Raw genomic sequence first — 72,089 nt, 5'->3', positions numbered from 1 at the left:
CAACAGCACAACACATTTACTAGCTTTTTGGAACGGCTTATTTAGTACCTCACTAACAAGCATAGAGCCTAACATACGGTTATGTCGACAAGCCAAGGTGACATGGGGCATGACGACGTAATGGATGTTTAAGTGGGTAGGGTGTGTTCTGCTTTGCTTATGAATGTGTTTTTATGTCCTTATTTACTGGTGGACCTCTTAAGGGGTTTACGTATCATACTCAAACCAACACATTTAAAAAGGAGCTTAAACTCCCATGAAAAGTGTTGAAATGGTGGCAAGTCCTGTAATGGCAGCTGCGTGAGTCACAGGACTCCCCTGGGAGGTTGGATGGGGAGAGGAGGAGAGACGCTGTGGTCAAGCCCCGGCCCCCCTCACTGCACTGGGCTGGAGAACAGAGAATGAAAAGGGCTCATGGCCACTCTGTGGTTTCCCTCTCTGATTCATCCTTCTGGGAACAGGCTGTGGGAAAGGAAACTGCAGAGAGCCTTTTCTCTCTCTCCTTAGTCTCATTCAGACTCTACCTGCCATCCCTGTCTGCCTGCAGTGAATGCAGGAAACTACACCCCCTGGCTTCATCTTATGGTTTCCATTATTCTTTTGAATTTGTAAAATGAAAGGTGTTGTTTGAGTGTTCACACAGCCAATCATCCACACATCTGGGCATCTCCACTACACAGCCCATGTAGCTCCACCACACAACCCACTGCTCCACCACATAGCCCATGTAGCTCCACCACAAGGCTCACACTGCTCCACCACATAGCCCATGTGGTAGTTCCACCACACAACCCACTGCTCCACCACAAAGCCCATTTAGCTCCAGCTCAGGGCCCACACTACTCCACCGCAGGGCCTTAGCTTTCTCAGGAAAGAGAGATGAAATATAATGGTGGATCGAGTCCATAAACACATATATAGAGTGAGATCCTGATTCCAGTATTCTAAGTGAGAACACACCGGGGCCTTCAAGAGGCAGGGAAGCTTGGGGTGAGAGTTAGCAGAGCTCCTGGGCTTAGAGTTTACAGGAAGGCCAGCCAAGCAACAATGATACATTAGGCTACACTTGGAGAGAGGGAGAGGCAGGGAAAAAAAGACAGTGAGAGAGAGGACAAAAAATGTAAAAGAGCAAAAAAAGAGAGCTGGAGAAATGCAGTTTGTGGTGGGGTAACTGAACTGGTAATTGAGGTAATATGTACACGTAGGTAGAGTTATAACAGTGACTATGCATACATAATAACAGAGAGTAGCAGCAGCGTAATGCAAATAGTCTAGGTAGACATTTGAAAAGCTGTTCAGTAGTCTTATGGCTTGGGGGTAGAAGCTATTTAGGAGCCTCTTGGACCTAGACTTGGCGCTCTGGTACCGCTTGCCGTGCGGTAGCAGAGAGAACAGTCTATGGCTGGAGTCTTTGACAATTTTTAGGGCCTTCCTCTGACACCGCCTGGTATAGAGGTCCTGGATGGCAGGAAGCTTGGCCCCAGTGATGTACTGGGCCACGTGCACTACCCTCTGTAGTGCCTTTCGGTCGGAGGCTGAGCAGTTGCCATACCAAGCAGTGATGCAACCCGTCAGAATGCTCTTCATGGTACAGGTATAAAACCTTTTGAGGATCTGAGGACCCATGCCAAATCTTTTCAGTCTCAAGAGGGGGAATAGGTTTTGTTGTGCCCTCTTCATGACTGTCTTGGTGTGCTTGGACCATGTTAGTTTGTTGGTGATGTGGACGCCAAGGAACTTGAAGCTCTCAACCTGCTCTGTAGTGGATGAGAATGGGAATGGGGGCAAGCTCAGTCCTCCTTTTCCTGTAGTCCTCAATCATATTCTTTGTCTTGATCACGTTGAATTTGAGAATTTGTTGTTCTTGCACCACACGGTCAGGTCTCTGACCTCCCTATAGGCTGTCTCATCATTGTCGGTGATCAGGCCTACCACCGTCGTGTCATCAGCAAACTTAATGATGGTGTTGGAGTCGTGCCTGGCCGTGCAGTCATGAGTGAACAGGGAGTACAGGAGGGGACTGAGAACCCACCCCTGAGGGGCCCCCGTGTTGAGGATCAGCGTGGCGGATGTGTTGTTACCTACCTTTACCACCTGGGGACATCCCTTCAGGAAGTCCAGGATCCAGTTGCAGAGGGAGGTGTTTAGTCCCAGGGTCCATAGCTTAGTGATGAGCTTTGAGGACACTATGGTGTTGAACGCTGAGCTGTAGTCAATGAATAGCATTCTCACATAGGTGTTCCTTTTCTCCATGTGTGAAAGGGCAGTGTGAAGTACAATAGAGATTGCATCATCTGTGGATCTGTTGGTGCGGTATGCAAATTGGAGTGGGTCTAGGGTATCTGGGATGATGGTGTTGATGTGAGCCATGACCAGCCTTTCAAAGCATTTCATGGCTACAGACGTGAGTGCTACGGGTCGGTAGTTATTTAGGCAGGTTACCTTAGTGTTCTTGGGCACAGGGACTATGGTGGTCTGCTTGAAACATGTTGGTATTTCAGACTCAGACAGGGAGAGGTTGAAAATGTCAGTGAAGAAACTTGCCAGTTGGTCAGCACATGCTCGGAGTCAACTTCTTGGTAATCTGGTTAGACTGTAAACTCTCCTTCCAGACTCACATTAAGCATCTCCAATCCAAAATTAAATTTAGAATCGGCTTCCTATATCGCAACAAAGCATCCTTCACTCATGCTGCCAAACATACCCTCGTAAAACTGACCATCCTACCGATCCTCGACTTCAGTGATGTCATCTATAAAATAGATGAACACTCTACTCAACAAACTGGATGCAGTCGATCACAGTGCCATCCATTTTGTCACCAAAGCCCCATACACTACCCACCATTGCGACCTCTATGCCCTCGTTGGTTGGCCCTCGCTTCATACTCGTCGCCAAACCCACTGGCTACAGGTTATCTACAAGTCTCTGCTAGGTAAAGCCCCGCCTTATCTCAGCTCACTGGTCACCATAGCAGCACCCACTCGTAGCACGCTCTCCAGCAGGTATATCTCACTGGTCACCCCCAAAGCCAATTCCTCCTTTGGTCGTCTTTCCTTCCAGTTCTCTGCTGCCCATGACTGGAACGAATTCCAAAAATCTCTGAAGCTGGAGACTCACATCTCCCTCACACTTTAAGCACCAGCTGTCAGAGCAGTTTACAGATCACTGCACCTGTACTTAGCCTATCTGTAAACAGCCCATCTATCTACCTACCTCATCCCCATACTGGTATTTATTTATTTTGCTCCTTTGCACCCCAGTATATCTACCTGCACATTCATCTTCTGCCGATCTACCATTCCAGTGTTTAATTGCTATATTGTAATTACTTCGCCACCATGGCCTATTTATTTCCTTAACTTACCTAATTTGCACTCACTGTATATAGACTTTTTGTTTCCTTTTGTTCTACTGTATTATTGACTGTATGTTTTGGTTATTCCATGTGTAACTCTGTGTTGTTGTATGTGTCGAATTGCTATGCTTTATCTTGGCCAGGTCGCAGTTGCAAATGAGAACTTGTTCTCAACTAGCTTACCTGGTTAAATAAAGGTGAAATAAATAATAATAAATAAAATCAGTCTGGCCCTGTAGCTTTGTGAATGTTGACCTGTTTGAAGGTCTTACTCACATTGGCTGCGGAGAGCGTGATCACACAGTCGTCCGGGAACAGCCAATGCTCTCATGCATGTTTCAGTGCAACTTGCCTCAAAGCGAGCATAGAAGTAATTTAGCTCGTCTGGTCACTGGGCAGCTGCCTCCCCTTGTACTCTGCAACAGTTTGCAAGCCCTGCCACATCCGACGAGTGTCAGAGCCGGTGTAGTACGATGAGATCTTAGTCCTGTATTGACACTTTGCCTGTTTGATGGTTCGTCGCAGGGCGTAGCTGGATTTCTTATACGTTTCTGGGTTAGAGTCCCACTCCTTGAAAGCGGCAGCTCTACCCTTTAGCTCAGTGTGAATTGCTTGCAATCCATGGCTTCTGGTAGGGGTATGTAAGTACAGCCACTGTGGCGACAACATCCTCGATGCACTTATTGATAAAGCCCGTGACTGATGTGGTGTACTCCTCAATGCCATCGGAAGAATCCCGGAACACATTCCAGTCTGTGCTAGCAAAACAGTCCTGTAGCTTAGCATCTGCTTCAAATGACCACTTTTTTATTGACACTGGTGCTTCCTGCTTTATTTTTTTGCTTGTAAGCAGGAATCAGGAGGATAGAGTTATGGTCAGATTTGAGGGCGAGGGAAAGCTTTGTATGCGTCTCTGTGTGTGGAGTAAAGGTGGTCTAGATTTGTTTTCCCTCTGGTTGCACATTTAACATGCTGGTAGAAATGAGGTAAAACTGATTTAAGCTTCCCTGCATTAAAGTCCCCAACCACTAGGAGCGCCGCCTCTGGATGAGCATTTTTCTGTTTTCTTCTGGCGGTATACAGCTCATTGAGTGCGGTTTTAGTGCCAGCATCGGTCGGTGGTGGTATGTAGACAGCTACGAAAAATACAGATGAAAACTCTCTAGGTAGATAGAGTATCTCATGATAAGCTGTAGACCACACTACCTCAGGTGAGGAAAACCTTGAGACTTCCTTAGATGTCGTGCACCAGCTGTTGTTTACATATATGCATAGGCCCCCGCCCCGTGTCTTAACAGAGGCTGCTGTTCTGTCATGCCCTTAGAGTGTATAACCTGCCATGTTCTTAATGTCGTCGTTCAGCCACGACTTTGTGAAACATAAGATATTACCGTATTTAAAGTCCCGTTGGTAGAATATACGCGCTTTCAGTTCTTCCCATTTATTTTCCAGCGATTGAACGTTAGCTAGCAGGACAGAGGGCAAGGGCAGATTAGCCACTCGTCCGTCGCCTGATTTGATTTAACCTTTATTTAACTAGGCAAGTCAGTTAAGAACAAATTCTTATTTTACAATGATGGCCCACCCAGAGGAATTAACAGAAGGACATGCCCACTAACATTTTCCAGTGTATCTGCCAGAAGGGGGAGGTCAGTCCAGATGCTCACTGTTAACATGTGGTCTGTCTTTTCTTGGGAAGACAGGGGAGGGGGAGGGGTGTTGGTGATGAAGATGTAAGGGGGGAATTTGGGAAAGAGGTGAGGAAGGAGCTAGCTGGGTGTTCACTCACTGACTTGGCAGGGTGAGCGAGGGGGAGAGAGTCAGATTTTGGTTCCCAGATATTGGACAGGTGGGAACTTTTTCAATGGGGCGGGGGTGTGAGGAGGTTGGGGATCACTTTGCTCTCAAGAACCCAAGGTGGCATTCTGCCTTATCCCTAGGGTCCTCAGCCATAAGTATCACCCACAGCTGGGACCATGTGAACTATAACCTTGACACTCAGTTTTAACGAGTAGAAACGTTAATAATGCTTGGTTGCGATACGGTTTTGGAAACATATAGCGTTCTACTTTCACATCGCATAAAAATAATTCCACAAATGCAAAATATACACTTACTGTAGACTGTCTTAAAACACTTTTACAACACTTTTATGGCATCAATCAATCAAATGTATTTATAAAGCCCTTTATACATCAGCAGATGTAGAAGCATGGTGGCTATGAAAATCTCCCTAGAAAGGCAGGAAGCTAGGAAGAAACCCAGAGAGGAACCAGGATTTGAGGAGGTGGAGTGCCAGGTGGAGATTATAAGAGTAATTTCATCCGGTACACATGGTTGTTCGGAGCGTGCTACATAGCTAATTAGCAAAGGTGGTCAACTCTGTCTGCTGCCGGTCTTCTGTAAACAAGTACTGGAACAAGGAAATACGGTATGGCCGTGCGGGAACCCCAACCCTAACCTTATAATGATGTGTGTAGTAATGGAACCTTTTTTTTTTTTTGAAAATTATTTCTCGATAATACGAAAGCTAAGGGCCTTATGTTTCCAAAACTGTACTGCAAGCGATGTGTTTAAACGTTCAGACCGAGCATCAGGGCTCTGAGCAAACCCCCCTGTGAATAGCTAGCGTCTATGAATAGGCTAGGGATCACTAAGCGAAGTTATTACATCCAGTAGCTCGATTTACTAAAGAATGGTTAAAAAGATAAAGGGCATTAGGATTCAATTAGGGGAAAATCAAGATAGTACTCAAATCTAAGTACCAAAAAAAGACAGTTGTTGAATAACTTTCACCACTAACACTTTTCGAATTACATTTGGATGTGCAGGCTACTATCTCTGTGGTCCCCGCACAGTCTTCTTTCTCCAGATGACGGTGCATATTCAATAGGTCTGTTGTTCTTGGCTCAGGCCACAGGGCTTTCGGTTGGTTCAGAGAGGAGAGGCACAGCTTCTGGCCCTGCCCCCTCCACCTCCTCCCAGTGGCTGGGCTATCTCTGGAGGATGTCTAAAATACTGTCTGGGGATTTATTTCTGGTATGAAATATGGATGGGAGCCTATGTGCATGTGCATGTACGTGTGGGTGTGTGTGTGTGTGTGCGCGCGGCTGGATGAAGTCAGCAGGAGGTCACAGCTCACTTTGCCGCCACAGACTTGGAGGCAGTCCAACACTGGAGAGACAGGCACGCAGAAGCAGCTCTCTCCCTTTTCCCTACTGTTCTTTCCTTCCTAGTACTGTAGGCCCGGTTGCGTGCAGATGACATGTGAGAGCCACGTGGTGTGTATCTCTGTTGAGTGCTGGACTTGTGAAGAAATGTGGAGCTGTGAGCTCGACAAGTGAAATAACATTTTAAAATGTAAGTGGTTCAGGAGCGAGGGGGAGTCAGATCAACAAGCAGGAGTTTGATTATGACATTTATTTGGCATTAATGGAAGCACAGTTAATCTCTCAGAATCAGATATCTCAGTGCCATTGTACAACATTGATAGGAATGTATACTTAGAAAGGCACTAGAGCATGGCTCTCTAACACTGTTTTCTGGAGAGCTACCCTCCTTTAAGTTGGGAGTAAAAACCTACAACAGTGAAATGCTTACTTATGGGTCTTTTTTTCCAACAATTCAGAGTTAAATATATATATTTTTTGATATATATATAGTACCAGTTTGGACACACCTATTTTTTCAATGGTTTTTATATATTTTTACCATTTTCTACATTGTATAATAATAGTGAAGACATCACAACTATGAAATAACACATATGGAATCATGTAGTAACCAAAACAGTGGGATACAAATCTAAATATATTTATATTTGAGATTCTTCAAAGTAGCCACCCTTTGCTTTGATGACAGCTTTGCACACTCTTGGCATTCTCTCAACCAGCTTCATGGGTAGTCACCTGGAATGCATTTCAATTAACAGCTGTGCCTTGTTAAAAGTTATTTGGTGCCCAAGTTACAGTTTTGACTTAAATCGGCTTGCTAATCTATGGCAAGACTTGAACATGGATGTTTATCAATGATCAACAACTGACTTGACAGAGCTTGAATCATTTTTTAAAGAATAATGTGCAAATATTGTACAATCCAGGTGTGCAAAGCTCTTAGAGACTTACAGCTGTAATCGCTGCCAAAGGCAATTCTAGCATGTATTGACTCAGGGGTGTTATGTGAATACTTATGTAAATGAGATTAACATTTCTAAAAACATGTTTTCACCTTGTCATCGTTGGGTATTGTGTGTAAATAAATAAATATATTACATCCATTTTGAATTCAGGCTGTAACAACAAAATGTGGAATAAGTCAAGGGGTACGAATACTTTCTAAAGGCACTGTAGGTGGAGGTAAAGTGACTAGGCAACAGGATAGATAGACAGTAGCAGCAGCATATGGGGTGAGTGTGTGTTTGTGAGTTTGTGTATGGCATCAGTAGGGCATGTGTGCACATTATGTGTGTGTGGGTGTATTAAGTGTGTGTGTGTGTGTGTGTTTGTTGGTTGGTTGGGGTGTCAATGTCAGTATGTGTGGGTGTGTGTGTGAGTAGAGTCCAGTGTGTGTGCATAGTCAGTGCAAGAGAGTTAGTGCAAAAAAGGGTCAATGCAGGTAGTCCGGGTATTTTTTGATGAGCTTGTTTAGCAGTCTTATGGCTTGGGGGTAGAAGCTGCTCAGGGTTTTGTTGGTTCCAGACTTGGTGTACTAGTACCGCTTGCCATGCAGTAGCAGAGAGAACAGTCTATGCCTTGGGTGGCTGCAGTGGTGGGGCAACACTAAACAATACATGAATTGTACTATAACTTTGCCAACAAACTGTTAGGGCCTACATAAAACTGTCTCAACAGCAGAGCTTTCCATTCAGCACCATGGATTGAATCCTTACCACTGATAGGGTTGTTATGGAAACCATATAACCGCCACACCGGCAGTCACGAGTCATGAGTTTAGTCACGGTCACTAGGCTTCTCCAAGCTTGATGCTGCTAATGGTCATTAGTAGCCTACCAAACTTGCTAACTGCCGAGTACTCAGCACTCTATTGTCCCTCTAATCACTCTGACATCAATGCAAATGTAATGGAAAATCTAATCAAACACTTCATGAGAGCCCATGAGCTCATGTTGTGCAACAATTCTATAGGCTATGCAATTGCGTGAGAAAACAGAGTTTTGATGGCCTCTATGAAAAAGAGGAGGATCCCATCAGCTTTCTATAGACTAGGCTTACTATATTTATCTCTCAACTTTCCTAATATTAAGCATATTGCTTTGCTTTACTGGCATGAAAATGTACCACAGGGAAAAGCATCCTCCATTCGCTATTTAAGTGCATAGATGTATTTTTTTCCCCCTGCTCCTGTTTTTTAATTTTTTTTTTAACCTTTATTTAATCAGGCAAGTCAGTTAAGAACAAATTCTTATTTTCAATGATGGCCTAAGAACAGTGGGTTAACTGCCTGTTCAGGGGCAGAACGACAGATTTGTACCTTGTCAGCTCGGGGGTTTGAACTTCAACCATCCGGTTACTAGTCCAACACTCTAACCACTAGGCTACCCTGCCCTGCTGTTCCAAGACAGGTTCATGATAATGGTCCTTTCTAAAACAAAACTAATTTCACACATATATTATTTAGTATATGTAAAGGCAAGATTAAATCAAGAATAATCTGATGGGTAACAATATAAGCCTATCACTTGTGAATGATGTATTATCACTTGTGAACGATGCCCAGCTTGTGTGCAGTAAGGAAAGAAACAGCTCATTCCTTTTTTTGCTACATTTTCAAATCATAGTCCCTCACCTCATGTGGTCTAGCCCATAGGCCTATATGTTTTGATAAGGTTTGCATCACAACTAAAGTGGCCAAATAATTTAAGATTAAGCACATCTGCTTTACAACCGGTGTAGAACATAACTGGCATACATAGGCAGTTCTTGAGTTTCAAGTTTGGGGAAGATCATTTTCACCATATAAATGCACCTTTATAATAAAGCATTACATGCATAATCACATTTGCGGTCACTTTTGAGAATGGTGTTTTCCCGCTAATTGATAGAATTTTGGAACATTCGCACTTATAGCCTACTGCCGTGTCCACATTGCTGCGCTTATGTGAAGAAATAGCCTAATAGTTTAGCAATATTTTAAGATAATCTGTTGTATCAGCCTCATTGCTTTAAAACATTTTTTGATGCGAATAGCGGTATTCATTTGAGATCTATCGGATCCCACAAAAGTCCAAGACTGTTTGGAATATTTATTTCTCGCACAAAAGGACAAGGTGACCAATAGAATAGGTCAACTTTTGTACTATGGGGGATAGTAGATTGACATAGGCTAGTGTTTTTGCTGTTTGTTAGGCCTACTAATGTTGTTGGCTGATGAAAAGTAAATGTGGACAGTCACATTTTTGTCATTTAGCAGACGCTCTTATCCAGAACGATTTCCAGGAGCAATTAGTGTAAAGTGGCTTGCTCAAGGGCACATCAGCAGATTTGTCATCTAGTTGGTTTGGGGATTTGAACCAGTGACATTTTGATTACTGGCCCAACACTCTAACCGCTAGGCTACCTGCCACCCCAGTTCAACAAAGAGATCTTCTGTTGAATCTGACAATTAATCTTAATGGTTGTACAGTCGTCTCAAATAAAACTGTGAAGGACATCGGCGTTACTCTGGACCCTGATCTCTCTTTTGAAGAACATATCAAGATCATTTCAAGGACAGCTTTTTTCCATCTACGTAACATTGCAAAAATCAGAAACTTTCTGTCCAAAAATGATGCAGAAAAATTAATCCGTGCTTTTGTCACTTCTAGGTTAGACTACTGCAATGCTCTACTTTCCGGCTACCCGGATAAAGCACTAAATAAACTTCAGTTGGTGCTAAATACGGCTGCTAGAATCCTGACTAGAACCAAATTTTTTTATCATATTACTCCAGTGCTAGCCTCTCTACACTGGCTTCCTGTCAAAGCAAGGGCTGATTTCAAGGTTTTACTGCTAACCTACAAAGCATTACATGGGCTTGCTCCTACCTATCTCTCTGATTTGGTCCTGCCGTACATACCTACACGTACGCTACGGTCACAAGACGCAGGCCTCCTAATTGTCCCTAGAATTTCTAAGCAAACAGCTGGAGGCAGGGCTTTCTCCTATAGAGCTCCATTTTTATGGAACGGTCTGCCTACCCATGTCAGAGACACAAACTCGGTCTCAACCTTTAAGTCTTTACTGAAGACTCATCTCTTCAGTGGGTCATATGATTGAGTGTAGTCTGGCCCAGGAGTGGGAAGGTGAACGGAAAGGCTCTGGAGCAACGAACCGCCCTTGCTGTCTCTGCCTGGCCGGTTCCCCTCTTTCCACTGGGATTCTCTGCCTCTAACCCTATTACAGGGGCTGAGTCACTGGCTTACTGGGGCTCTCCCATGCCGTCCCTGGAAGGGTTGCGTCACCTGAGTGGGTTGATTCACTGATGTGGTCATCCTGTCTGGGTTGGCGCCCCCCCTTGGGTTGTGCCATGGCGGAGATCTTTGTGGGCTATACTCGGCCCTGTCTCAGGATGGTAAGTTGGTGGTTGAAGATATCCCTCTAGTGGTGTGGGGGCTGTGCTTTGGCAAAGTGGGTGGGGTTATATCCTTCCTGTTTGGCCCTGTCCGGGGGTGTCCTCGGATGGGTCCACAGTGTCTCCTGACCCCTCCTGTCTCAGCCTCCAGTATTTATGCTGCAGTAGTTTATGTGTCGGGGGGCTAGGGTCAGTTTGTTATATCTGGAGTACTTCTCCTGTCCTATTCGGTGTCCTGTGTGAATCTAAGTGTGCGTTCTCTAATTCTCTCCTTCTCTCTCTCGGAGGACCTGAGCCCTAGGACCATGCCCCAGGACTACCTGACATGCTGACTCCTTGCTGTCCCCAGTCCATCTGACCGTGCTGCTGCTCCAGTTTCAACTGTTCTGCCTTATTATTATACGACCATGCTGGTCATTTATGAACATTTGAACATCTTGGCCATGTTCTGTTATAATCTCCACCCGGCACAGCCAGAAGAGGACTGGCCACCCCACATAGCCTGGTTCCTCTCTAGGTTTCTTCCTAGGTTTTGGCCTTTCTAGGGAGTTTTTCCTAGCCACCATGCTTCTACACCTGCATTGCTTGCTGTTTGGGGTTTTAGGCTGGGTTTCTGTACAGCACTTTGAGATATCATCTGATGTACGAAGGGCTATATAAATAAATTTGATTTGATTTGATTCTTCAAAAATCTTCAATATATTGCCTCGGAATTTGATAAGAAGCGCAGGTCCATCCCCGATGTGTCTGTCTTCATTTGTAGCCGACTTCGGAGCTGAGATAGATGTCTGTGAGAATAACCAGATCACGTGATGGGCATTGGCTAATAAGAATTGAAATATCTGAGAGAGCCATGTGAGTGAGAGGTGCTTCAGAACACGCAGCCAGGAGAAGGGAATTATAATTATTGTATTTAGCCCAAAGAGCACAATGGCCACTGGCCACAAAAGGTCCAGATTTTTTTAGGGGGCATTACAGCCACACTAGGGGGATACCGCCGGGAAATTCGAGGCATTATCAAGTGCTTGTCAAATTGTGAATGAGAGACTGATGAAGTGTGTGCAGTCTGTGCAAAAAACAAAGCAGAGCTCATGCTTTTCATGCTACTTCAAATCAACATTAGAGTTGCATCATGCAGCCTTAGAATGTATTAAATATCGAAACATATAGCCAAACATTTGTATCACGACTAAAGTTACATAAATAACTCTAAATTAAGCATATAGGAGGACCTGTTTCTTTGTTAATTAACAGCTCAACACAGAATAGGGCTGTGCGCACTCCCTCAGAAATCGGTTGGAGAAAACATCCTTTCTATTTTATTCAGCTATGCTCAATTGTATTCTTCATAGTATAAATAATATGAAATAATGCCACAGAATTCTAAGCAAATCTTGTCTGCTAAATGAACTAGTGTAGCCCACAGCCATTTGGCATAGCCAGATCAGGGCCTAACATAAGGACAACTCAAGAGTATGCTATTCTGTTCTTCTGAAATATACCACATTTTGTTCATATCATGTTTCTTTAGACCTGTCGAAAATAAATGATGGATTTATTGTGATGGTGTAGGATATATTAAATGGATTTATTAGACTTTTTAAAATGTAGATGTTCCAACGGTCTGCATCAGTGGCTTGTAGGCTGTGTGTGGAAGCCAGGAGATGCTAAATGTGTTTATGTTAATTAACGGTCAAATACCGTGAGACCGGCAGTTTGCTTGACAATCACCAGCTGAAAAATGTGACTCATTTCAGGAAACTAGGCGTATGTCGCGCATCACTACTTCACAGGAGAGGAATTTTAACTTTTATTTTTAGCAAAAATGCATTTTTTAAACTTTCATGTACGTTAATAACAAACTTGCATGCCATCTGTAAATAAGAATTACGGGCCTCCTGGGTGGCGCAGTGTGCCACCAGAGTCTCTGGGTTCGCGCCCAGGCTCTGTCGCAGCCGGCCACAGTTTTCAGAGCAAAAACCAAGCCAAGATGTCGAAGGAATTGTCCTTAGAGCTCCGAGACAGGATTGTGTCAAGGCACAGATCTGGGGAAGGGTACCAAAACATCTATTCAGCATTTAAGCTCCCCAAGAACATAGTGGCCTCCATTATTCTTAAATGGAAGAAGTTTGGAACCACCAAGTCCCTTGCTAGATCAAGATGGCGTACTGAACACAGCAGTGTAGATCACTTCAAGATAAAAATGTAATTTTCAATATCGGTAAGTTAGAATAAATATTAGCACTTCACAAACTGGTGAGTATTAACCTTCAATCTGGATAACAACACAAAACAAATTGTAAGACTAGAGAGATTTATCGACAAATATTACAAAAGCATCACCCAAACATGACGGAGAGCAAAACAGGGGAACCTATCTCAAAACGAAAATGTGACTCTTCAATAGACCCAGACAATATAATCTTTTCACCACCGGAAATGGTAAAGATCGAAACCAATCTGTTAAAATCAATAAATGACAAACTGGGCATACTTGAACTAGTCAGAGAGGATATAAAAGAGTTGAAGGCAAGCCTCGAGATGAGTGACGAAAAATCTGCGACATTGGAGAAAGACAAACTAAAGAGACAGTCAATGCTAAAGCTAAAGAGACAGTCAATGAGATTGAAACCGAAGTTAATGAAGTTAAAAAGGAGAACACCAGTATGAGAGAAGCTTTACTTGACATACAGACTAGATCCATGAGAGATAATCTGGTACTTACAGGTATCCAAGAGAAAGAAGAAGTTCTGTATCCAATCTTCAAGGAAAACGCATAGCTCTCGTAGTCGATAAACTGTATATTGATAACCAAATGTTTTGAGACATAAAGACTACTCCATGGGCTATTCAGAAAATTACAAAGTTCTCAAAGAAGGGGGAATTAATGGAACACACAATAATAGCCACGGTAGGGATTGTAATAAATAAATAAATAAAAATAGATAGAAAAGCTATCTTCAAATGTAACTAATTGGAACACAAACGTACTAATTCAACATGGTGGAGATAAAAACTCAGCAGACAGAAGGCACAGTATGTGGGTGTATGTGGATGTATTGTGATGGAAGGTGTGGTGTGTGTTTTTGGTGTTCGAGAAAGTTTGGCGTTAAGTGAGGGAGAAAGGAAATGGTTGCATATCCCAGAACCAAAATATGTCTGTGAGCAGGGGATGTGAGAGAGCTTTCCATTTTGTGCAGATGAGGGATATACACTTTATAATGAATTTGACATATAATTTATTTATTGTCCTATCATGGTGGAACTGCATTTTAAAATAAACTATACAGCTCATTTATTTATTTACAGTGGGGCAAGAAAGTATTTAGTCAGCCACCAATTGTGCAAGTTCTCCCACTTAAAAAGATGAGAGAGGCCTGTAATTTTCATTATAGGTACACTTCAACTATGACAGACAAAATGAAAAAAGAAATCCAGAAAATAACATTGTAGGATTTTTAATGAATTTATTTGCAAATTATGGTGGAAAATAAGTATTTGGTCATCTACAAACAAGCAAGATTTCTGGCTCTCACAGACCTGTAACTTCTTCTTTAAGAGGCTCCTCTGTCCTCCACTCGTTACCTGTATTAATGGCACTTGTTTGAACTTGTTATCAGTATAAAAGACACCTGTCCACAACCTCAAACAGTCACACTCCAAACTCCACTATGGCCAAGACCAAAGAGATGTCAAAGGACACCAGAAACAAAATTGTAGACCTGCACCAGGTTGGGAAGACTGAATCTGCAATAGGTAAGCAGCTTGGTTTGAAGAAATCAACTGTGGGAGAAATTATTAGGAAATGGAAGACATACAAGACCACTGATAATCTCCCCGATCTGGGGCTCCACACAAGATCTCAACCCGTGGGGTCAAAATGATCACAAGAACGGTGAGCAAAAATCCCAGAACCACACGGGGGGACCTAGTGAATGACCTGCAGAGAGCTGGGACCAAAGTAACAAAGCCTACCATCAGTAACACACTACGCCGCCAGGGACTCAAATCCTGCAGTGCCAGACGTGTCCCCCTGCTTAAGCCAGTACATGTCCAGACCCATCTGAAGTTTGCTAGAGAGCATTTGGATGATCCAGAAGAAGATTGGGAGAATTTCATCTGACCATATGACACCAAAATATAACTTTTTGGTAAAAACTCAACTCGTTGTGTTTGGAGGACAAAGAATGCTGAGTTGCATCCAAAGAACACCATACCTACTGTGAAGCATGCGGGTGGAAACATCATGCTTTGGGGCTGTTTTTCTGCAAAGGGACCAGGACAACTGATCCATGTAAAGGAAAGAATGAATGGGGCCATGTATCGTGAGATTTTGAGTGAAAACCTCCTTCCATCAGCAAGGGCATTGAAGATGAAACGTGGCTGGGTCTTTCAGCATGACAATGATCCCAAACACACTGCCGGGCAACGAAGGAGTGGCTTCGTAAGAAGCATTTCAAGGTCCTGGAGTGGCCTAGCTAGTCTCCAGATCTCAACCCCATAGAAAATCTTTGGAGGGAGTTGAAAGTCTGTGTTGCCCAGCAACAGCCCCAAAACATCACTGCTCTAGAGGAGATCTGCATGGAGGAATGGGCCAAAATACCAGCAACAGTGTGTGAAAACCTTGTGAAGACTTACAGAAAACGTTTGACCTCTGTTATTGCCAACAAAGGGTATATGACAAAGTATTAAGATAAACTTTTGTTATTGACCAAATACTTATTTTCCACCATAATTTGCAAATCAATTCATTAAAAATCCTACAATGTGACTTTCTGGATTTTTTTTCCTAATTTTGTCTGTCATAGTTGAAGTGTAACTATAATGAAAATTACAGGCCTCTCTCACCTTTTTAAGTGGGAGAACTTGCACAATTGGTGGCTGACTAAATACTTTTTTGCCCCACTGTATGTGGTCAGAGACCTACTAGAGAAGCACCGCCTCCTCATGATTCTGAGCCTGCCTGGCAGGGTTGGTCCTACAAAGCCAAGCCCCCTGATGGGGGAACATAATACACAAGCAAATTCTCAAAGCTGCTAATGAGAACCTTGACGAACTTGTACCTAGCCGGAGGGGATTCCGGTGGGGTGCCCCCACCCAGGCAGTGGCAGTGCTGGCAACACTAGCTGCAGTAACCAGGGGGGGGGGGGCACACTCAGATATTCAGAGAGGGGGCATATTATTGTGGCCCTGGTGGCACAAAATCATCAAAGGTCTGACTGCACGGAAATGCTTGGGAATATGGTTACAACAGGGGACCACATGTGGGCGTTTCAGGGGAAGGGGGTATATCTGATCTCCATCACCTAGGATGTGACAATGGTTAATCAAATCTCCCCATTTTTGCAGGCCTTCTCATACAGCTGCAACTGTATATGCATTCGTAAATCAAGACCTTTCCTGAGTTGGGTTCTGGGATGGTGCAACTGTTGAGCATCTGAGTGTAGGGTTGTTTGTGGGCGAAAAGGGTTGAGTGTGTATTAGTATATGAGTGTTTGTGTGTGTGTGTGTGTGTGTGTATGTATCCCACAACTGTTGTGAGGGAGTAAAATATGTTAGGGACAATATAGGATGAATAACATATTGTTTGCTAAAATAATAATTGTTTGTCAAAATGTAATTTTTGTAATGGCAATACTGGTAAGAGGTAACAATCCTTTGCACAAACTGCCTACATTACTACAAATATGAATAGCTAATTATGGAAATTAAGATAAACAGGATTTTTAAAATATAGATTTTTAATAGCTATATGTAATACGAAATCAAGGTGAGGCCGATGGAAATGCTTTTGACGGTTAATCTGCTTCTGTTCTGTGGATGGCACTCTTTTCGAAGGGTGGGTCCCAGTCTCTCCGGGGCCATGGGATACGATGGGGTCGGGGGTGGTCTGCCGGTCATTGGCATGACAACCCAACTCAGGATGAGGAAGGGTTTTAGCGGGTGGAGAGTGGGGACCAATTGGAGGTTTACTTAGTAGCAATGTTTAACAGTATAACTTTAGTCCGTCCACTCGCCGTGCTCGAACCAGGGACCCTCTGCACACATCAACAACTGACACCCACGAAGCATCGTTACCCATCGCTCCACAAAAGCCGCGGCCCTTGCAGAGCAAGGGGAACCACTACTTCAAGGTCTCAGAGCGAGTGACGGCCACCGATCGAAACGCTATTAGCGCGCACCACCGCTAACTAGCTAGCCATTTCACATCGGCTACAAATGCAAATATCATGGTACAGACACTCAATCATCATGTTATTTTTTAATGGTAAGTTTACAAACATATATTGTGATAAATATAATTGAAACTGGTCTCATTATGGTAATTGCTGAAATAAGTTTAGCCAGTTATAATTGTAATGGCTTAGCAGATAATAAAATACGATCAGTAATTACCTGGCTAAAAGAGAAGGAATATAATATCTACTGTTTACAGGAAACTCATTCAACAATTTTAGATGAAGTTTTGTGGAAAAAGGACTGGGGGAGGTGAAATATATTTCTCCCTTGGGCAAAGAAATTCAAAAGGGGTGATGATATTAATTAACAGTAATTTTGATCCAAATGTGCAAATTGTCCAACCAGATCCTCAAGGTTGACGGATTATTTTAAATATGTTATTGGACCATAACCAGATATAGCTCATTAACCTATACGGTCCAAATAATGATGATCCAAGCTTCTTTGAAAATATATATAATAATTTATCAACCCTACAAGCAACACAAGACTCTATTATTATGGTGGGAGATTACATAACGGTTTTAAATACCTCTATGGACCGTAAAGGAAATCACACTACAAACTATCACCCTCAGGCACTTAAGGAAATCATGAATGTCATGGATATATTGGAATTAGTGGATATATGGAGGCTTAAATACCCTGACCTAGTGAGATATACTGTACATGGCGGAGGCTTCATCAAGCTAGTCATCTTGATTACATTCTTATGTCATTCTCTCTGGCACCAAAAGTTTAAAAGGTGTTGATAGGGGATAGAATGCGGTCGGACCATCACATAATTGGCATATATATTACTCTTACAGAATTTCCACGTGGGCGAGGATATTAGAAATGTAATCAAAGCCTATTGGATGATAACTTGTTTTTAACTAGGAAAGAAGAATTTATAAACAGACTTTTTCCGACATAACATAGGTAGAACAGATTCCCCTATTGTATGGAACACTTTTAAATGTGCCTTTAGAGGCCATGCAATTCAGTACTCATCTATAAAACAAAAGCAATTTAGGTCAAAATAGTCCATATTAACAAAGGAAATTGAAGGCTTAACAGTACAGATAGATAGCTATAGAAACTGTGCCATAGAGGCTCAGAGTAAGTTGGAGGAAAAACAAAAAGAAACAGAGGATCTTATTCAAGAAAGATCCAGTGTAATATTTAATAAACAAAGTGAATTGGATGGAATATTGGGAAAAATGCACAAAATTATTTTTCAATCTTCAACATAGAAATGCTACCAAACATGTTTTACTGTAACGTGTTACAAATTATGGAGTCACACATGATTCACCGAACAATATTTTGAAAGAGGAAGTACTTTAAGCATATGTTTTTGTTTTAGTCTCCTCCATCTCCACTAACCGAAGCTAATTGTATGGATTTTTTCCCTATTAACACAGTAAAATCAACATCTGTACAGAAAGACTCATGTGAAGGCCATATTACCAGTGGAGGTATACCAAACATTTTTTGATATACTCAGAGAACCATTATTAGCATGTTTTAACCACTCCTATTAAATAGTAGATTATCAGACACTCAACAAGAAGGTCTGATTTCATTATTACTGAAACCGGATCCAAATGATATAAAGATCCATTTAAAATATTGGAGGCCTCTTACACTTCAGTGTTGTCATGCAAAAATTCTAGCTAAATGCTTAGCACATAGAATTAAAAAGGTTTTGTCAGATATTATTAATCCTAATCAGACAGGTTTTTTACATGGACGATACATTGGAGATAATAAGACAAGTACTGGAAACAATATAACACTCTTAAATATCTGGAAAACCAGGCCTGTTTTTCATAGCTGACTTTAAAAAGGCTTTTGATAAAGTACGACTGGAGTTTATATATAAATGCCTCAAATATTTCAAGTTTGGAGAATCTCTTATAAAATGGGTTAAAGTTATGTATAGTAACCATAGGTGTAAAATAGTAAATAATGGCTACATCTCAAAGTTTTAAACTGTCAAAAGAGGAGTAAAACAAGGTTGTCCACTATCGACATGTCTATTTATTATTGCCATTGAAATGTTAGCTGTTAAAATTAGATCCAACAATCATATTAAGGGATTATAAATCCATGGCTTAAAAACAAAGGTGTCATAATACGCTGATGATTCATGTTTTCTTTTAAATCCACAATTAGAATCCCTCCACAGACTTATGGAGGATCTAGATACTTTTTCTAACCTCTCTGGATTAAAACCAAATTATGATATGTGTACTATAATACGTATTGGATCACAAAAAAATGCAACTTTTACATTACCATGTAGTTTACCAATAAAATGGTCTGACGGGTATGTGGACATACTCGGTATACAAATCCCAAAAGAAAGAAATTATCTCACTCCAATACATTTTTATAGAAAGTTAGCAAAAATAGATAGGTATTTTCCTTTCCATGGTAGCAATATCTTGTCTATTTGTGGAAAAAAATCACCCTGATTTAACTCTTTAGTCACATCACATTTTACCTATTTGCTTATGGTTTTGCCTACACATAGCAACCTGCTTTGTAAATTATATGAGCAAAAAATATGACATTTTACTTGGAATGGCAAGCCAGACAAAATTAAAAGGGCCTATTTATATAATGAATATGAATTCGGAGGACAGAAATGATTAAATATTAAAGCGTTAGACCTCTCACTAAAGGCATCACTCATACTAATTTACTAGAGAACCACTTTTTGTAAGAATGTCTCACCCCATGTTCAAGAATGGCCTTTTTCTCTTTATTCAGATTGCAACTGCTCACATTCAGTTATTTGAAAACAAAATAATCTCCAAAATATCGTTATTTTTTAAACAAGCCATAGAAAGTTGGTTGCAATTTCAGTTTAATCCACCTGAAAAGACAGAACAAATAATACAACAAATATTGTGGTTAAACTCAAATATACTAATTGATCAACAAAAATATATATATATTTTATAACATATAGAAAATATATCATCTTTGTAAATTATATCCTAAATAGGACTGGTGGAGTTATGTCACACATGCAGCTAACACAGACATATGGAAATGTCTGCTCTAACCAAAATTACAACCAACTAATTGCAGCATTACCACAAAAATGGAAGAGGCAAGTGAAAGGGGGAAAATGTAAGGAACTTTTCTGTCGACCCTGCATTAAAGACCAAAATTGGTAGCTTGGTTTTGGTCACAGGTCCAGGAATGGCTGAAGAATTGCAACATTTGCCTAGAACTAACGCTGCAGATAGCAATACTGGGTGATTTGAAAAGTCAATCCACCAATAATATCATTATTTTAGCAAAAATGTTTGTCTTTAATTTACTTTTGTGCAGCGTCACAGCACAGTTAAAAAATATATGGCAAATAGAAATTCAATATGGATGGTGTTAAATCAAATCAAATCAAATTTTATTTGTCACATACACATGGTTAGCAGATGTTAATGCGAGTGTAGCGAAATGCTTGTGCTTCTAGTTCCGACAATGCAGTAATAACCAACAAGTAATCTAGCTAACAATTCCAACACTACTACCTTATAGACACAAGTGTAAGGGGATAAAGAATATCTACATAAAGATATATGAATGAGTGATGGTACAGAGCGGCATAGGCAAGATACAGTAGATGGTATTGAGTACAGTATATACATATGAGATGAGTATGTAAACAAAGTGGCATAGTTAAAGTGGCTAGTGATACATGTATTACATAAAGATGCAGTAGATGATATAGAGTACAGTATCTACGTATGCATATGAGATGAATAATGTAGGGTAAGTAACATTATATAAGGTAGCATTGTTTAAAGTGGCTAGTGATATATTTTACATCATTTCCCATCAATTCCCATTATTAAAGTGGCTGGAGTTGAGTCAGTGTGTTGGCAGCAGCCACTCAATGTTAGTGGTGGCTGTTTAACAGTCTGATGGCCTTGAGATAGAAGATGTTTTTCAGTCTCTCGGTCCCAGCTTTGATGCATCTGTACTGACCTCGCCTTCTGGATGATAGCGGGGTGAACAGGCAGTGGCTCGGGTGGTTGTTGTCCTTGATGATCTTTCTGGCCTTCCTGTGACATCGGGTGGTGTAGGTGTCCTGGAGGGCAGGTAGTTTGCCCCCGGTGATGCGTTGTGCAGACCTCACTACCCTCTGGAGAGCCTTACGGTTGTGGGCGGAGCAGTTGCCGTACCAGGCGGTGATACAGCCCGACAGGATGCTCTCGATTGTGCATCTGTAGAAGTTTGTGAGTGCTTTTGGTGACAAGCCGCATTTCTTCAGCCTCCTGAGGTTGAAGAAGCGCTGCTGCGCCTTCTTCACGATGCTGTCTGTGTGGGTGGACCAATTCAGTTTGTCTGTGATGTGTACGCCGAGGAACTTAAAACTTACTACCCTCTCCACTACTGTTCCATCGATGTGGATAGGGGGGTGTTCCCTCTGCTGTTTCCTGAAGTCCACAATCATCTCCTTAGTTTTGTTGACGTTGAGTGTGAGGCTATTTTCCTGACACCACACTCCGAGGGCCCTCACCTCCTCCCTGTAGGCCGTCTCGTCGTTGTTGGTAATCAAGCCTACCACTGTTGTGTCGTGCGTGGCCACGCAGTCGTGGGTGAACAGGGAGTACAGGAGAGGGCTCAGAACGCACCCTTGTGGGGCCCCAGTGTTGAGGATCAGTGGGGTGGAGATGTTGTTGCCTACCCTCACCACGTGGGGGCGGCCCGTCAGGAAGTCCAGTACCCAGTTGCACAGGGCGGGGTCGAGACCCAGGGTCTCGAGCTTGATGACGAGCTTGGAGGGCACTATGATGTTAAATGCCGAGTTGTAGTTGATGAACAGCATTCTCACATAGGTATTCCTCTTGTCCAGATGGGTTAGGGCAGTGTGCAGTGTGGTTGAGATTGTATCGTCTGTGGACCTATTTGGGCAGTAAGCAAATTGGAGTGGGTATAGGGTGTCAGGTAGGGTGGAGGTGGTATGGTCCTTGACTAGTCTCTCAAAGCACTTCATGATGATGGAAGTGAGTGCTACGGGGCGGTAGTCGTTTAGCTCAGTTACCTTACCTTTCTTGGGAACAGGAACAATGGTGGCCCTCTTGAAGCATGTGGGAACAACAGACTGGGATAGGGATTGATTGAATATGTCCGTAAACACACCAGCCAGCTGGTCTGCGCATGCTCTGAGGGCGCGGCTGGGGATGCCGTCTGGGCCTGCAGCCTTGCGAGGGTTAACACGTTTAAATGTTTTCCTCACATCAGGCCATGTCAGTGGCACTGTATTGTCCTCAAAGCGGGCAAAAAAGTTATTTTGTCTGCCTGGGAGCAAGACATCCTGGTCCGTGACGGGGCTGGTTTTCTTTTTGTATTCCATGATTGACTGTAGACCCTGCCACATACCTCTTGTGTCTGAGCCATTGAATTGAGATTCTACTTTGTCTCTATACTGACGCTTAGCTTGTTTGATTGCCTTGCGGAGGGAATAGTTACGCTGTTTGTATTCGGTCATGTTTCCGGTCACCTTGCCCTGATTAAAAGCAGTGGTTCGTGCTTTCAGTTTCACGCGAATGCTGCCATCAATCCACGGTTTCTGGTTTGGGAATGTTTTAATCGTTGCTATGGGAACGACATCTTCAACGCACGTTCTAATGAACTCGCTCACCGAATCAGCGTATTCGTCAATGTTGTTGTCTGATGCAATACGAAACATATCCCAGTCCACGTGATGGAAGCAGTCTTGGAGTGTGGAATCAGATTGGTTGGACCAGCGTTGAACAGACCTCAGCGCGGGAGATTCTTGTTTTAGTTTCTGTCTGTAGGCAGGGATCAACAAAATGGAGTCGTGGTCAGCTTTTCCGAAAGGAGAGCAGGGCAGGGCCTTATATGCGGGGTAGATAGATGGGAGAGAGATAGATGGGAGGGAGGGAGGGAGGGAGGGAGGGAGGGAGGGAGGGAGGGAGGGAGGGAGGGAGGGAGGGAGGGAGGGAGGGAGGGAGGGAGGGAGGGAGGGAGGGAGGGAGGGAGGGAGGGAGGGAGGGAGGGGGGGTTGAATGGAGCTGAAGGGTGGGACTAATAACAAGATAACCAATGTAAAACATACGGGGTCTGTAAAATGTATATAGGTTCAGAACATTTATGAAATAAAACAGTTACAAATATATATATCAAATAGAAATCAAACTGGATGAACATCAGAAATAGAGGAAGGCCAGCACTAAAAACAAAATATAACTACTGTAAAATAGATTGTGTCTTTAAAATGTGTGTAGTATGTGTCATGACGTTGCCCTCTTTGGGTACAGCGAGCACCATCCCCCTCTCTCTGTCTCCTACACTCGGCTGCTGCGACCTCAGGTCGTAAATTCCTGGAGGAGATTATCTCCTCATAGCCACAGTATAGAGAGAGAGAGTGAGTTTCATAGAGAGAACAAAGGAATTTCTTACACCTCAACAGAACTGGAGAACCGAACAACATTTATGTTCTGGAGAAGGTATAAAAGATCGGTGAAGAATCCAGCTATGAACTGGTCCGTTTGGTACAATTTTGTGAAACTCATGAGAGACAATACAGCCACATTCCCATAACACTATTTATACAATAGCCTCAGTAATGAGGCTTACATCTAATTGTTGTATAAAAATGAATGAGTGAGGATGGAACTGTTTGTGAAATTGTGTAATGTGATTTTGTACTGTTTAATGAAGGACACTCCAATACCCTAAAAAGTAATTGGCACGCCCCCAGGGGCACAGACAGGACCGGGCATCATGAGACAGCCCTTTTTGATGTTCCGAATAAAACCCCCACCTGGGTTTTCTATCACCAGACCATGTTTCTCACAATTACGTGAGGACAAAGGTTGCAGACCAGCTTACCTCGATAACGAGAGGGCCAAGGTTTGAGACCAGACTGCTGAATCTTTTAACCATCCCACGTGGTTAAACTCTTAGACTATCGATACCGACAACAAGTCTTTGATATTAATTACTAGTCTGCAGCTAGGAATTCGTTATCATTGAACACGAAGACCGACAACCGCCGAAACGTCTATTCTATATCGACATGAATGAATGTCACTCTGAACTATCCATCTAACCACGACAGAGAGAGAGAGCAGACAAAATCTCCAACAGAAACAAACTTTTCAACAGAGATCCCGACGACACTGAGCGTAAATATATATATTGATTGCAATTATTCCCGAATGAGTGAGCGTTCATGTGCAAAGGATTAGCATTTCAAATGTTATAATTATCAACTTTGTAGTGTCTCATCTCAGTTGACCCCCACTTCCCTTTTTGTCCACCAAGCCGCGATACCGGTTTATCCCACTAGGGAAACTCCGCTATCATTTCCTTGTAACTATCTATTGTTTGTGTGATGCATTTCTGTGAATTACTTAGTAGATAAATTATCTTAAGACAATTGATGTATGGATGACTCATAGTGAAGACGGGGTTCGTGCAGATAACCAACAATTTACAACGTTTGGAATGAGACTAACGTGAGGTAAAGAATACGTCATAATTCAGAAGACTAAGGGATCAGATATTAAAAATATCTGAAAGTTATATTAAGAAAATTATAACTTTGTAATCGGAATATTTTCCGTGGTGCCCCGACTTCCTAGTTAATTACAGTTACATGATTAATCAGTTTCATTGCGTAATAATAATTACAGAGTTATTTGATAAAGATTAATCTTCAGTTTAATGATGCCAAAGACACAACATATTTATAAGCCGGAAGTAGAAGCATAAGTGTTATTGTTTATTAGTTTACTCCAATTTTGGGAGTGGTGGTAAGGTTTGCAGGGAATAATAAAAGTGTGTATATGTATGTATATATGTATGTGTATATGTATGAATGTTTATATATACACACACTACCTTTCAAAAGTTTGGGGTTACTTAGAAATGTCCTTGTTTCTGAAAGAAAAGCACATTTTTTGTTGATTAAAATAACATCAAATTGATCAGAAATAGAGTGTAGACATTGTTAATTTTGTAAATGACTATTGTAGCTGGAAACAGCAGATTTTTTTTATGGAATGTCTACATAGGTGTACAGAGGCCCATTATCCACAACCATCACTCCTGTGTTCCAATGGCATGTTGTGTTAGCTAATCCAAGTTGATCATTTTAAAATACTAATTGATCGTTATAAAACCCATTTGCAATTATGTTAGCACATCTTAAAACGGTTGTGCTGGTTAAAGAAGCAATAAAACTGGCATTCTTTAGACTAGTTGAGTATCTGGAGCGTCAGCATTTGTGGGTTCGATTACAGGCTCAAATTGCCCAGAAACAAAGAATTTCTTCTGAAACTCGTCAGTCTATTCTTGTTCTGAGAAATTAAGGTTATTTCATGCGAGAAATTGCCAAGAAACTGAAGATCTCGTACAACGAGTAGTACACAACGCTGTGTACTACTTCCTTCATAGACTGAGCAAGAGGACAAGTACATTAGAGTGTCTAATTTGAGAAACAGACACCTCAAAAGTCCTCAACTGGCAGTTTCATTAAATAGTATCCACAAAACACCACTCTCAACGTCAACAGTGAAGAGGCGACACCGGGATGCTGGTCTTCTAGGTAGAGTTCCTCTGTCCAGTGTCTGTGTTCTTTGCCAAATCTAAATCTTTTATTTTTATTGGCCAGTCTGAGATATCGCCTTTTCTTTGCAACTCTGCCTAGGTCAGGATTCCGGAGTTGGCTCTTCACTGTTAACGTTGAGACTGGTGTTTTGCGGGTACAATTTAATGAAGCTGCCAGTTGAGGACTTGTGAGGCATCTGTTTCTCAAATTAGACACTCTAACGTACTTGTCCTCTTGCTCAGTCTATGAAGGAAGTAGTACACAGCGTTATCTTGCTCAGTTCTGCACCGGGGCCTCCCACTCTTCTTTCTATACAGGTTAGTGCCAGTTTGCACTGTTCTGTGAAGGGAGTAGTACACAGCGCCTTTTAAAATGCTAATCTTGGATTAGCTAACACAACGTGCCATTGGAACACAGGAGTGACGGCTGCTGATAATGGGCCTCTGTACGCCTATGTACACATTCCATTAAAAATCAGCCGTTTCCAGCTACAATAGTCATTTACAACATGAACAATGTTATGTTATTTTAAATTGACAAAAAATGTGCTTTTCTTTAAAAAACAAGGACATTTCTAAGTGACCCCAAACTTTTGAACGGTAGTCTACGTATATATATATATATATGTATATACAGTTGTAGTCAGAAGTTTACATACTTAGGTTGGAATCATTAAAACTAGAGTTTTGGCAAATCGGTTAGGACATCTACTTTGTGCATGACACAAGTCATTTTTCCAACAATTGTTTACAGACAGATTATTTCACTGTATCACAATTCCAGCTGGGAAAATTCCAGAAAATTATGTCATGGCTTTAGAAGCTTCTGATAGGCTAATTGACATAATTTGAGTCAATTGGAGGTATACCTGTGGATGTGTTTCAATGCCTATATTCAAACTCAGTGTTTCTTTGCTTGACATCATGGGAAAATCAAAAGAAATCAGCCAAGAAAAAATTGTCTCCAATTGGTTCATCCTTGGGAGAAATTTCAAAACGCCTGAAGGTACCACGTACATCTGTACAAACAATAGTACGCAAGTATAAACACCATGAGACCACGCAGCCGTCATCCCGCTCAGGAAGGAGACGCATTCTATCTCCTAGTGATGAACGTACTTTGGTGCTAAAAGTGCATATCATATCTTAACTGACCTAAGACAGGGAAGTTTTACGAGGATTAAATGTCAGGAATTGTGAAAAACTGAGATTAAATGTATTTAGCTGAGGTGCATGTAAACTTCAACTGTATATATGTGGGTATGTGTATTAATATATTTACCCCAAAAATATGGGGGATTGGAAATGATGCAGACAATTACATGGACGGAAGCAACAATCTATCCGCAATATTAAACCTGATCCACCCTCTAAAAAAATACATTTAAAAAAAGACTCTTCCTAGAGCTGGCCCCCCGACCAAACTGAGTAATTAGGGGAGAAGGTCCTTGGTCAGGGAGTTGACCAAGAACCCGATGGGCACTCTGACAGAGCTTCCTCTGTGGCGATGGGAGAACCTTCCAGAAGGACAACCATCTCTGCAGCACTCCAACAATCAGGCCTTTATGGTAGAGTGGTCAGACGGAAGCCACTCCTTATTAAAAGGCACGACAGGCCACTTGGACTTTGCCAAAAGGCACCTAAAGGACTCCCAGACCATGAAAAACAAGTTTCTCTGGTCTGATGAAACCAAGATAGAACTTTTTGGCCTGAATGCCAAGTGTCACGTCTGGAGGAAACCTGGCACCAGCTCTTTGGTGAAGCATGGTGGTGGCAGCATCATGCTGTGGCGTTTTTCAGCGGCAGGGACTGGGAGACTAGTCAGGTCTCTTACGACTGAAAATCTCTGGAGACCTGAAGATAGCTGTGCAGCGACACTCCCCATCCAACCTGACAGAGCTTAAGAGGATCTGCAGAGAAGAATGGGAGAAACTCCCCAAATACAGGTGTGCCAAGCTTGTAGCGTAATACCCAAGACTCGAGGCTGTAATCGCTGCCAAAGGTTCTTCAAAGTAAGGAGTAGAGTGTCTGAATACTTATGTAAATGTGATAGTTATTTTTATACATTTGCAAAAATGTTTTTAAAAAACCTTTGTTCTATCATTATGGGGTATGTGTGTAGATTGAATTGTTTTATTCCCTCATCAATCAATTTTAGAAAAAGGCTGTAATGTAACATTTTGAAAAAGTCAAGGGGTCTAAATACTTTCTGAAAGCACTGTACGAAGCTCGACGGGTCTAGACGCACAAAAGTTGCTTTGTGGTCTGATTGTGTTCAGATCTGTCTGACCACTTCAGGTGGTGGTCAAGGATGCATTGTGTGCGGATTTCTCCTCAGTCTGGACACAATCAGACTACCGAAAGCGCATACAGTGGGCGACGTCATCAGCACTCCCACAAGTCTCCAGAAAACGTGTGTTTTGGAACCGAGGCAACTTTTCGTTGATGGTGCTTCCAACAATAACTGCTTATTCCAGCTCAATAAACTCAAGAGAGATACGTGTGTATACTGTGGAGGCTAACACGAAGACTCGCTATTGATGAGGTGTCTCAGGTTGAACAGAGCGAGAGCCCAGCAGGTATTGTGGGTTTGGCCCAGAGCTCACTGTTAGAATCCCCACCTCGTTCCAGTGGTGTCTTGGTCCAGCTCAGGATTCCACAACTTATTGGACATTCCCTGAGCACCTTGGGGTATTTGTGGCTGAAGGCTGAAGCTTTTAAGGGCCTGAGGCGAGTTTACAAGTGAACTTGATGTTGGCATTGGTAGTGTTGGCATTGGTAGTGCAGCATATTTGTTGGGGATCTGCTTGCAGAAAGGTGCTGCTCAGAATCACTGATCTAAAATTCACCTTACATGCCAAATAACCACTCATTATGTGATCAAGTTTAGCAAATCTGTGTCGCATCTTCCTCAGGCTTATCTCCTCAAACATGCTGAGTGTTGAGAGGGATTGTGAGCTTTATGCATGTTCAGGTATTTATGTATTGAGCTCTGTTGAGATTTTTCAACAGGTTCAAGCTTTTGAGTCAAACCCTGCAAGCCTACATCCTGTGCTTGCTTGTCCCCCTCTCTCCCTCTGGACGAGCTTCAATTATTTATACGTCTCGGCTAGCTAACTTGAAACCGATAACCCACATGCTATTTATACTTCATTTCAAGGAGCAAATACTAAACTCTAGGGTCGTGCTCGTGTCTCCAGTAAGCTACTGGTAGGCCCTGGTGGGAAAGGGAGGATGAGGAGTGGGGAGGCTTGCCCTAGGTGGGCCGAACCAGACAAGAGCAGCAGCCAGGCCTGAGCTGGGAGGAAGGGGTGGGACCAAGGATAGAATGCAGAGAGGTGGGCAATACATACAGTATTAAGTAAGTGGGCTGGCTCCAGATACTCCTACTGATCACAGTGTCCCCAGGTCACTTTTTAAAAGGTTAGGAAACAAACACATTTAGTTATTTTTGTGAATTATCCCTTTCGTTTATGGTAGAGAACGATGAAAGGTAAGAAAATGCGGCACAGTGAGAAAGAGAGAAGAATGAGAGATCTGAAATCAAACACGGCCCAATGTAGGTTACGCTTAACAGTTTTATTTGGAATATTAAGACAATGAAGCATAAGCCAAGCACCAAGAGTGACAGCTACAAGTGTCGCATCATACGGCTCTTTAAAATGAACAGGTTATAATGGAAAGAAACAACTGTCTGAATGGTGAAGCAGATACACAGAATAACAAAGACACTGAAATGTGAACATTTGCACTCTCCAAATCCTTCCTGACAACAGTAAAAAAAAAAATAATTATAATAATGGAACGGCGATATTCGTCTGACCAGAGTTTTTTTTAAAGGTCTGTGGCAGTGCCTGCAGCCCCAGATATGAAAGGGCTCGTGATTGGTCAGAATGAATAAGGCAGTCTGGGAACACAATGGTGCTGTAGAATGACAACCATTAGTCCCCATCATTGTCAAGTCCTGTTGCCACGGCACCCACATAGCAACCGATGTGCACATACAGCATTAAAGTGACAAGAGGATTGCGACCATTGTTACAGTACACTCCATTGCATATAAGGGAGAAGAATAATGAAAAATAATAATTCTTTAGTCATACATCTTTTCATTTTTCCCCCCTCGTTTGCATATAGCATTTTTACCCAGCTTTCCAAAAAAAATAGGGGAAAGATGAGAATAAAACTTGTATTTTTCCTCTAAGAGCTGAAACCTTGATCCAGGCCAGGGGTCGTGATGTGGTCAAACAGGGTTGGCTGGTGATATGACCTGCCTGTCTCAGATTTATAACAAGTAAGTTGAGAAGAGATCCTGGAACTAGCCTAACATTGGGCCTGCCTGAGAATAGGTGGACAAGAGGCATTGTTCATAGGGGGTACCCCTCACAGCAGACTCCACATCCCCTCCACCAGACCCCCTCTATGTGGTCCACACACACACACACACACACACACACACACACACACACACACACACACACACACACACACACACACACACACACACACACACACACACACACACACACACACACGAGTCTGCAACTCCACAGAACATAAATCTGTCCTCCAACATTGCTTGTGATGTATGAACACAAATGAAATACTCCACTCACACCCACATCTCCACCTTGAACAAATAAAACACAAACACGCGCACAGACAATTAAAGTGCCATAACTTCAACAAATCCCTAGACCCCCCCTCGCCCCCCATTCCCACAGCAGGAAACCGGACCTTCAATGGTACATTGTGTGACTAAGGCGCTACTCTCTTTTAATGCTAACTTTAGCCTAGCTCCCAAACATGGCTCGGGCGGCCGCAGAATGTGGAGGGGAAAGCAGCCACCAGCATAAACAAGAGCCCCTAAGTCCCCTCCACATATCCCAGCAGCATCAGCAGGGTCATGTTGAGGATGTGGTCAGAGAAAGAGAGGGGCACCCATTAGGAAACACAGTGGCCCTTTATGCACACAGCACAGTAAATGTAGATCCCGGCGAGGTACATTTAGCCAGTGATTAGTGCCAGTAGGCCATCACCATAGCATGATAGACAGGTGGCAAAGAGTAGGTGTGTGTGCGCGCGTGGGTAAGAGCCTGTGTGTGTGCGCAGGAGAGTGAATTTTTAACAGCTATCCCATACAAGATGTCAGGGTGATAGACAGACATGGATGTGGATATAGAACATACAAGTGCACATGCAAGTGACTTATATGTCAACCTATTTTTTCCCCCTTCAAACAGTCCTCCACAGCCCTTCATAGATCATACAAATGGGTGATTTTCACATGTAATCTCCAAGCTTTCTGAAAACAAAGTAAGTTCTGTCTGATTGGGTTTAGGCCACAGAAGAGAGAGGGAGGGAGGGAGGGTTGGATATGAAAAAGAGCATCTAGTTGATTTAACTATCACACACATGCCTCAATTATACCATTGACAATGACACCCTTTCCTGCACTTCTGCCTCCAAACCATAACACATACCTACACATCACATTACCTTTCATTAGTACACTGTGAATGTAGCACAAAAGGGCTTGGCAGAGGCCAGAGCAGTTGCAAGACAGAGGTGTAAGGTGATGGGGGCTCGTCTCTGTTTCTACCTGTCAACATCGCCTGCCCTGTAGGCTTAAAATGTTTGTTCAGTTGAAATAAAATTCAGGATGGTAATTTTAAAGAGCCCTAGAGACATAGTGGCGAGCAATTCTACTAAAAACAATGCAGCTTGTGTGCAACACTGTTGAATAACAGAGCTTTGGTCACAGACACTCAGAGATGGTCATGAATAAGCTAATAATATGCATTCATTGCATTTTCATTCATGATCCTCCCCCTCTGGTAACACACACACACACACACAACGCGTGTTGGGTAGTTAAAATAAACATATTCCCTGCCATTCAGAGAGACGGGATTCAAGTTACCTATCCAACCAGGATAAAAATCACTGATATCACACCGATAATTTGTAAGAATTATATTTGTATACATTTGCAGATAGTATTTCCATATACAGGTACTCCTCATTTCTTATCTTTTTTTTCTCCATAGATTTTACAGACTCGTGCCTGTGTGTCGCTATAGGTGTGCCGTTCTAAAACATGTCCAGTGTAGAAGCCCTCCAGGACCTGATGCTGCCTTGCCCAACCTATCCAGCCACCTATAAAACCCAATGACTTTTGGAAGTGAAGCCAATAAATGATTCTAGACAGCAGTGGCGGCTGTTGAGAGAAGCTTTTGGAGGACGGGCTCATTGTTATTGCTGGAATGGAATAAATGGAACGGTATCAAACACCTCAAAGATACGGGAACCAAGTCTGACTCCATTAATTCCATTCCAGCCATTACAATGAACCCATCCTCCTATAGCTCCTCCCACCAGCCTCCACAGCTAGACAATGGAGTAGTGTATTCACTTCTAGCTAGCTAGCTAACATTGACAATATTTTCTTGATGAAATAGAAATGTGAAAAATGTAAATATATATATATATATATATAAAATATTGAATGTGCACCAATGAACAGAGCTCTTCATCCCCTGCTCCACATCATTCATTTTCCTCCTCCTCATCCTCCATTTAAGGGCTACATGAGTGGGAAGTGCTGCTGGAGTATTCTATGCACCAGGCTCAAGAGTTTAAAGTAGATCAGGAGGCTCTATGAAAGGCACATAGGTTACGCTTTGTTGTATTCGTCTTCCTGATGCAAGCTCTCACAATATGCTGGGTTATTACGGGCATGGCTAGCAGCAGTGACAATGCGCATATCAAATGTAGCTCCTTCGGGTACTAATACTATAAAGCGGGATTGTGGCTGTAATGTGTAAAGCGGAGTCAAGTTAACTGTATAATGTCAATGGTCTGTGGAGGGTGCAGACATGAATTATATGAACCCTGAGCAGCATGGAGGATGCCACAGATAGAGATAAGGGACACCATGAAGGCAGAACACAGGTCCAGAAACAAACCAGACCCTGAGACAATAACCAGTGTGTGTGTGTCTTCAAAAACTGCACACACAGTTAAAGTGCCTGTTCTGTAGCCAGTTTGAGCCACCGGCAGACAGGTGTGAGAAAACAACCACCAGGACAAATATCATTAGTATTGTTCCATTAGAAGAACCGTACACCTGTGCCAACACAGTGGTGGTGGTAGACAACGATTATGCTTCGAGAAACGACAGTGAGGATATCTAAAAGCCAAGGACTCGCAGTGCCCACAAACATGGCTGTGTATGCCTCGCCCCCTACAGGTGTACGCTGTAGCAGCACCTTTGGACCTGGCCGCGTTCCACATTGCCTTTGGGGCGAAGAACTACTGGACAGCACCCTTAAACAGCACCTTATTTCAGACATAGGCCTACTCAATGACGCTTGATGATGGCTGGGTGTGTGTCTGTACGACACTGTCCACCAAGCGGGCCCTAGCGAACTGCAGTAGGAGTTTTAGTTGCAGCAAACCCCCCCACCCCTCTCTCCAGTAAAGCCACTGTCAACTCCACACCTCAAGCCTCACGATGCCCGCCAGGCATTCTTCTAGTCGCTTGATCAAGCAACAGGAAAAAAAAGGAAGGATAGAAAGTATGAGTGAACTGTACAACATAGCTAGCTAACCATGTGGGCCTAGATAGAGACTGGGGGGAGGGGTGAGGGGGGCCATGCAGGCAGCTCATGCTGTGGGATCAGGCAGACACTTGACAGAATGAAACAGGAGAGAGGGAGACCAAGCATGAAGGCTTATGCTCTCCCTTTCAGAATCTTTTCAATAGTAAAAATGTGCTTGCCAGACAGCATTATACTGAATATAATAGATATGTATTCCATGTGATGTAAGTAGTAATAAGTAAAACAAAGAAATTAGAATGAATCTTGGATAGATCACTTTACCTAACTCCTTCCCTCCAGTTACCCCTCCCTGCCTGACTGAAAAGTGCCATGTTCAGTATTACCTCCTGATTGGCTGGGAGTTTTTCCTGTTTTGACTAAGCCCGCGGCGGCACGCACAGGCCGCCAGAGCCCCGCCACTATTTGATCTTGAGTGGCGGCTCCCTCTCCAGCCAGCGCACACGCACTTTCTGTTTGTAGTGATACTCCTTGAGGAAGTCCTGCAGAGCCGGGGGCAGTGGCAGGCCGCCGATGCCGTCGTACGTGGTCCGGGGACAGATGGCGGCGCGTGCCAGGTGCTGCAAGCCGAAAGGGAAGGCCCGGTGGAGTGGCGCCGTGAGCAGCGGCTCAAAGAACATGCAGGCGCTGGGGTCCTTGTAGTGCTCCAGTAGGCCTGTGACGGTGGATGAGTGGAACACGCAGGGGTCGTGGGCATCGAAGCTGAAGTTGTGGTTCCACTGCTCGATGCGGGCATGCAGCGAGCGGTTGTAGCGGCGAAAGCTGACCGAGAACAGGTAGTCCTCCTGGGCCGAGTCTCGCAGCAGGAAGGTGCCCTCGGGCCGTCCATCCAGCAGCGCCTCCGCCTCGTAGCGGTCCATCACGCCCCAGTAGCAGGGCAGTGCAGTGATCTGCAGCAGGTCCGGTACCAGGCAATGGATGTAGTCAATCTGCGTGTGCACCTTCCATGGCCCAGGCTGGTTCCGGCTCAGATTGCCATCCCCGGACGCGTGCCGCTGCTTGGGCCTCAGGGCCTGCAGGCATAGGGTAGTTGAGTCCTCCTCCGAGTCACAGTCAGCCAACTGGGCTGTAGCCCCCCCGAGCACCTGCACCGATACCCCCACTCCTGAGCAGCAGGCTGCGGTGCCCCGGGCCTCCCCAGAGGCCTCTGCAATGCCGGGGGCCATCTTTGGTCCCAGTTTGTACAAAGAGGAGCCCTGCGCCAAGGCCTCCAGGGTGTGAATCTGGGCGTTGGGTGGGGGGTCCACTCCCTCTTCAATGCTGAGCCTGCGGCGTTCGCGCAGACGCTCCTCCTCGTCCTCGGGGGAGGGGTGGGCGGTGTCGAAGGCGTCAAGCAGAGCCGTGGAGGAATGCGGGCTGACGGGCGCCGTGTGCTGCTTGATCAGGTGCCACTTGTTGGCCAAGTCCGAGCCCTGGGGGAAGGGACAGGTCTCCAGCATCAGCTCTGTCAGGTGGATCTTGCGCTTCGAGATGGTGGGGGTCTTGGAAGAGCGCGAGCGGCAGCGGGGGGGCAGGGGTAGACACAGGCCCACTGTATCGCTAAGCCGCTGGCGCAGGGAACGGGCGCTCAGACTGCGCCCCCCGCCCCCTGAGTCCCCCATTTCCTGGATAGAGCTGACCCCGTAGCGACGGTCCCTCCGGCCAGCGGACCCGCGCGCGCGCCCTGACCACCTGTCTGTATCCATGGAGCTCTGAGTCTTAGTGGAACATGAGTGTTTTTTCTTGCCCCCCCAAGGTGCATGGCGTGAGTACGAGTCTCTCCGGGCCACAGGGACTCCTCCACGACCCCCCCTCACATCCTCACTGTCTTTGCTGTCTATGGTGATCTCCACTATCTGGGGGATGTCCGACACACAGTTGTGACGTCGTCCCCCAGTAACCATGGGGAGCGGCAAGAGGCTTCGGGGCAGGCTAGAGGCCCGAGGAGCCTGGGCCTCGCCTGAATTGCCTCCCCGTCCCAGGTCCACCACACAGTGCATACCGTCCACCTCCACCACGCTGTTCTCTGTACTGGGTCCCGCACTGTCGCTGTGGAAGAGGATCTGGCATCGGCTCCTCAGGTTGCTCCACATCTTGCCCACTTTCTCCATGGATAGGAGACCAAGACCTGCCAGATAGATGGACACATCAGATTAGACCAGTTGTAGGGTACAGGAATCTCACAATCCATGGCCTACATTACTATACAATTGCAGAATTTAACATAACATTTTTGTTAGGCCTAAACAATAGCTAGGTTTCCACCCAATTGGCGACAGATTTCCATGCGAATATTCTAGAATCCGCATTGAGAAAATATGCACATTTTCACACCAGTGATATGTTTTCACCAAATGGACATGTTGCAGATAAGAATCAGTGCGTGATGACGTAGTGCACACATCATGTTTAAAAAAAAAAGTTTGCTTAAGTTTCCATGTACAAAAACAAAGTTCAATCTGTTTCCATCGCATTTTCAACTCTAATAATAGTTTTGTCACAAAAACGGTTGCATTAAATAGCAAATGTGCCTACTCTGCTCTTGGTACCTGCGCTCTAGCCAACAGCTCACAGATACAGTGCGGGTAGGCTGTGTGGGTTGTCGAGTTTACATGAGATTATTATGGATAATGGATAAGACCCTGGATATTTATTGGAAAGCAGCATCAAGCTCATCAATGTGCACTTTCACCACCCTATGAAGTTCATCATAACTTATTTCATATGTAGCCTAATAAAGTGCATGCTTTCCCGAGTCGTAGTGGGAGGTCCAAACACCATATCACCACATGACTCCAAATTTACTTCAATACGATGGTTATTCTATCAATATTTGAGCATAAAGGCATTTCTACCTCAATTTCCCACATAATTAATTTTAGACACAAAAAGATCCCACCATGTCGAACAAACAAACTGTCAATATTTTAAAAAATTACACTGAAACTTCATGTTTCTGTCACAGCTGTCGTGAGAATTTTTTATACTATATGACTTTACTTGAATAAAAACTGTGGATGGAAATGTGGTTACCGTAGCAATTCAATGGTAGTGATCCTAGAGACAAAATTTGGGTGTGGTGGAAATTGGGTGATTCTTTGCACGTGGGATTCTTGCACAGGGATTTCTTGTGTGTGAGAGAGAAAGTGGGCTAGTTGGAGCTGTAAAGTGAGTGAGGAGTTGCCAGGCAGACGTGCAGGGACACAAGGCCACGGCTGTAAACTAACACAGGGATCTGCCTGCACCCAACTGATCTGCTGGTATGTACCGTATTACAACGTCCGTCTGGACCTGACCAAGAACTTTCCCTTTCACAACAGTGTAGACAGCCAGCACAAACACGCACACAGACACTAAATTCATCAGTGTGCATGGACAATACAAGGTTCTTGAGCGCAGTGACCCCAAACTGCCTTCAAAATGGTTTGCCTCTCCAAGATCATGTTTAGGCTAATAGAATTAACATGTGGCCGCCAGCTCTCTTCCCTCCTTACCAAAGGTAATGGATCTCTTTCACACTGCATTTCCTTCCTACTGAACGCATTGATTATTGACTTTAAACCTTTAGTAATTTAATAAGGAGGTCAGAGACCTGGCCGTGTAGTGCCAGGACAAAAACCTCTCCCTCAATGTGATCAACACAAAGGAGATGATTGTGGACTACAGGAAAAGGACGACCGAGCACACCCCCTTTCTCTTTGACATGGCTGCAGTGGAGCAGGTTGAGAGCTACAAGTTCCTTGGTGTCCACATCACCAACAAATTAACATGGTCCAAGTACACCAAGACAAAACCTATTCCCCCTCAGGAGACTGAAAAGATTTGGCATGGGTCCTCGGATCCTCAAAAGGTTTAACAGCTGCACCAGAGAGCATCCTGACTGGTTGCATCACTGCCTGGTATGGCAACTGCTCGGCCTCCGACCGCAAGGCACTACAGAGTAGAGGTCGACCGATTAATCGGAATGGCCGATTAATTAGGGCCGATTTCAAGTTTTCATAACAATCGGAAATCGGTATTCTTTACACCTTTATTGAATCTTTATTTTACTAGGCAAGTCAGTTAAGAACACATTCTTATTTTCAATGACGGCCTAGGAACGGTGGGTTAACTGCCTCGTTCAGGGGCAGAATGACAGATTTTTACCTTGTCAGCTCAGGGGATTCAAACTTGCAACCTTACAGTAAACTAGTCCAACGCTCTAACCACCTGATTGCACTCCACGAGGAGACTGCCTGTTACGCGAATGCAGTATGCCAAGGTAAGTTGCTAGCTAGCATTAAACTTATCATAAAAACAATCAATCATAATCACTAGTTAACTACACATGGTTGATGATATTACTAGTTTATCTAGCGTGTCCTGCGTTGCATATAATCGATGCGGTGCGTATCGTTGCTCCAATGTGTACCTAACCATAAACATCCATGCCTTTCTTAAAATCAATACACAGAAGTATATATTTTTAAACCTGCATATTTAGCTAAAAGAAATCCAGGTTAGCAGGCAATATTAACCAGGTAAAATTGTGTCACTTCTCTTGCGTTCATTGCACGCAGAGTCAGTGTATATGCAAGTTTGGGCCGCATAATTTGCCATAATTTTACGTAATTATGACATAACATTGAAGGTTGTGCAATGTAACAGGAATATTTAGACTTATGGATGCCACCCGTTAGACAAAATACGTAAAGGTTCCATATTTCACTGAAAGAATAAACGTCTTGTTTTCGAGATGATAGTTTCTGGATTCAGCCATATTAATGAAATAAGGCTCATATTTCGGTGTGTTATTATGTTATAACTAAGTCTATGATTTGATAGAGCAGTCTGACTGAGCGATGGTAGGCAGCAGCAGGCTCGTAAGCATTCATTCAAACAGCACTTTCGTGCGTTTGCCAGCCAATCAAAACCCGAGATTAGACTGGTGTAACCGAGGTGAAATGGCTAGCTAGTTAGCGGGGTGCGCTAATAATGTTTCAAACGTCACTCGCTCTGAGACTTGGAGTGGTTGTTCCCCTTGCTCTGTATGGGTAACGCTGCTTCGAATGGTGGCTGTTGTCGTTGTGTTGCTAGTTCGAGCCCAGGGAGGAGCGAGGAGAGGGACGGAAGCTATACTGTTACACTGGCAATACTAAAGTGCCTATAAGAACATCCAATAGTCAAAGGTTAGTGAAATACAAATGGTATACCTGGGAATATTGAAGACTAATGTTAAAAGGAACCACCAGCTTTCATATGTTCTCATGTTCTGAGCAAGGAACTTAAAATGTTAGCTTTCTTACATGGCACACTTTTTCACTTTTACTTTCTTCTCCAACACTTTGTTTTTGCATTATTTAAACCAAATTGAACATGTTTCATTATTAATTTGAGGCTAAATTGATTTTATTGATGTATTACATTAAGTTAAAATAAGTGTTCATTCAGTATTGTTGTAATTGTCATTATTACAAATAAATAAAAAATAAAAAAATTGTCCGATTAATAGGTATTGTCTTTTTTTGGCGTTGAAAAATCATAATCGGTCGACCTCTACTACAGAGGGTAGTGTGTACGGCCCAGTACATCACCGGGGCCAAGCTTTCTGCCATCCAGGACCTCTATACCAGGCGGTGTCAGAGGAAGGCCCTAAAAATGGTCAAAGACTCCAGCCACCCTAGTCATAGACTGTTCTCTCTGCTACCGCACGGCAAGCGATACCGGAGCGCCAAGTCTAGGTCCAAGAAGCTTCTAAACAGCTTCTACCCCCAAGCCATAAAACTCCTGAACACCTAATCAAATGGCTACCCAGACAATTTGTATTGCCCCCCCTCTTCTACGCTGCTGCTACTCTCTGTTATTATCTATGCATAGTCACTTTAACTTCTTGGATATAGGGGGCGCTCTTTTAATTTATGGATAAAAAAACGTGCCCGTTTTGAGCGCAATATTTTGTCACGAAAAGATGCTCGACTATGCATATAATTGGCAGCTTTGGAAAGAAAACACTCTAAGGTTTCCAAAACTGCAAAGATATTATCTGTGAGTGCCACAGAACTCATGCTACAGGCGAAACCAAGGTGAAACTTCAACCAGGAAATGGGCAGAATTTTTGAAGCTCTGTTTCCCATTGTCTCCTTATATGGCTGTGAATGCGCCGGGAATGAGCCTGCCCTTTCTATCGTTTCTCCAAGGTGTCTGCAGCATTGTGACGTATTTGTAGGCATATCATTGGAAGATTGGCCATAAGAGACTACATTTACCAGGTGTCCGCCCGGTGTCCTTTGTCTAAATTGGTGCGTAATCTACAAGCTCTACAAGCAGTCATCCAGTGATTGAGAGGAGAGAGGAGGCTTTCAACGAACGATATATCATGAAGAGATATGTGAAAAACACCTTGAGGATTGATTCTAAACAACGTTTACCATGTTTCAGTCGATATTATGGAGTTAATTTGGAAAAAAGTTCGGCGTTTTGAAGACTGAATTTTCGTTTTTTTTTTTTGGTAGCCAAACGCACCAAACGGAGCAATTTCTCCTAAACAAATAATCTTTCAGGAAAAACTGAGCATTTGCTATCTAACTGAGAGTCTCCTCATTGAAAACATCTGAAGTTCTTCAAAGATAATGATTTTATTTGAATGATTTTCTGGTTTTTGTGAAAATGTTGTCTGCTGATGCTAACGCTAAATGCTACGCTAGCCGCGCTAGCTGTTACACAAATGCTTATTTTGCAATGGTTGAGAAGCATATTTTGAAAATCTGAGATGACAGTGTTGTTAACAAAAGGCTAAGCTTGAGAACTAGCATATTAATTTAATTTCATTTGCGATTTTCATGAATAGTTAACGTTGCGTTATGGTAATGAGCTTGAGGCTGTATTCACGATCCCAGATCCGGGATGGCTCGACGCAAGAAGTTAATAACTCTACCTACATGTACGTATTATCTCAATTACCTCGACATTGGTGCCCCCGCACATTCAGACTGTAGCGGTACTCCCTGTATATAGCCCCACTATTGATATTTACTGCTGCTCTTTAATTATTTGTTATTCTTTCTTACTTTTTGGGGGGTGTATTTTCTTAAAACTGCATTGTTGGTTAAGGGCTTGTAAGTAAGCATTTCAATGTAAGGTCTACACCTGTTGTATTCGGCGCATGTGACAAATACAATTTGATAATACTGTAATATATGTCATTTAGCAGACGCTTTTATCCTAAGCGACTTAGTCAAGTGTGCATACATTTTTTTGTATGGGTGGTCCCGGGAATTGAACCCACTACTCTGGCGTTACAAGTGTCATGCTATACTAACTTAGCTACAAAAAGACCTCTAGTAGTGGGAGATCTCATCTGATCTCCAAACTGCCATGGTGTACTCTCAGTTTCCCACCCTCTCACATTTGCAGAGATACCATTTCTGTCCTGTGTAGCTCTGTTGGTAGTGCATAGTGCTTGTAACGCCAGGGTAGTGGGTTCGATTCCTGGAACCACCTAAACATAAAATGTATGCACGCATGACTAAGTCGCTTTGGATGAAAGTGTCTGCTAAATGGCATATATTATTATTATATATTTTTGCCCCAGTTACATAACATAGTTGCCCCAGTTAGCCTAGATGAGCCAAGCAGAGCAGGCTCTACAATCTGCTTCCTACAACAGTGAAACACAGAGTAAAACCTCTGTTTCAATAGAGATACAGGGATTTTGCAGTCAGCTGCAACGGCGTTAAGATGCCAGAGGAATCAGGCCCAGACTCGGCACATGACTGATTATGTTGATTTACCAAGGCCTATCCCCCTGGCCTAGAAAAGCCTATGACTATTGCTAATATCACTAATGACATCCAAAGCTAAAACCAGATGATTTCTCTTAACATTAACATCTTTTAAATGTATTTTTACCAAGGACTTTTTTTCTTCAAATGTTGCCTTAATTTAACCAGGTAAATCACTGACAACAGATGCTCTTTTACAATAATGACCGGACCAAGATGGAGCACAATTAGGGGAATGATGTGTCCAATTGTCCTGAGTCAGGTGGTCAGAGGTGGTGAAGACAAAATGACTGCATAGCGTCATGTATTCTAAAAGGCACGAGATATGACTAGTATGTCATGTTTGGTAGAAGACGCCGCAAACATAACTCTCGTGATATATGCATTTGATAGAAGTAGTAGTGGGTACAAATACCGGTATCCATAATACATCACGATGTTGTCCAAAATAATTGTTGCATTCGACAAAACATTCAAGCCAGTATGAAATGTCACCTGCTACAGACCTGCATAGACTGTGGTAGAAATTGATATAAGATGGATGTAGGCCTAATGTAGGGCCCTATAAGAATCTGCGTTGCGGAAGACACGGACGGAATCCAGACATTTAAACGTAATTCAATGATATTCAAAAATGTATTGAAAAATGCATTAATTCTGCCTGGCAGAATTATATCATGATTATTTGTATCAATCCAGTGGCTATTCGTTTTGCGAAAATCTGCAATCACATGAGCGCTCCAGAAACACCGCTAACCAAACAACGGTCTCTGGCTCGTGCTCACTTGCATTAAAAAGATAGGCCTAACTACACCCCACATTTTTCTGATACCACAAAAGTGGTCTCCTGATGTGATTTAAGCAGTTGTGGACTTAGAACTTCACTTTGTGGTTTTCTATTTAAAAAAAGGGTGACATTTGAAAAAACAGAATGAAGCAGAAAATAACAGATTTTATAGGGCCCCTACAAATTATGGATAGGCATGACATTTTTGACTGTTCCGAGTACTCAGACGATTTTTTTCAAGTACTCAAATATATTTAAATTTGATTATTGACCCGTTTCAGAAAGCTGTGTGTATGACAGAAGTCACTATTTAACGAGGCAAGTCAGTTAAGAACAAATTCTTATTTTCAATGACGGTGGGTTAACTGCCTGTTCAGGGGCAGAACGACAGATTTGTACCTTGTCAGCTCGGGATTTGAACTTAACCTTTTGGTTACTAGTCCAACGCCCTATCCACTAGGCTACTCTGCTGCCCCAATGGCACATCCTGCTCTCTGCTACCATGGATATTTGAAAGATCTGTTGGATTTACTCATATTGACATCATTTACAACATGCAAAGTGTAGCTACAGCTTTCAATACCAGAGTTGTCCTGAATACAGCTGCTGGTATCGACACAGCTGTCTTCTGTGGCAAAAGCAGTCTGGACTGGTTGAAGCAGAGTGGGAGGATTATCTTGAAAGTGTTTCAGTCTGCTGTGAATCATCTGAGCCCATACACAGGTAAGAGATTACAGTTAAACTGCCAAGATAGCTACATGTGCATTCGTTATTCTCAGGTTATTCTCATACAGGTAACGTTATAGCTAGCTAGCGGAGCTGGCCAGTTGCATTCTGATTGCTGATGTGCTATCTTTTTCCTTTTCATGTATGCCAATTTGTCATGTTTAACTAGCTAACTACAGAAAATTGCCACTGTGGTGAAAATCCTATCCGATTAGAAAGCTAATGAAACCCCATGTTAAGTGATAGGGACATATGCTAGATTGGAAGGGACAGCTAAATGAAGTGACAGCTAAATATCTAGATATTGGATTACAGATTGGTTTTTACATGTTCAACTAGCTTACAAGCTAGATGAATACCGTTTACATCTAACCAACTGGTAATTGTGAGGCTAAATGTTTGCTAAACCTAGCTAGCTATCTTGTAGTTTCTGCATTGCCATTGTTGGGCTGGAAGCAGGTTGTGTGTACAGGGCATTTTAGTACATCTGTAACAGTCAATAGGCAATAACCTATAGGATATTAATACATTTATGTCTTAACATATTTTTCTGGAATTTGGCTTTCAGGATAAACCTGTTCACCACCAGTACAAGGAGATGATCGAGGGTGAACAAGCAACAATTCAGGTATTTTGTCTTTGTACTTTGAGCTTATTGCTTGAACTTGGGGGTCAATGAATGTTATGGCAGGTATGCAAGGCTTTAATGTCTTGTCTATTTTTGCCTGCTTTCCCCTTTACAGCTTCAATTGTCTGGAGCCTGGTGTTGTGGCCAAGGAGCTTTCACTCTGATGGAAGCAGGTTTCAGTTGCCAATGTAAAATTTAAAAAAATCAAACTATTTCACATTTTGGAACATTAGATTGAAAAGAGTTGGCGGTTCACATTTTTAGAACAAGGCCTGCACTGGAAAAAAGGACAAGTTGTGCCGTTCTGCATACCGCTGTTGTCCTGCCCCATTATTTGCCTGTTTGTGGCATGCCGGTTAGCTTGTATGATTCTTGCCATTCTCCTTCGAACGCTCATCAACAAGCTGTTTTCACCCACAGGACTGCTGCCGACTGGATGTTTTTTGTTTGTAGCACCATTCTCGCTCCAAGATCACTCATTTTGCCCATTCTAACATTCCATCGAAAAGTAACGGGACGCCTGTCTGCCTGCTTTATATAGCAAGCCATGGCCACGCGACTCACTGTCTGTAGTAGCAAGCCATTTTCGTGAATGGGGGTGGTGTACCAATACTTAACAAAAATATGTTTCATGAGTTGAAATAAAAGATAGGCCTACATGTTCTATATGCACAAAAAGCTTATTTCTCTAAAATGTTGTGCACAAATTTGTTTACGTCCCTGTTAGGGAGAATTTCTCCTTTGCCAAGATAATCCATCCGCCTGACAGGTGTGGCATATCAAGAAGCCGATTAAACAATGATCATTACACAGGTGCACCTTATGCTAGGGACAATAAAAGGCCACTCTAAAATGTAAACACAATGCCACAGATGTCTCAAGTTTTGAGGGAGTGTGCAATTGGCATGCTGACTACAGGAATGTCCACCAGTGAATATTAATTTCTCTACCATAAGCCGCATCCAATGTCATTTTATAGAATTTGGCAGTAAGTCCAACCAGTCTCACAATTGCAGACCACATGTAACCACGCTAGCCCAGGACCTCCACATCTGGCTTCTGAGACCAGCCTCCCGGATAGCTGATGAAACTGTGGATTTGCACACCCAAAGAATTTCTGCACAAATTGTCAGAAACCGTCTTAGGGAAGTTCATCGGTGTGTGTGCTCATCGTCCTCACCAGGGTCAAGACCTGACTGACTTCAGTGAGAAAATGCTCACCTTCGATGGCCACTGGCACACTAGAGAAGTGTGCTCTTCAACTGTACCGGGCAGATGGCAGACTATGTATGGCGTCGTGTGGGCGAGCGGTTTGCTGATGACAATGTTGTGAACAGAGTGCCCCATGGTGGCGGTGGGGTTATGATATGGGCAGGCATTAGCTACAGACAATGAACACAATTGCATTTTATCGTTGGGAATTTGAATGCACAGAGATACCCATGTCATAAGGACCTGTATACAATTCCTGGAAGCTGAAAATGCCCTAGTTTTTCCATGGTCTGCATACTCACCAGACATGTCACCCATTGAGCACGTTTGGGACGCTCTGGATCGACGTAGAAGACAGCACGTTCCAGTTCCCGCCAATATCCAGTAACTTCACACAGCCATTGAAGAGGAGTGGGACAACATTCCACAGGCCACAATCAAACCCGGACGGCCAAACCCGGACGACGCAGGGCCAAATTGTGCTCCGCCCTATGGGACTCCCGATCACGGTCGGTTGTGATACAGCCCGGGATCGAACTCGGGTCTGTAGTGACGCCTTAGACCGCTGCGCCACTCGGGAGGCCCAATTCCTATAATTTGTATCTACAATGTTTGTTTGGTTACTGTAATTTCTGTTAATACATTCAATATACTGCATCATTATTCCAGTCTTTTACCATTCTCATTGTTGGAGTAGACATGTTGCTTGCAGAGCGCACAACCTATGCTACACTTGTGAGGCACAAGTTTTGGTTTATTTCATTCCATTTACAAGTTGTCAATTTAGTCATTGTCTTTGTTTAGAGCGCTCCTGTAAATTTTGAGTAAGGACGCACACCTGATTACGCATATAAGTAGGCTTATAGGCTACCTGACCTGCGAGCAAATGTAGGCATATAAATGTGCCCATTTGGGGAGCTGATAGTATTTCTGATTAGCTTAACGCACCACCACTAATGAGCTGTGGAGCTTCTCAAAGTAATGTGTTCTTCACCTCAAACAGCAAGCAACGGAAGTCTGTTTTTACATCCATAGAGCATGACAAAAGTTCCTCAATATATTCTAAATATCTTTACAGCCCTCTCCCTTTCAATAACCACTCAGCGTGAAAGGGAAAAATGTCATGCTTTGATCCAGTGGAAATTTCATAAAATAGGCCTGATTACTTCTTATCCCTTGCACAAATAGCCTACAACTGTTTCTGTCCAGAGCTCACTGGCCCGGGAAACTTGGAGTTCAGACCCAAGTTAATAGTTGATACAATATTTCAAGTTGGTTGCAGACAGGCCATGCGTAGCCAATGTGATTTATAGGATATTTGTTATTTTTCTACTTTCTACCTGCAGGCTGCAATGTTTTTATTTGTTGGCTTTTATGTCGGCTATTTTTACATAGTTGGCAATGGAAGTTACTTTTTAGGTTTGTATAATTTCATTAGGATTTGGATAGAATTTGGATTTAACCACGACAATGATTGAGATACGAAGACATTATTGTAAATTCAATTAAAATGTTCCACAAAAGTGTATTTGAAAACCATAAACTGGCACGCGGAGCGATAGAAATGGTAAGATAAATTGTCATTCCACATGAGAAAGGTTGCCGACTCCTCATGTAGCCTATTACGGGCCACTTCAGGGGAGTAACGACAGAATCTGCAAAAGCTAGCAGGAGTGGGAGGATGGTCGGGTCAGGTTACATTTTTTCCTTCTGGTTATCTTGATCTCTGGCTCCTTCGAGTCATGGGTGTCTTATTTAATCAAGCAGTGTCCTTAAAGCATGTGACAAGCTCAATACATATAGTTGATTTTATTAAAAACACACTTGAACTCTGTGAGGCATTTATTTGAGCTGCAATTTCTGAGGCTGGTAATGAACTTATCCTCTGCAAAAGGTTGGGTCTTCCTTTCCTGTGGCTGTCCCCATGAGAGCCAGTTTCATCATAGGACTTGACGGTTTTTGCGACTGCACTTGAAGGTTCAAAGTTCTTGAAATTTTCTGGATTCTGACCTTCATGTCTTAAAGTAATGATGTTGTTTTTCTTTGCGAATTTGAGCTGTTCTTGCCAGAATATAAATTTGGTCTTTTACCAAATAGGGCTATCTTCTGTATGCCACCCATACCTTCTCACAACACAACTGATTGTTTCAAATGCATTAAGGAGGAAAGAAATTCCACAAATTAACTTTTAACAAGGCACATCTGTTAATTTAAATGCATTCCAGGTGACAACCTAATGATGCTGGTTGAGAGAATGCCAAGAGTGTGCAAAGCTGTCATCAAGACAAAGGGTGGTTACTTTAAATATATTTTGATTTGTTTAAACACTTTTTGGGTTACATGATTCCATGTGTGTTATTTCATAGTTATGTCTTCACTATTATTCTACAATGTAGAAAATAGTCAAAAATAAAGAAAAACCCTTGAATGAGTAGGTGTGCCAAACTTTTGACTGGTACTGTATATGGAAAAATACACAATTTAAAATTGACAAATTGATTGGTCAAAAGAACAGACGATTTTCGGTCAACCAATATTTTTGTTGGGTCGGGGACAGCCCTCCTAACCAATTCTAAATGGCACTAGCAGTTCGCAAAGTAGCTTAAGTGGGAAATAGACGGGATGCAATTATTCCAAAACTGCAGCTTGTTGTTGGAACACATTGCGATGCATTGCCTTAAAACGCTGCGCCACTCGGCAGGGCCAGTTAGATACGTTTTTATAGGCATTTATTTCTGTATGCCTAAGGGGTGCTTTTGTGTGCACTCAGCACATGTGTGTGGAGGGAGCGGTCGGAACGCAATTAAGTGAACGAGACACAGAGGGGAAAGGGACCTTAGAGAATAGAACAGTGTGATGCTTGGCTTGGTTTATTTTCTGTTGTCCTCCGGAAATGCACATGTAGAAATAGAACAATCGAGTCAAAGCACATTAAAGTAGTCTTCAAGATAAAATGTAACTTGCCAGCAGCCACAAAACACATTCCATCAAATAGTTTCACAGTATTTCAAAAAAATGTGATCTCTGGTTAAAGATCGAGCTTTGACGTCCGTTCGAGTACTCCATTACTCATGCCCATCCCTACTACTAATGATGATCACACAAATACACACCCGTCACTAAGTGGGGGGGAGAGAATCAACAGTGAACAGTGTGTAATGATCATAGGCCTAACTCATAAGGTTGCTCATGGCAGGCTAAATAGTGAGGGGGAGGGAGGAATGAGGGAGTTTCAAACAGGACATTCATCCTTAAACTGTAACTGTACACAGCCAAGATTGGAGCAGGGGGCCTGGGTGTGACATCACTCATTCTTTCATTGTAATTGACCTAGTGTTACAGTCAGTCTCCCGCCCCCGACTAAGTCGTGGATAAGAGTGCGAGTGGGGGTGTATTGTGTGTTGGGTTGGAGGTGTTCCCTCTATTCTCTCAAGGGGTGGTGCCACTTCCCCTCTCTCCACAAGAACTTACAGACTTTATACGGTATCTCCCTTCCCTCCTTCAAGACATGGACCTTGAGGCCCCATTCACCCTCAACCATGTTAACTTAGTGGTCAAAAGCTTTAGTTATGATAACAGGCATTTGCAATTACGGTAACCTATCCATCATCGGTTCTCACAAGACTTAATGATAAACTCACTAGCCTATAAATAGTGTACAATTCATTTTTTTTTAAAACAATCCAGCTTTGACAGACTTATATAAAGACAGTCTAAGATTCAAACAGCATTCACTTACACGCTAGGTTCAGATATGCACAGCAATTCCCTCACATAGTAATGTCAGAGAGATGGCCTATATTACTGCCATTATAACAGTCCAACACAAAGCAATCTACAAAAGGTAAGAATCATCCCACTCAAAGCAAGACTAACTAAGAACATACATGCATGTGTAACCTTTTGTGTGAGCTAATCTGTGCAGAGTACTGAGTTTGCATGTGTGGGACTAGTTCAATTCCATATACAGACTGATTGTGAAAGGCCTAACTGTTCCCAATCAAACAAACAAGGTCATGGTAAAAAAAAGAAATAACTGCCCAGTCTACTGGACAATGCAGCTTTCAGCAAATGCACTTAGTAGGAGAAAGGTGCACACCCTCCTTTTCCTTTTGTCTTTCCCCCCAAATGGACTGGTTGGTAACGTGAAGCAATATCAAAACTTTCTAAGGGAGACCATGTTTTTCCATGCGGGTTGGGGGATTTTATCCTTACGAAGTCTAATCATGTCCACGAAAAAACAAAGAAAGGTTAGTTTGTCATTTGAGGATTTACATTCCAACATTATTATTATTATTAATTTGTTTAAATCGTGCCCAAGAATAGCTAACTCATGTGGTGTTTTACACAGAAATTAATATTGTGATTATGCAACTTTAACGGTGGTTATGTTGGGCCGGTGACAAATCTGAATTTTGGTAACTGCACGCACTGCTCGGCACTTAACCTTTAAATCACAATCAAATGTAGGCAAAGTTTTTCAAAACATCAGAAGGACATTAGCCTGTCCATTCATCCAACATAGCAGAGGTGTAACATGTAATGAGGAGTGTTTCAGAACGATATGACCGCGGTGGGAACTAGGAAATAGGATGAGGCCTCGGCTACATACACTGCCACTATACTGTAATATGGTAGAATAGTTTTACAGGCCTAAAGAGTTGTATGACCTTTATCTGCTTAATGCTCCTACACAGGGTAGCCTATACGCTGCTGTCGTTAGGCTAACACGGAGCGAGTGACCAGGGAAAAATGACGAGCGCTGCCAGTGTGTGGTATGGGGTCAGTTAGCTAGTCTGCATCCATCCTGTGTCCTCATTAGCATGGCTCCATTCTGATTAGGCATCAAAGAGATTCGGGTGAGCATTCCAAATGCAGCACCCAAAATAATACAGCATGTGTGTGGCTAGTATAAAAAGATCCCTAGTGGTAGGCCTATATGCACACCTACCTGTGTACCGTGCCTGTGCCGTATCTCAGTGCAAATCAATGCAAAGCTAACAAGATTACAAGCCTAAGTTGCGCAAGAGAGAGAAGAGAAGGGGGGAGAGGGTTGCAGAGAGCAACCTATTGAGAGAGGTGACGACAAAACACAATCAACAACAATCGTCCTCTTAACACAACTAAAACTACAGCCATCTGCAATTCCAGCTTTGCCAAATGACTGAGCAATCCAATTTCACATAATACACACCAATAACAGCCCACAGAGCACCATTATGGATGGGTCATGCTACTTCAGATAGTGCAGGGCAATTCCACGATAAACGGAATAGTGCTGAGACTCAGATTCTTCACTTAACATGTATGCCAAAAAACCTGATTTCAGTTTAACAAACCATACAACACTATGCACAATGACAACTTTAAACAATTTACACTGAAAATTGTACAAAAATACATTTACTGGGAAGAACTGTGCAGATGCAAAGTTTGGTAACAGAATTTCAGTAAAATCTCCCTCAGTATTTTGTGTCCATACTTTCCAAAAACTCCTAAATAACTGCTCCAAATTAAGATTCTATGATGCCTGCTGAAAGAATGGGGTGTCAGCTATAACAATTTCCTGTTAAGGTTCCACCTCGAAGACTGACGCAGGCTGCTAATACATACAGGAATTGGGGGTGGGAATGTTGTGGTGATTTCCACGTGTAGCAGGGAAATAATAACAATTATAAACACGGATGCGTCAATACCTTCAGGCTATGCTCAAACCCTAACACCCCAACACGAGCAGTCCTCAGGTCTCTTGGCCCTCCCACCCCTACGGGAGGGCAGCTCCTGCTCAGCCAAGTCCAAGCTCTTCTCTGTCCTAGCACCCCAAAGGTGGAACCAGCTTCCCCCTGAAGATAGGACAGCCCATCTTCCAAAAACATCTGAAACCCTACCTCTTCAAACAGTATCTTAAAAAAATCTTCCTCCTCACCTCACCCCCCAAAATGTAATACACAAAATAAAAAATACAATTAAATAAAAAAATAAAAACACTTAACCGACACTTGTTTGGTTCTCGGACGACTCGCAAATAGGAAGAACTTTACAGCAGGTGTTTCTGATTAATAAAGATTTACCATCCACCAGCATGGCAGAGTTAAATAAAACCCTACCCTGAAACGAAACGTAGGCTGAAAAGAATTTGCACGTCATCTCATAGGAAAAGACACGTAAAGACTCACGGAAACATCCGAAGTCACACATTTGGATTTGGCACTTAAAGCCCAAATACATCATACTTTGACTAAAACGATGACTTATTCACTTACATCATTGTGCAACATCAAGGGTAAGCTCTAGCCACATTTCTACTGGTGTGGTTGTTTAAATTTACAAAAGGCAGAACAATTTCTCTAAAACTAAATATAAGTGTTGATATTACTTCAACATTGTGTTTTGATGTATTTCTAATACCTTTAAAGACTTTCTGGTAGATGTTTTCTAAAACCCATCTGTTTGACCAGAAATCAAAGCCTTTGCTTATTCCTAATTTTTAGGATGGAAAATGGCTGTAAAAAATGGACTCTTAGCTTTCATTTGACATGTTCCTATGAACGTAACATTTTGGTGCTCATGGGTCCTTTCACATAGAAATTACCAGCAGTAAACAGCAGCCAGGAACAGAACTTCCCAATGAATAATGTGCCAAAACTATATTTTTGTGATGTCTGACCCATCTTGACCTTGCTACAATTAGTGTAGGCATGCTATCGAATAAATAAACAAATCTGGAAGATTATCAAAAACAGACATCTAAGTGCATCTAGCAAGTGAGGCCTACTAGATGCTGGTGCACTTATCTGCTTATCTGGTTACTATTCACTACACGTATAATCAACTAGCCTAAACTGACAATAAGTGCAACTCTTACCCATAGAAAACCCTGGCTGCAATGAAACAGAACTGGGCTACTTCTGCTTAACACACCCATTCTCTGGGGATCCCAGTGATCTCAGGGAGGGTTCGAGAGTGGACAAGATTATGGGAGGAAGCCTTCTCTCTGCCCAGACCAGAGTAAATTAGATATTTTTGGTGCGTTGCTTTTAGAAAGTCCTGTGGGATGGCCAAAAGCCATGGCGGGTCTGTTCTGTTCAAGGCACTCACAGAAGACTTTTAGGTTTTTCATCATTTCTATCTAACCAGACAAGGGGCTAATAATAAAGTTAGTTAGGCCTACTTGTTTAACCAGAGTTATGAGAAAGGCTTAATACCAGATATATTTGATTTACTTGATTTTATTTTTATCTAAAAGCATGAAACACACCGGCTGCTGATAGACTGCAGATAAGCACTTATCACAACAGTTGGCCATTCATTCTCTTGTTAGTACAAAATATGTACCTGGAGCACACGGAGGAGCCTGCCGTTTCTACTTGTAATTTTAGCTTGCTAGCTAGCTAGTTGAAACACTAGCTAACATTTACTTGCTTGCTAACTGAGCAAGGCAGTCAAACTTCATATGAAACTAATGGGGCTGTAAGTGCAGCAATGCACACAACACTAAATGCTTTACCAAGCTAGCTATCTGGCCACTGTAGCTAGTAACATAATTATTAAATCACAATGGATCCGTTTTCATGAAGCAGCTGCCTATAGTTGGCTGTCGAGAGTCGATGCAGTGTCTTTACTTTACCTAGCTAGCGAATCATGCTAACCATTTAGCTAATGTTAGACAGCCCATAGATACATTTTTATCTAGCTGAATGTGATTATTAAGAGTGAATTAAATATAACATCTAAAGTGTTGGTCCCATATTTCAAGAGCTGAAATAAAAGATCCCAGACATTTTCCATATGCACAAAAAGCTTATTTCGCTAAAATGTTGTCCACAAATGTGTTTACATCCCTCTTAGTGAGAATTTCTCTATTGTCAAGATAATCCATCCACCTGACAAGTGTGGCATATCAAGCAGCTGATTAAACAGCATGGCCATTACACAGGTGCACCTTGTGCTGGGGGACAATAAAAGGCCCCTCTAAAAATGTGCCGTTTTTTTCACACAACACCATGCCACAGATGTCTCAAGTTGAGGGATCATGCAATTGGCATGCTGACTGCCGGAATTTGTATTTATTTAACCTTTATTTAACCAGTTAGGCTAGTTGAGAACAAGTTCTCATTTGCAACTGCGACCTGGCCAAGATAAAGCATAGCAGTGTGAACAGACAACAACACAGAGTTACACATGGAGTAAACAATAAACAAGTCAATAACATAGTAGGAAAAAAAATAATCTATATACATTGTGTGCAAAAGGCATGAGGAGGTTGGCAATAAATAGGCCATAGGAGTGAATAATTACAATTTAGCAGATTAACACTGGAGTAATAAATGATCAGATGAACATGTGCAGGTAGAGATACTGGCGTGCAAAAGAACAGAAAAGTAAATAAAAATAAAAACAGTATGGGGCTGAGGTAGGTAAATTGGGTGGGCTATATTTGTTATTGATTTATTTCACCTTTATTTAACCAGGTAGGCAAGTTGAGAACAAGTTCTCATTTACAATTGCGACCTGGCCAAGATAAAGCAAAGCAGTTCGACACAGAGTTACACATGGAGTAAAACAAACATACAGTCAATAACAGTATAAACAAGTCTATATAGGATGTGAGCAAATGAGGTGAGATAAGGGAGGTAAAGGCAAAAAAAGGCCACGGTGGCAAAGTAAATACAATATATCAAGTAAAACACTAGAATGGTAGATTTGCAGTGGAAGAATGTGCAAAGTGGAAATAAAAATGGGGTGCAAAGGAGCAAAATAAATAAAATAAATACAGCAGGGAAAGAGGTAGTTGTTTGGGCTAAATTATAGGTGGGCTATGTACAGGTGCAGTAATCTGTGAGCTGCTCTGACAGTTGGTGCTTAAAGCTAGTGAGGGAGATAAGTGTTTCCAGTTTCAGAGATTTTTGTAGTTCGTTCCAGTCATTGGCAGCAGAGAACTGGAAGGAGAGGCGGCCAAAGAAAGAATTGGTTTTGGGGGTGACCAGAGAGATATACCTGCTGGAGCGCGTGCTACAGGTGGGTGATGCTATGGTGACCAGCGAGCTGAGATAAGGGGGGACTTTACCTAGAAGGGGCTTGTAGATGACATGGAGCCTGTGGGTTTGGCGACAAGTATGAAGCGAGGGCCAGCCAACGAGAGCGTACAGGTCGCAATGGTGGGTAGTATATGGGGCTTTGGTGACAAAACAGATTGCACTGTGATAGACTGCATCCAATTTGCTGAGTAGGGTATTGGAGGCCACTTTGTAAATGACATCGCCGAAGTCGAGGATTGGTAGGATGGTCAGCTTTACAAGGGTATGTTTGGCAGCATGAGTGAAGGATGCTTTGTTGCGAAATAGGAAGCCAATTCTAGATTTAATTTTGGATTGGAGATGTTTGATGTGGGTCTCTATACCGATGGACAATGTACAGCTGCAGCGATCGGTTAGCTTCTCAGATAGCAGATGTTTAAAGTTGGTGAGGGAGATGAAAGTCTCCAACTTCAGAGATTTTTGCAATTCGTTCCAGTCGCAGGCAGCAGAGAACTGGAAGGAAAGGCGGCCAAATGAGGTTTTGGCTTTAGGGATGATTAGTGAGATACACCTGCTGGAGCGCGTGCTACGGGTGGGTGTTGCCATCGTGACCAGTGAACTGAGATAAGGCGGAGCTTTACCTAGCATAGACTTGTAGATGACCTGGAGCCAGTGGGTCTGATGACGAACATGTAGCAAGGGCCAGCCGACTAGAGCATACAGGTCGCAGTGGTGGGTGGTATAAGGTGCTTTAGTAACAAAACGGATGGCACCGTGATAAACTGCATCCAGTTTGCTGAGTAGAGTATTGGAAGCTATTTTGTAAATGACATCGCCGAAGTCGAGGATCGGTAGGATAGTCAGTTTTACTCGGGTAAGTTTGGCGTCGTGAGTGAAGGAGGCTTTGTTGCGGAATAGAAAGCCGACTCTAGATTTGATTTTGGATTGGAGATGTTTGATAAGTCTGGAAGGAGAGTTTGCAGTCTAGCCAGACACCTAGGTACTTATAGATGTCCACATATTCTAGGTCGGAACCATCCAGGGTGGTGATGCTAGTCGGGCGTGCGGGTGCAGGCAGCGAACGGTTGAAAAGCATGCATTTGGTTTTACTAGCGTTTAAGAGCAGGTGGAGGCCACGGAAGGAGTGTTGTAGGGCATTGAAGCTCGTGATAGCACAGTGTCCAAGGAAGGGCCAGAAGTATACAGAATGGTGTCGTCTGCGTAGAGGTGGATCAGGGAATCACCCGCAGCAAGAGCAACATCATTGATATATACAGTGGGGCAAAAAAGTAGGTCATTCACTAGGTCCCCCTGTGTGGTTCTAGGATTTTTGCTCACTGTTCTTGTGATCATTTTGACCCCACGGGGTGAGATCTTGTGTGGAGCCCCAGATCGAGGGAAATTATCAGTGGTCTTGTATGTCTTCCATTTCCTAATAATTGCTCCCACAGTTGATTTCTTCAAACCAAGCTGCTTACCTATTGCTTACCCAAGCTGCAGATTCAGTCTTCCCAGCCTGGTGCAGGTCTACAATTTTGGTTCTGGTGTCCTTTGACATCTCTTTGGTCTTGGCCATAGTGGAGTTTGGAGTGTGACTGTTTGAGGTTGTGGACAGGTGTCTTTTATACTGATAACAAGTTCAAACAGGTGCCATTAATACAGGTAACGAGTGGAGGACAGAGGAGACTCTTAAAGAAGAAGTTACAGGTCTGTGAGAGCCAGAAATCTTGCTTGTTTGTTATTGACCAAATACTTATTTTTCACCATAATTTGCAAATAAATTCATTAAAAATCCTACAATGTGATTTTCTGGATTTTTTTTTTCTCATTTTGTCTGTCATAGATGAAGTGGTGAAAATTACAGACCTCTCATCTTTTTAAGTGGGAGAACTTGCGCAATTGTGGCTGACTAAATACTTTTTTGCCCCACTGTACGTAAATGCCAACAAAATAACGTTTTGGTCAGTGTCTGTGTGTGTGTTTGTTTCATTGATGAAACTGTACTAGAAATCTTAAAAGGCCTCTAAAATTGGAAACATCGGTATCAGTTTTTTTGGCAAGGAAAATATCGGATACCGGACAAAAATGTCATATTGGTGCATCCCTAGTAACTAAACAAAAAAACAAAAATGAAACATTTTGCCAGGACTTAAAACATCTAATATATTTGCCAGGACCTCAAAAATGGTCTCCTGAACTGATTCACACATTGTTGTGGACTTAAAACATCTAATATATATCTATTTTTATAACAAATTATTACATGAAATAAAGTGTGATTTTGAGAGCGAAAAACAGAAACCGTGAGAAATCAATCCTTTTTTGCTATTCATTTACCCATCTTACATATAAAACCTTATTTGTTCATAAAAAAAAGTTAATAACTCACAGGTTAATGAGAAGGGTGTGCTTGAAAGGATGCACATAATTCTGCAATGTTGGGTTGTTTTGGAGAGAATCATTTTCCACACACAGTCTGTTCCTGTATTTAGTTTATTCTAGTGAGGGCTGAGAATCCACTCTTACATAGGTACGTGTTTGCAAAGGGAAGCAGTGTCTTAACCTCTTGAGCTTACTTGAGACGCAGACGTCTCACCTAGAGCTCTAGAAATGCACATGCGCGACGCTATATGCTAATGGTATTAGTTAAAACGCAAACGTTCATTAAAATACACATGTTTGGTATTAAAATAAAGCTACAGTCATTGTGAATCTAGCCACCGTTTCAGATTTTTAAAATGCTTTTCGGCGAAAGCATGAGAAGCTATTATCTGATAGCATGCAACACCCCAAAAGACCCGTAGGGCATGTAAACAAAAGAATTAGCATAGTCGGCGCTACACAAACCGCACAATAAAATATAAAACATTAATTACCTTTGACCATCTTCTTTCTTTGCACACCTTGATGTCCCATAATCAATACTGGGTCTTTTTTTGGATTAAATCGGTCCATATATAGCCTAGATATCGATCTATGAAGACTGTGTGGAAAACGGAAAAAAGAGCGTTTCATAACGTAACGTCATTTTTAAAAGTTAAAAATTCGACGATAAACTTTTACAAAACACTTCGAAATACCTTTCTAATGCAACTTTAGGTATAACTACACGTTAATAAGCTATAAAAATCATCAGGAGGCGATGTAAATTCGATAGCCTGCCGTGTGGAAAAAATGTCCGGAGAAAAAGGCAGACAATGCCTCGGGTCGGTGGTCGGAGAGAATCGGTTCCCTTTGGGCGGATCTACCAAGAATCAATTCAGATTCAAATGAGGAGACTCTATAGATCCTGTGGTAGCTGTAGGTACTGCAAGCTTGGCCAAATATATTACGGTTCACCTTTAACAATTCATGGGAGTGGCGCATGGATACTTTTTCCATCTCCAGTGATCAGATTTTCCTGCGCTTTTCGATGAAACAGACGTTCTGTTATAGTCACAGCCGTGATTTAAACAGTTTTGGAAACGTCTGAGTGTTTTCTATCCACACATACTAATCATATGCATATACTATATTCCTGGCCTGAGTAGCAGGACGCCAAAATGTTGCGCGATTTTTAACAGAATTTCAGAAAAAGTAGGGGGAAGCTTAAGAAGTTAACAGCGCGATTTGCCAAGGCAAGAAGCTCCGAGTGCAGCCCAATCCAGAAATCTGGCACTGTCTTCTGATTAAATATTCACAGAACCACTTGTTGCAATTTCGATGAGGCTCTCTTGTATAGATATCGGTAAGTGGACTGGAGTGGAGGCAGGGCATGAAAGGGATAACAAATTCAGTTGTTTGTGTCGTCCGTTTCGGGAAAGTACCTGCGTAATTGTGCACCCACTCATGTGCTTCGCTATATCACATTTGACATTGTCCGTAATCTTGAGTTCATTTGCACATTAAAAGAAAAATCATACAATGATGGAAAGACCTGTGTGTTGTCCTTGTTAATGCAGACAGAAAAGAGCTCCAACTTCTTAATCATAGCCTGAATTTTGTCCCGCACATTGAATATAGTTGCGGAGAGTCCCTGTAATCCTAGATTCAGATTATTCAGGCGAGAGAAACTCGTCATTATGCAAGAGGTCAGACAAGTGAAAATGATGGTCTGTAAAGAGAACTTTAAGCTTGTCTCTCAATTTTAAAAAAACATGTCAATACTTTGCCCCTTGATAACCAGCGCACGTTTTAAACCAGCGTATGTTTTAAAAGCGTTACATGGTCTCTGCCCTTATCATTGCATAATGTAGAAAATACCAGAATTCAGGGGCCCTGCTTTAACATTGGTAACCATTTTTCACTGTAGTGTCCAAAATGTCTTTCAAGCCATCAGGCATTCCCTTGGCAGAAAGAGCCTCTCAGTGGATGCTGCAGTGTACCCAAGTGGCGTTGGGAGCAACTGCTTGCACGTGCGTTACCCAACACATCTTGACCACAAACGTCCATTTGATGTCACAAAGCTGTCCAATACTTTAAAAATATCCTCTCATGTTGTCCTGGTTTCCAGTGGTTTGCAGAAGAGGATGTCTTCCTTAATTAACCCCACATAAAAGTAACAGACATATACCAGGAGCTGTGCCAGGCCCGCCACGTCTGTTGACTCATCCAGCTGTAATAAATATAATTCACTGGCTTGTATGCTAAAGCAGTAATTATTTCAATTTAATCTCCTGCCATGTCACAGATTTGTCATGAAACCGTGCTGTTTAATGAAGGCATTGTTTGTATAGATTCTTTGGTCTTTTTCCCCCAGCATTGTCCCAGCCATAGCCGGGGCAGCAGAAAGAATTAAGTCCTCCACAATAGTATGGGGCTTGCTTGTCCTAGCCACTCGGTAGCTCACCATATAAGACTCTTCTAGCCCCTTCTTATTAATGGTATCTGTTGCTTTTATACATGTCTTACTAGTTGAAAGTTGTCTTTATTCTCGCTCAAACTCCCGTGGCTTATTTTTCTAATTGTCAAGTTACGTTTCTAAATGTCTGTGCAAGAGTGAAGGTTTCCCGCGAGAGAGTAACGATTAATGTGATTGGATGTTAATTATTTGACTAGGCTACCTGTATTTGACATTATGTTGTTATTTTGTTGAACACTAGATGGTTTAATTTCATTTTTGGCAGTGAAACGAGGCTAATCAGGCGAGGAAAAATAAACTCACCCAAATGTATAGCCGCGTTAGAAAATATAAATATACTGTTTGAAAATGTGAAGAAGAAAGAAAATGTATAAAATAATAAATATATATACACACACAATATTGGTGACCAAATCATGTCCTGGTGCCACCAACTGAAAAAGTTTGTGTACAACCCTGATAAAGCAACACACAAGGACATGCATCCCCAAACGCTACTGCCAACATTTGGCTTGGAGTATTATAACATGGCTGAGTAGCTAACGACTTCAAGGTCTTTGCTATGTGAACACAAAAGAGATTGAACTGTGTCGGCAGTCAGAATTGCCAAGTACTGTCGGCAGGCAAGCGTTTGACAATTATACCCAGGGCTTTACGCTAACCTTTTTTTTTAAACATTTTTTTTTTTTTACATGGAGCACATGTATACCTAAATTGGAAAATGTGGGCACACATAGGGCTGTTATGGTGACTGTATTACCATCAAACCGGCAGTCAAATTGCACGTGATCGTCATGGTAATTAGTCCAGTGCATAGATGACATTTTTTCCCCACTGCCCCTGTTGTGACAGGTGCATGATGATGGTCCATTCTAAATCAAAACTAATTTCACACAAATGATTTAGTACATGTAAAAAGACCAGATTAAATCAAGAATAGTCTGATGGGTGACAATATTAGCCTATCACTTGTGAATGATGCACTGTTTCTTGCCTTAAACTGGGCATGCTTTTTTTTGCAACTTTTTCAAATCATAGTTGCACACCTCATGTAGCCTAGTCCGTAGCCTATATATTCTGATAAGGTTTGTATCACAACTAAAGTTGCCAAATAACTTCTTAAAATGAAGCACATTAATCCGCTTTTGCGTCAGGCTCATTGCTTAAAACAGGTTTTTTGATGGTTGTATTAATTTGGGATCTATCACATCCCACAACTGTCCAATACTATGTTCGGAATATTTATTTAATGCACAGAATAGGTCAACTTTTGTACTATGGGGGATAGTAGATTGACATAGGCTAGTGCTTTTGCAGTTCGTTAGGCCTACACATCTTGTTGGCTGACAAAAAGCAAATGTGGACAGCTCTTCCAACATCTTCAATATGCACCTCGGAATTGGCTAATAAGGGTGTGCGCAGTTGCGTTCCCCTTTACTTGTAGCCTGTGAGAAAGATCCGATCACGTGACGAAGAGCCATGTGAGTGAGAGGTGCTTCAGCACACAACCAGAAGAAGGGAATTATAATTATTATATTCAGCCCAAAGGGCACAACAGCTACGGGCCACAAAAGGCAAAGATTTTTTTAAGGGCCATTAAGGCCACACAAAGGTGATGCAGCAGGGAAATTTGTGGCATTATCAAGTGTTTACAGCCTGCGCAAAAAAAAAAACAAAGCAGAGTTCATGCCTTTCATGCCACTTTTTTCAAATCATCATTAGTCGCACCATGCCGCCTTAGAATGTATTAAAAATCTCAACATATAGCCCAACATTTGTATCACAACTAAAGTTACATAAATAACTCTAAATTAAACATATTACTGTAGTTGTACCTGTTTCTTTTAACTGCTCAACACAGAATAGCGGCATGTGCGAACTCCCTCAAATCGTTTGGAGAAAATATCCAGTGTATTTTATTCATGTTCAATTGTATTCTTCAAACTATAAAATAATGCCACGTAATTCCAAGCAAATCTTGTCTGCTAAATGAACTAGTGTAGCCCACAGCCATATGGCATAGCCAGATCAGGACCTAACATAAGGACAACTCGGAGTATGCTATTTTGTTCTTCTGAAATAGGAAACATGATATGAAGAAAATGTAGTCTGAGACCGGTCTATTGTGATGGTGTAGGCTATATTACATGGATTTATTCGACTTTTAAAAATGGAACATCAGTGGCTTGTAGGCTGTACGTAGAAACCAGGAGATGCTAAATGGGTTTGTTGATGACCTGATTTGGCCTTGTTTTAGATTTGGCTAATAAAGAAATACTGGAGGCCATGACTGAATTTAAACATGAGTTGGTTTCGGGGTATGGTTTGATGTGGGTGTCTAGTGTGTTCGCAGGTTGGAAGAGTTACATGCTGACCAGACCAGACACTTTGCGAGCGTTGCAAAATAAATTTAGAAATCCATGTTATTCAATTATTGCACCCACACTGCTCACACGCGCCAACAAGTAAGTGTCTGCGTTGCCAAGGGCTAAAATAGAAGTCATTCCTATTTCTTTCGCAGATCGCGCTGCAAGTCCTGCCTCCCCCATCTCCTCATTGGTTTATAGAAGCAGGTACCCACTTGCCATCACCTCATTGGTTAGACCCACATGGGTGATTGAAAGACTAAATGTTTTGCCGGTTTCATACTATGAAAGTGTAGATGCCAATCTCCATATAAGTTCAAAGATGAAAAAGCCTGGAAGGAGGAAAGATGACTAGAAACGATTTGGTTGACAGTTTTATATGTGGATTAATTGTCAGAGTAGAGGACCTTATGCATTTCAGGTAAAATAACAACTCAATGTTAATTTCCCAGGACAAATGAGCTAGCAAGTGCAAGCTAACTAGCTAAATTGCCACACATGTTTAATGCTTTTAGACCTGTCCCCAAATTAATGTCATTGGTTCAGAGATTGTTTTGATATTTTAACCTGCGTGTCGTAATCACGTTTGGTGTAGGGGAACAAAATAAATGTATGCACGATGGCGCACACGCGCAGCCGGTTTGGGTTCCGTGTCAGACAAATTATTTTTCAACAATTAGCTTCAGCCGGCTGGTGTGTGACCGTGGCAAAGATGGTTTGACTTTGGATAGCGTATCTCCGGGGCTAGTTTTCATGTTGCACACTTTTAAACAGCTACATCAGAGAGCATCTTGACTGGCTGCATCACCTCTTGGTATGACAACTACTTGGCATCCGACCGCAAGGCGCTACAGAGGGTAGTACAGTGCCTTGCAAAAGTATTCATCCCCCTTGGCGTTTTTCATATTTTGTTGCATTACAATCTGTAATTTAAATGGAATTTTATTTGGATTTCATGTAATGGACATACACAAAATAGTTCAAATTGGTGAAGTGAAATTCTAAAAAATAAAAAACGGAAAAGTGGTGCGTGCATATATATTCACCCCCTTTGCTATGAAGCCCCTAAATAAGATCTGGTGCAACCAATTACCTTCAGAAGTCACATAGTTAAATAAAGTCCACCTGTGTGCAATCTAAGTGTCACATGATCTGAGTACACACACACACACACACACACACACACACACACACACACACATGCAGACTCTGGGGGCCTTTCAGAACAGGTGTGTAACACCACTAAACAAGGGGCACTACCAAGCAAGCGGCACCATGAAGACCAAGGAGTTCTGCAAACAGGTCAGGGACAAAGTTGTGGAGAAGTACAGATCAAGGTTGGGTTATAAAAAATATCTGAAACTTCCACGGAGCACCATTAAATCCATTATTAAAAGAATGGAAAGAACCACAACAAACATGCCAAGAGAGGGCCACCCACCAAAACTCAGACCAGGCAAGGAGAGACCAAAGATAACCCTGAAGGAGCTGCAAAGCTCCACAGTGGAGATTGGAGTATCTGTCCATAGGACCACTACGCCGTACACTCCACAGAGCTGGGCTTTATGGAAGAGTGGCCACAAAAAAGCCATTGCTTAAAGAATTTGTTTTTGCTTTTGGCAATCAAGGAAAATGCTATGTCTGGCACAAACCCAACACCTCTCATCACCCCGAGAATACCATCCCATCCATGTTTTTCCATCGGCAGGGACTGGGAAACTGGTCAGAATTGAAGGAATGATGGATGGCGCTATATACAGGGAAATTCTTGAGGGAAACCTGTTTCAGTCTTGCAGAGATTTGAGACTGGGATGGAGATTCAGAGTCCAGCAGGACAATGACCCTAAGCATACTGCTAAAGCAACACTCGAGTGATGTAAGGGGAAACATTTAAATGTCTTGGAATGGCCTAGTCAAAGCCTAGACCTCAATCCGATTGAGAATCTGTGGTATGACTTAAATATTGCTGTACACCAGCGGAACCCATCCAACTTGAAGGAGCTGGAGCAGTTTTGCCTTGAAGAATGGGCAAAAGTCCCAGTGGCTAGATATGCCAAGCTTATAGAGACATACCCCAAGAGACTTGCAGCTGTAATTACTGCAAAAGCTGGGTCTACTAAGTATTGGCTTTGGGGGGGTGAATAGTTATTATGCACACTCAAGTTGTGTTTTTTGTCTTATTTATTGTTTGTTTCACAATAAAAAATATTTAGCATCTTCAAAGTGGTAGGCATGTTGTGTAAATCAAATTATACAAACCCCCCCCCAAAAAAATCTATTTTAATTCCAGGTTTTGGAATAAGGCAACAAAACACTGTTGCCTTATTCCCCCCCCAAACACTGTTCTCTCTGCTACTGCACAGCAAGCGCTACCAATGCACCAACTCTGTAACCAACAGGACCCTGAACAGCTTCTAACAAGCCATAAGCCTTCTAAACAGCTAATCAAATGGCTACCTAGAGTACCTGTATTTACCTTTTTTTGCACACACATACTGACACTAGGGTTTCCGTTAGCTTGTAACAGCCAGATTATGGCCAATCAAAGAAATGAAAAGCCGATAAATAAAATTGGCACCGGCCAATTGTCCGGGAGGGGAAAAAAAGCAAGCTTCCCATTCACCATTCAAGTGCGTAGGCAACTAGGCAGGCTTCAGCACGTCACACATCACTTTGCAATGAGCTGGAGGCCGTATGCATTTTGAAAAGATATGCTTCCTGGTTTGAAACGTGAACATTTTACTACATATTATGAGGCATGTATTACCTTGCTTCAAAGTAGCCTAGCCAAAATCCAACCAAACGTGCAGGCAATTATTTTATAAAGACTTCAGTATACCATTGAAACCAGTAGCCTTTTCCCCTCATGTTCTATTAGTTTTCAAATCAACTTAATTTCATTGACCAGTAGCCAAAGGCACAATCTTAATTGTGCTAATTGTTGCATATTTGATCTCCCCTCTTTAATAATTTCTAACAGATATTTTCATGTCTGTCACATGAAACCGCTCACAATGTTTTTATTTCCCACTTATTGATTTATGGAACGAACATTCGCACATAGCCTACTGGCTTGTGCGCATTGCTGCACTAAATGTGAACAAATAGTTCATCAACGCTTTGTATTTAACATTCGATTGCATGATCCTCATTGCTGTAATGTCTTTTGGATGTAGCCCAGGCCTATCGGTTGTATAAATCTGGGACCTATCATCCCACAACAGTCTCATAGTCTTTTTGGAAGTGGCTACTTCCTTCTCGCACAGAACGACAAACTGACCAATAGAATAGGTCAACTTTTCTACTATGGGGGACAGTAGATTAACATAGGTTAGTGATTTTGCTGTTCGTTACTCCTCTTGTTGGCTGAGGAAAAGTAAATGTGGACAGTTAACATAAGCACCATGAAAATTAACCTTTTTAATAAAGCATTCCATGCATCCTCACATTTGCAGACTTACAGTGCATTTGGAAAGTACTCAGGCCCCTTTCCTTTTTCCACAAAATTTTTTTTTGAATAAGGCTGCAGAGTAACAGAATGTGGAAAAAGTGAAGGGATCTGAATACTTTCTGAATGCACTGTGTGTGTATATATACACAGTACCAGTCAAAGGTTTGGACAAACCTACTCACTCAAGGGTTTTTCTTAATTCTTACAATTTTCTACATTTTAGATTAATAGTGTAGACAAACAATGCCTTCAACTGAATCATGTAGTAACCAAAAAAACAAAATCAACATTTATTTTATATTTCAGATTCTTCAAAGTAGCCACCCTTTGGGATGATGACAGCTTTGCACAGTCTTGGCATTCTCTCAACCAGCTTCATGGGGTAGTCAACTGGAATGCATTTCAATTAACAGGTGTGCCTTGTTGAAAGTTAATTTGTGGAATTTCTTTCCTTCTTAATGCATTTGAGCCAATCAGTTGTGTTGTGACAAAATAGGGGTGGTATACAGAAGATAGCACTATTTGGTAAAAGACCAAATCCATATTATGGCAAAAACATGAAGGTCAGTCAATGCGGAAAATTAAGAACTTTGAAAGTTTCTTCAAGTGCAGTCGCAAAAACCATCAAGAGCTAAATTGAAACTGGCTCTCATGAGGATTGCCACCGGAAAGGAAGACCCAGAATTGCAGAGGATAAGTTCATTTGAGTAAACTGCACCTCAGATCACAGTCCAAATAAATGCTTTAGAGTACAAGTAACAGACACATCAACATCAACTGTTCAGAGGAGACTACCCTGAAATCAGGCCTTCATGGTCAAATTGTTGCAAATAAACCACTACTAAAAAGGACTCTAATAAGAAGAGACTTGATTGGGCCAAGAAACACAAGCAATGGACATTAAACCAGTGGAACTCTGTCCTTTGCTGTGATTAGTCCAAATGATTGATATTTGGTTCTAACCGTCGTCCGTGTCTTTGTGAGACGCAGAGTAGGTGAACGGGTGATATCCGCATGTCTGGTTCCCACTGTGAAGCATGAATGAGGAGGTGTGCTGGTGCTGTGCTGGTGACACTGTTAGTGATTTATTTAGAATTCAAAGCACACTTAACCAGCATGGCTACCACAGCATTCTGCAGCGATATGCCATCCCATCTGGTTTGCGCTTAGTGGGACTATCGTTTGTTTTTCAACAGGACAAATGACCCAACACAGCCCTCCAGGCTGTGTAAGGGTTATTTGACCAAGGAGAGTGATCCTGAGGTCTCCTAGTCTCCTGAGGTTGAAAAGGCTCTATTGCGCCTTCACCACACTGTCTGTTTGGTTGAACCATTTCAGATTGTCAGTGATATGTACGCTGAGCTTTTCACCTCCACTGCGGCCCTGTCAATGTGGATAGAGGCGTGCTCTGTCTGCTGAAGTCCACGATCAGCTCCTTCGTTTTGATGACATTAAGGGAGAGGAAGTCCAGGATCCAGTTGCACAGGGCGGGGTTCAGAACCGAGCTTGGAGGGTACTATGGTGTTGAAGGCTGAGCTGTAGTCAATTAATAGTATTCTTACAAAGGTATTCCTCTTGCCCAGATGGGATAGGGCAGTATGCAGTGCAATGGCGATTTCAACGTTTGTGGATCTATTGGGGCGGTTTCCAAATTGAAGTGTGTCTAGGGTGTCAGGTAAGGTGGCGGTGGTACGATCCTTAACTAGACTCTCAAAGCACTTTGTGATGACAAAAGTGAGTGCTACGGGGCGATTGTCATTTAGATCAGTTACCTTTTCTTTCTTGGGTACATGAACAATGGTGGACAACTTGAAGCAAGTGGGGACAGCAGACTGGGATAGGGAGAGATTGAATATGTCTGTAAACACTCCAACCAGCTGGTCTGTGCATGCTCTGAGGACACGGCTGCCTTGCAAGAGTTAACACGCTTAAATGTCTTACTCATGTTGGCCACGGAGAACGAGAGCCCACTGTCCTCGGCACGGTGTTATTCTCAAAGCGGTGAAGGTGTTTAGCTTGTCCGGAAGCAAGACGTCAGTGTCCGCGATGTGGCTGGTTTTCTCTTTGTAATCCGTTATTGTCCGGTGTCCCTCGCACACTCCGCTTTCCACGAATCGAGGCCAAAGACAGCATCGCTAAGGTAGGTCTAAAATTCACTGTGCTACACCAAACAGTACCTATCCTGTAACTCCCAGTAATGGATACCAAAAATATATTTGGTTAAATCACATTATCTGATGTAACAATCTGTAGCTAAGAGAACTGGTGTTAAGCAGATGATGGGAGAGGTTGCCCCAATGAAATTGCCATTCCAAAGAAACATACAGTAAATTCAGGGAATACTTGTAAAGCTGTGGGAGGAGTGTTGTAATAATTAAATTGCCATTCAGCACCTCATGAGTCATCTGCTTGAAATCCAGCATCATGTCTAATCCCTCAACAGGGATACAGTTCTGCTACAATGACACACACAGGCAAAGGAATCCACTACAGGAAGAAACCCAGGCTCTACACTGTTTTGTCTGTTGGACAAAGAACAAAAACAATTATATTCTATTGTACAGTTTGAACAACAGTTGAACCATCCCAGCATTACATCAATATTAGGATAGACTAGTTGAACATGCATACATGTGCACAGGCACAAAGATTACATGTACAACAATATCTAGCCTAATAGAAATATGGCATAACCCTCAAACTTTGCCCAGTGACCAGAGCGTATAAATGAGCCTAGGTAGGTAGGTAAGTAGGTAGACAGTATCTACCTACAGCCATGTCCATCAGGCATGCTTAGACAAATATCTTTATAGTAAAACAAGCTTCAGTTTTACAGATTTACAACAGTAAATTGTTGTATTGTTTCTCCTCACTGTTTGGTAGTAAATGTATGATATATGCAATACTTACATCTGTTTGTAATGCTATCTTACGTCACGCCTATCATTTTGTGGGATTGAAATGCATCCAAGGTCATAACCAATGCCAACCCTCGTCAATCATGTTAAGCCAACTAGCTAGTCATTTATTTTACAGTTGCTGATGTTACACGTTTGCTAACAAGTTACAAATGGGAGGCGTTGCGCATAAAAGGTTAGCAGGTGCGTGGCTAACTAGCCAGTCAACTCCAGTCATGCGCTAACGTTTGCTGGTAAACCTAGCTTTAGGTGGCTGGTTGTAACGTTATAACTTGCTGTTTATGTAGCTAGCCATATCTACGACTTAAAGGAAAAGAGGTTTTACATATCGAGATACAAAAGATCTCCGATTGTAAAACCTCAATTGTTTTGTCATAGATATGGATACCGGTAGTTGTTAAGCAAGCTAACTTAGCTAGCTACCTACCTAGATAGCCAGCCAAGTTAGCAAATAATTGTATTTCCTCCCCACTGTAACACAGTAGTATATTAGCCAGCAATACACAACATGGATTTAAGTAGATAAACTAAAGTGTAATAACTAGATAAACTAAAGGGAAATTAACTGGGCACCGCATTTGTCATCTGCCTTCTTGGTGCTAGCATCGGCTGTAGAGGAGCTTCAAACATTAACAAAGAGTTGGATTTAGCTTTGAATCCTCTTTGCTACATTCCGGTTGAAACATGTATGGTTGAATGTCACCATGAAGCTAATAGAAGTTCCATCGTCAAATTCAAGTTGATGAGAGGAATTACTTGAAGCCATTACGTCTGGTCAGTTCTTTCAGTTTTGCCTAAAGGATTGTTGTTAGTTTCTGCCTCCTTTGTAAAAATGTATATATATTTTTTAAAGTCTGCCTTGGGGGAGAGATGGGGGCCAGAGTACAAAGCACCGACCAACACAAGTTGTAGTCTTTCATAGGCAGGAAAAATGTGTGACCTGCTTGTATAATTACTAATGAATCCACAAATAGGAACATTGCTGAATGACGTCCGATGGCAAACAAGGACAGACATATTTACATACACGTTTTTGTGTATATAAAAATGGGCAGAATATTGCACAATCCAGGTGTGGACTCTATTAAGAGACCTACCCAGAAAGACTCACAGCCGTAATCGCCGCCAAAGATTATTCTACAAAGTATTGACACAGGAGTGTGAATTTAAACAATGTTTTCACTTTGTCATTATGGGCTATTGTGTGTAGATGGGTAAGAATTATTTTTTTTAATCAATTTTGAATTCAGGCTGTAACAAAACAATGTGGAATAAGTCAAGGGGTACGAATACTTTCTAAAGGCACTGTATATGTACAGTACACATCGATTCGTACTGGTACTCCCTGTATATAGCCATGATATTTTCTACTCCCTATATAAAGTCATGTTTTTTTACTCTTAATTCCTATTTCTATTCTTTTTTTGTTTTATCTTTAACTCTGCATTGTTCGAAAAGGACCCGTAAGTAAGCATTTCACTGTTAGTACACACCTGTTGTCTATGAAGCGTGTAACAAATATGTGTGTGCTGCCAGTTGTGGGCTGGATTGAAACAAACCTAACCTTCATTTAAATTGTGATGCAGTCACGACCACAAGTATCACAAAACTCTTATGGATGAGATTGACTATGACCAAAATTATCCTATCCACTTAGTGGTCAATTTTGACAGTAGAATAAATATTTCTGACTCATATCGACTCAACCAAGGTGGGAAATTAACTTAACACAGTGGCTGGTGGATGCCCAAATTTTACCAGCCACTAAAATGGTTTACCAGCCCCCTCACAAAAAAAACTATGAGGATAAAATGACAGAAAACACATGCACGCATTGTAATGTTAAAACAATAATATATGCCATTTAGCAGATACTTTTATCCAAAGCGAGTTACAGTCATGCATGCATGTATTTTTGCGTATGGGTGGCTCCGGGAATCGGACCATACAGGACATTTATTGAATGGTTTTGAAATTGATTGAAAGTGATTTCAAAGAACAACACAGAACATGGACAGACAGTGAATATCAGAGTGTGTTCTATACCTGTTCCAGCAGGCAAGGTCTACATCTTTCTCTCTTGTTTGAACCTATGCTGTACCCCACCCCACTTTCACCACTGTAGCATTGAGATTCTCTCTTCCAGAGCTGACACAAACACATTTGGGGGGGAAACTACTCCCAAATGCTCTGTGATGACCACCTGCCAATGTCTCTGGTAAGAATAGCCATTCTGACAGCCAATGCCAATATCTACCAGCATTTGGCTGGTAATTTCCCACCCTGGGTGCCACATAGGCTGTTTTCTAATTAGATTTTTAGTGGCAGCTGATCTTTAAAGATGTGACAATAAAATGTGTTTTATTTAATTATCTTTAATTATCAGGACCACCTTGTCCTAAACACAGGCATCCCACAAGGTTGTGTCATGTCACCTCTCCTGTTCTCCATATACACTAATGAAATGGCATGCAACAACAGCGACCTCATCAAATATGCGGACGACATGGCTCTGGTTGCTTGCTTGGAGGGCAAGTCTAGCTCAAGCTACTCCCAGTTAATTGACTGCCTCGTGAAGGGGATTGACAATAGCTTCCTTGACCTCAATGTCACCAAGACTAAAGAACTGTGGCTTGGAGGGTAAGCTGGGGAACAGCGTAAGTCCCTCTTTGAGCACGTCACCATGAATGGCTGGGACGTGGAACAAGTCACATTTGAAATACTCTGGGAAAATTTAAGACCACAAACCTATCTTCCAGGAGAACAATTACCTCATTTAAAAAAAAGGCAAGTCAGTGTCTCTTCCTACTTAGGAAGCTAATAAATTAATGCAAGCAAACACACACTGATCATGGTGTACACCTGATAGTGTTCTCATTTTCAACATCTCTTCCTGGTATTGGACTTTCTCGGTCAGGAACAGGAATAAACTAGCACAATTTGTCAATCAGGCCAGCAAAAGTGGGCAGGAAAGAGCCACAACTCCATTAAGTGTACACAGAACATTACAAGGAAAGCCCTCCAGGTCTTCGACAACACCCACCTACTGCACGCATCCTTCCAAATGTAGTGGCAATCCTAAATAAGACTGATGGACTGACATGTACACGTTTAGTGTTTGTGTGTAATGTGTATGTTTAATGTCTGCTTTTACCCTTTTAATGTAAGCCAGATCTTCTAAGACGCATTTCCATTCTGTCCAAACTTAACTGACAATCAAGTTCTCTTATCTTAAATAATATGCCTACATAGCCTTGGGATAGGCTAGCCCTACAATAAATCAGACGTTTCAGGTTACTGCATGACAATGACAACGGTGGAAGACAAACTGGGACACAGATATGGACACAACTACAGTAGGCAACTTTCTTGGATTCATTATTGTGATATAAACATGAAGTGCAACACTTCATAATAGCATTAATTATGATATGGTGCTTGCACAGAACGACATCAGCTATAACGCTATTATAATGTGTACCATTCATTGCATTGGTGAGGTAGGCTATAGCGTAACAACCTAACGTTAGTCTAATTTACAACATCATAATGGTTTAATATTTTCTAGGTTGTGAGATTAGTATTTGACATTCTAATATTTAGGCAATCATAAACTAATAGTTTAGCATTGCATGCGAGATAGATGAGATAGGCCTACATCGGTTTAAATGGCCCTATCATCGGTCAGACAGCACTGGTTAACTGTTTAACTATCTACAGTAGCTAGTTAGCTACTGCTATCACTGGACGTTGACAATAGTTGGCATTACATCATGACCTGGCTGTAAGTAAGGATCTGTCTAATGCGATATGTTTTTGACATGATGTAGGAGTTGTGATAATATACCTCGGTAGATAAATGGTAACATTATGCAACAAAAAAAACTTCACCGACAGATCACCACCTTCCTCCAAAAAAATGGCTGCATTTCGCAAATAACGGTGTCTAGCTAACGTCAACTAGCTGGATGCTAACGTGAGCTTCAACATCGAGTTGGTCTGCTAGCTAATTAGCTAGCTAGGATGAACAAATATGTTACCAAATTACAGACAGACGTATACAGTAGTTATTTAGCGACATAAAGTAGCTAAATGACATGTATTCCGTAAATAATCATGGTTATTAATATTCTCAACTTACCCTTTTGTCTTTTATAAACACTACTCAACAGTTCTCTTTGTCTGCAAAAAAATGGCTATCAAGACAAGTCAGGCACATATCCCCCTTGAGTTCCACGGTGTCGAACGAAACACAAAAACGTACGCGGGCGCTTTTCAATGTCATTCTGAATGGACTTTCTAATACATAAGACAATGTATATGTTAATTAAAAACTCTTAAAATGATACATAAAAGTCAGAAACCCTGTTCGGTCTCTTGGACGACACTACTCTTCGGCCGTGGTGGTCGTTCCTGTTCCTGACAGCCAATACGGTCGCTAAGCAAAGCCGAGAAAAGAAGGGGCGTTCAGTGTTGATTGCAGGCGGGTAGAGAATGGCAACATGGAACTCCAATGGGGGAAGCAGGACGAGAGCGAGCTTCTGATGGTGGATACTGCAGGGAAAGTCCATGCCTGTGGCCCAGCATGACAGACACTGCATCTCGCCAATGACAGCGGAGTAGAAAATCAAGTAGTGGCCTGTTGGCATTTACTTGGAAACGTGGAGAGGCTGCTGTGAGCGCCGGGTGTCTCTGTTGATTCGTGTCAATTTGCTCGAGACAAACAGCAGGTTATATTAGAGGGGCCTGGGTCGAAGATGTTCCTCGTGATAATTTCAGCAGCTAATGAGAGACTGGGCTGCTCTCTGCCTTAAAGGTTATTAGGTTGGGATAGTTCCACCTGACAAATCCTGAATTATTTAATATACTTTCTACCAATGCATTCAACAATGGGCTATGCTATTTACCTTTGATTTGATTGATGTAGGCCTTTAGAAATTCTATATTCTTACATCCTATATTACTGGTGACTTTGGTTGACTGATTCAGGGCTCCAGTCTGCGACAATAGCCTAGTCACATTTTTTGACCCTT

At 42.3% G+C, this 72,089-nt stretch overlaps 1 protein-coding gene across 1 annotated transcript; it reads right to left on the bottom strand.

Annotated features, from left to right (window-relative positions):
* Nucleotides 1-29,314: 29,314 nt before the first annotated feature.
* Nucleotides 29,315-71,819, bottom strand: socs5b (suppressor of cytokine signaling 5b). Its single transcript, XM_024424528.2, has 2 exons — nucleotides 71,198-71,819; nucleotides 29,315-35,479 (listed from the first exon to the last, which is right to left on the bottom strand). The coding sequence occupies exon 2, from the start codon at nucleotides 35,460-35,462 to the stop codon at nucleotides 33,774-33,776; it is 1,689 nt and encodes a 562-aa protein (XP_024280296.2). The 5' UTR covers nucleotides 35,463-35,479; nucleotides 71,198-71,819; the 3' UTR covers nucleotides 29,315-33,773.
* Nucleotides 71,820-72,089: the final 270 nt, after the last annotated feature.

Source organism: Oncorhynchus tshawytscha, linkage group LG06 (genome assembly GCF_018296145.1).
Source record: "Oncorhynchus tshawytscha isolate Ot180627B linkage group LG06, Otsh_v2.0, whole genome shotgun sequence".
Classification (NCBI taxonomy): domain Eukaryota; kingdom Metazoa; phylum Chordata; class Actinopteri; order Salmoniformes; family Salmonidae; genus Oncorhynchus; species Oncorhynchus tshawytscha.
Note: the sequence above shows the minus strand (reverse complement) of the source record. Positions and strands in the feature narration are given on the sequence as shown.

Coding starts and splice junctions, on each gene's coding strand:
- socs5b (XM_024424528.2), bottom strand. CDS start 35,462: ATGGAGAAAGTGGGCAAGATGTGGAGCAACCTGAGGAGCCGATGCCAG.